Below are 68958 nucleotides of genomic sequence, written 5' to 3'. Positions count from 1 at the left end.
TGGGAGCATTGCCTTTTGAGTTGGGCTTGGAGAGTTTCTGCTTCAGTTCAGACAACAGTGCTTGGTTCTCCTGGTTGAGAAGCTGTGCTTTCTTCCTCAGCCTCTCATTTTCTTTCATTATGTAGCAGTTCTGCAGGTACAGCTTGGAGTTCAGTCTTTCCATGGTTGTTTTCGAAATATACTGTCCCCTGAAACCAAAACCATAGTTTTATACATGTCAAAAAAGAAGATTGTGAAGTAGCAAGGATATTTTTGTGAGTAGCAACACTTCAGGTATACAGAGCTTAAGCTTAGGTGAAGAGAATTAAATGGTAGCCCAACAAAAACAAAACAGACAAGAGGGGAAAGGTAGAAAGAAACATGTGATAATATGAAACACAAAATCGTCATCAATATACCCAAAACACAAACAAATAGAAAGAACAAGCATTAATTACCAAAATATAGATGTATAATAAGAGCAGAGAAAGGAAGAGTAGAAATAGCAGATATCAAGCTGGTCTTGCCACTTCTGTACTACTTACGAGCTACGGACATGACAAGGAACTACAAATAAAATAAAAAAGAGATAGCAGAGCAACCGATGAGGGACAATCAATTAAAAATGCGTGGACCACCTTGAGAAATATGCAGAACAAGGTGATGGGGTTTGTCTAGGAAATTAATTATAAGGCGGAGCTATGGAGATGGAATAAGAGTTGTCCGAAATTGCACTCATTAAACTTGTCTCTTTCGGTTACCCAAACATGAAAGAAAAGCATAAAGGTCTCAAACAAGACTGCCAGCATGAGTTTGAACGTGTTAGTGTCTACATTACAACACCAGCCTATCTTCCACATTTCGTAGCTCTCTATGTGCATGTTAATTAGTAGCATAAAGAATCAATGGAATGTACCGAAAGTTAGATAAAGTTAGCAAAGAAAAAGAACACCCGAGCAGAATCCAAGGAGAGTATATTTACAAACGACAGGCCCTCCCTAGAGTGAGGTGAAGCAGAGCAAAAAAGACGGGGAGGAAAGATTAAAGAAAGAAAGAAAGAGATCCCAACATGTTGTTGGTCACTGTTGTTTGGCAGAGAAGGAAGCACAATCAACCAAAACTCACAAGCAAACTGGTAGTAGTACCCATCACCCATGTACTTAGCAAGAGAAGGCAACAAGAAACTTAAAGGCAAGAGACAAATGGGAAGGGAGTGAGGGAGGTGGGGGCCTCTCTCCCACTCTTTATCTTATCAAAAAAGATCACCTTTTCAAAGGTTGTTGGTTACAGAGCTTCGTGCGAGGAGGCAGGCAGCAGCTACAAAGTGGTGGCAGTAGCAAGCAACGTAGAAAGAAAACAGAAACTAATTGGGTGATGAGAAGGCGAGGGACAAAATGAACGAATGGACTGTTAATATATAGAGCAAAAGGGAGATTTACAGGCGGGAGAGGGAGAGGGAGAGGGAGAGATTGGATATGGGCTGGTTGTTTCCTGTTAGAGGGAGGAGACATGCCTCTCTCTCTCCTGACACAGCAATCATGCATGTGTAAGCACGGAAGGCGGCCGGCCGGCTAAGAGCAAAGATTTTGAAAAAAAGAGAGAGAGGGTGTTATGAGTAGGTGTTGAACTGATGATGGCGGAGGATATATGAGGTCATTGTGAATGATGATGGTGCCTATTTCGTGACCACAATCGGCATTATTGGCATGGAAGGGACAATAATGGGATTTCGGCCCTAGGCCTTGTAAAATGATGGAGGCCTGGTGGGCTAGGCCGTCCCGAGATTCGCAATGATGGTTTAGATTGGTTCGGACCATCATCACCTCACCTCCATCATCAATTCTCTTTTGTTTTACTTCTTCTTTTCTGCTCTCTATTTTTAGTCTTCGTTTTTTCCAGTTTCTCCAAAAATTATTGCTTCCTTTGACGACTGTTCGTCATAATTGTTTCTTGCCGCAGTTTTCCTCCGCTTGAATGGCGCTATCGATATGGCGGTTTTGTGCATGTTTATATATATATTTGTTATTTGCATAAAAACAGTGCCTCTACTTGATTGATTCTCGCATCATTAATCTGTCATTGTTTCCATCATTTATTTTACACACAAGAGCTTAAATTCGAGACCTTTTTTCTTTTTCTTTTTTTAAAAAGATATTTAAATCATTCGGGGTCAAGTTCATGAGCATACATCCATAGTATTTTTTTTTTTTAAAAAACCGTAAGCCCAGATCGGAGAAATCAGAAGGGGGCATTTTAGGAGAATTTGTAGCTGAATGATGACGGGATCGCCGGAACACGTCTTGCATTGTAATATCAAAGACACTCATCTTATCTCATGCAAGACCCCTGTTTTTATCAAAAATAAAATAAAAAACAAGAATCAAGATTTTGTCGCATTCCCCCCCCCTAAAAAAAAAAGGGTTTAATTACTGGACACCGAAATGACTATTCTGCCCAGATAGCCTTTGCATTGCCAGCAGGGGGGGTGTTTTTCTTCACCTCCTTGCAGCTATAATATAATAAGTTAAGCATCTGCGCAGCCATGGATGATGAGTGAGGTTCATATTTGAAATGATGAGAGGAGGGGTTGGTTCGATGATGGTGGTCTGGGCAGCCTCAGCCCTCATGGGTCATGAGTGCCTTGGCGTGAAGCATCATGGCCGCAGGATGGGGTTTCAGAGGGGTGAAATCGTCATCTGCTCTCGAATGATTCCCCTCCTGGAGCTCCAGGATTGGCATTAGGATCTGCTTACATCGATAAATCTCAATAATGGGTTCCTGTTCAAGGTGCTGTTTTTGTCTGAAATGACTGAACTGCCCCTAAGTCCCACCTCCTCCTGATTTGCATGTAATTAACAAGTATAGCCGTGCATGGTTTGGTCGTTAAGGGTTTTTGGTTAATTAACTGAATTATTCTCCTCAACTTAAGATAATCTTAGCTTCCTTGTATTAAACCACAAAGATTTCTACGCGTCCGTTCAGCATTGAGGATGAACCTGGTTTTTTTTTTTTTTTTGTCGGAATTTGATTTTTTTTTTTGTTTTAAACTATTTTTTTATTATTATTTTGATGTGAATGATTTTTTTTTAAATAAAAAATATATTTTAAAACAAAAAATATTTTAAAATAATAAATTTTACAATATTTTTAAACACTATTAAAAATTATGTATGATAATTGAGTAGCTTGCTGCTACTCTGTGTCATAAAGTGGATATTAACATGTCTGCAATGAGCGAGACAAGGGAGAGACATGGCTTCTTGGCTTGTCGACGCTATTGCCTTTTTTGTTTCTTCTAAGCATAGGATATAGAAAACATTTAGAAATATGGTTAAAATCATGTTTTTTTAAAAATTAATTTTTTATTTAAATTTAATTTTTAATATTTATTGTTTTGATGAGCTAATATTAAAAATATTTTTTTAAAAAATATATTATTTGATGTATTTCAAGCAAAAAAATATTTTAAAAAAAATCTCTATTAATTCTTTCTGCATTGCTCATTTACCTATGCGTTTTAATAAATTTAATTATTTTTTTAATGAAAACAAAATAATTTGTAGACCTCTCCAGCATTTTTTAAATATTAAAACAATTATTGTAAATTAAAAACAATAATGCATATATTTAATTCATCTATTTTAATTTATTTCAAATAAAATTGAATACTCTTTAAGCCGGTCATTCCACATATAAATTTAATTAATCTCAGATAAAATTTAAAATTTTAATTTATCTATATTTAAACCAAATGAAAATTAAACAATATTTTATTAAAACAATTATATATATTTTTAGTTTATCTATTTTAATTAATATAAAATAAAATTGAATATCCACTACATTGAGCATCCCACACATATATCTAATTAATCTACTTTAATTAATTTAAATCAATAAAAAAAATGAAAAATCAGAGTAAAAAAAGATTAAGGTGTCTGGATCTAGGTGAGCCAGAGTGCCTGATCCATTAAAAAAAATGGTAACACAAGCGCCTTTTTTTTTATTTATCCCTTAAAAACACTTCTAAATTTGTCCAATAAAACAAAATCAAAACGGAAAAAAACCTCCCTCCACCTGATCATGAGTCAAAACCATCGTGTAGAGCTGCAAAAAAAAATGTCGGTTAATGTCATAAAGTTTTATGAAGAAAATAGATTTGACAATATTTAATTAAACAAAAAAAGAAAACAGTGATTGAATAGAAAAAATAAATGCTAGAAAAAAGAGCTCTCATTAGTATAGAAAAAACTATGATTTCATAAAATAAAATTGGAATCTCAATGGAATTCTGTAAATAAATATTTGAAATTATTTTTTAGTCAATCTATTTGAATTAAAAAAAATGCAATGAAAAAAATAAAATAGAAGGAAAAAGAAAAGGTTAGGAGTGTGCAAAAGTTAGCTAGTACATGTGGGACACACATCTTTATATTTTTATATTAAAAAACGATGACATGTAATATATCTTTTATTATTTAAAAAATTACATACAACACGTCATCTTAGCCTAGTTTTTATTAATTGGAAAGTTGCTAAAAAAGTCAAATAATGTATTTAAAAAAAAAAAATTATTTTCAATTCATTTTTTAACCCAAAACATCTAAAAAATACCTTGAAAACCTTGATGAACTTATTTATGCCCTCAAATGACTCAAAAATCGATCAAAAAACCCAAAATCAACCTATATTAAAAAAACTTTCAAAGCTTACCATCCCACTAAATGGTGAGGGGAAAGAATAGTACAATAGAACTTTCTTTATTAAATAGAGCTCGTAGACACTATGACCAACCATTTTCATAATTAAAATTAGTGTTAATTGATACATTTTTTTTCCATCACGGTCTAATCTAGTGACTCTTTTTCTCTCATATCTTGAATCAAGAATTGAAAAATAAAATCTTGTACAAAGTTGAATTTGTGAAATTAAAGGGAATGGAAAATTATCAATATAAAAATTTGAGGACCGAATTATAATTTTTTCTAGGATTTTAAAACTACCACTTATATATTTTCCCCATTTGTTTCATTTTGCATGGTCCTCATCTTTTCAATAGTATTTTTTCTTAACAGATAGGATGTAATTGGGTACCAATTTGGCCTCAAAAAAGACCAAGTTAAAAAAAAAAATTGAGTACTAAAATGAAAATAAAAGAAAAGAAATACATTAATCCTAGTATACAGTGTTTTGTGAGAGGCTGCATTGCATATTCATGCACAGTAAAAACACGACACCTCTTAGTTTTTGTTTTTTTAATGCATGTCCTAATTTATTAAGAAAAAGTATAGTGGTTCCTTTATAGTAAAGAGAACCAACTAGGTTTTAAAAGGTGTTTAGAATATTAGTAACGATAGTTTTTTAAAATATTTTTTATTTTAAAATATTTTTTTATTTATAAAATTTTATTTATGATATCAGCATGTTAAGATGATAAAAAAAAAACACAAAAAATAATTTAAAGAATTCAAAATCTCATAAAACTCTAGTTACAGTACCGCTACCTCCAAACATGTTCTTATTTAAAGAAGTTCTTTGAAGATGTGTCCCCTTTAACCACTTAGTAGCCCACAAAGAAAAGAAGGGGTATCACAAATGATGCGTTCACACACATATCTATTTATCATATTATAATTATAAACTTATTTTGGTACTCGGAGTTTTTATTTTTAAAACTTTATTTTCATCATATTTTAATTCATAGGTTATTAGATCTAAGAGAAAGTTACTGAAAAATAAAAAAGATATAGAAATAATTTTTCCAGTCATAGCTCGCTTGTTAAAAAAAGCCAAATTTGATTTAAATGAATTCATTTTGAAGAGAGAGTTCATGGTGGTGATTTTGCCCTTCAACTATATTGGGAAAAATAGATGGAGGCTTGTAAAGAATTTTTTTTAGTTTTGATTTGTTTTATTTTATGATGATTATAAGATATTTTCTATGGTTAAAAATTAGTAATTTAGGTTTATAATATTTTTGGGGAGTTTTTGGTCAAAATATGCTGGAACAATGCTGTCAATAAAAATTTAAGCAAAAAATTTGTCAATAAATATTTTTCAATATTTTTTATTTTTATTAAAGAAACAATGTTGCCAATAATATTTTTTTTATCAAAACAAAATATGTATAGATATGGAATGGGGACCTCGGTTTTAGAAATACATTTTCTTCTCTATAATTTAATTTAAACAAATATAAATCCTTATTAACAAAGTCACACAAGCATGAAATCTAGTTTTATTATACAAGAGGACATTTGAAACAATGACTAGTTACATTTTTTAGTTTAGAATAACTTTTTAACGAAAACATTTTCCCCTTGTGCTATAAAAAAAGAAGATATTTTTATTTGTTATGAACTTGTTATGATATAAATTATTATAAAGTGAAATTAATAATGATTAATTTTACTCAATTAAAGTAAAATTATTGTTTAAAATTTATTAAATTAGATTCTTCTTGTTATTTTCAAGACTTGATAAGTTCTAATTTTTTTCATGATTTATCAAATTAGAGCTTTCTCTATAATTCAAAGACACGATGAATTATAATTTCTTTTCCAGTAATTTAAGAATCTCGAGTTTTAAAACTTAAAGAACCCTAACTTTATATCTCTTACTGTACTAGCGTCAAAATGGCGTCTAAACCACTCTGAAGCCATGGGATCATTATTGCAAGAACGATGATCAACGAGGGCTTTGAGTGCTTTATTATTAACAGAGCAATTGCATGCTCTTTTAGGAGAAGATATATAAGAATCACCATGTTTGAAAGGGGCGTTAATTGCCTCGTTAGTTAGTTAATGAGAGCTTGAGCATCTCCTCCATTGAAAATCGACTGTGAACTGCAAAAGCTAGCCGTAATAGCAGCTTCCGGCCATAAAGCCAGAGCTTCCATTGTCGTCTTGCTTGAAGAATAAAAAATTTGATGTATTCCATTGTATGAAAGCAAGCTGCACATCCTACGACAATGGAAGAAAAATAAATGAAAAAATAAAAAAAAAAAATCAATTTTAAAAAGAAAATTGATTAGAGAAACTAGAAGATTTTTTTTAAAAAAAATAAATGATGTATCTCAATTCATAACATGTTAAATACAAAATAATAAAATTCAATATAAAAAAAATATAAAAAGACCGATTTTGATAAACCCAAGTTAACATAATAAACCTGTAATCTGAGTAATTATTACGAAGCTAATTCTTGATATTCTATCAAATCAGCAACCCTAATTGTAAAATTAAAAAAGCCTAATTAAAAATCTAAGAGAATTATAATTTTTTTTTTTTATAAAAAAAAACACCATATTAACTTGAAAGGATTTTGAAAGATAACCACGAATTTTTTCTTAAGAATTTCTTACCACTAGCTGATCACTTAATGTAATGAAATATTTAGTATTAAAACCCAAAGTAAATATTCGGATAAAAAGTCTGGATGATCTTTGCGAAAATGGAAGATCTGAATGGTCTAATTAATTAACTTGAAAGGAGCCAAATCTGAAATCCCAAACCCTGGATCATAGTCAAGATACATATCAAGTCAACAGGGCCGTAGGGGGGCAAAAGCGAACTGGCAGGGTGAATGGAGCTAGCTAGAGTTAGAAGTCTGATCTGAAGCAGCTAATGATGACAAACCAGAATAATAATGGTCTCTTCCCCTAGTAATCCTTCAACCACCATTAATGATTGTTGCTTTTTGCAGCAATCTTGAGCCTCCCTTGATGAAAGAAATCAAACAATACTAGGCTCCACGATTTAAGAGAGGGCCTTTTCCCTTCTTCTTCGTCTTCTTTTTATTCCCATAAATGTGTATGGCAGTGCTCGAGAGCCCTTGCATGGCCACGCATAACAGGCATTCATGAGTGCCCACCAGCATCCTCGTCGTCATCATCAGCCACATCCGCCTGTTAATAAAATCATGTAAATATGACCATTCAGTTTTACCCAAAACTTAGAGAGAGAGAGAGAGAGAGAGAGAGAGTGCACACGTCGATCGAGAGAGATGATTGTGTGGCCCACGAGGAAGGAGACAAGTTGACCCGTGGAATATGATTGGACAGGATGATGCTACACACGTGAAAGTTTGGAAGATTTCACTCTGCTGCATCGCTAGGCATGGCATGATGGGCGAGAGTTTGTGATTTTAATGGCAGCTCAGACCAGTAATGGCGAGGGGATGACCCACAGGCATATGCTGCTTGTGTTTGGGTAAGAACCAGCCATGGGCATGACCTCATCAACACTTGAACCCTTTTCAAGCCCTCTACTTTCTGAGGTCATTCCAAACGCCAATCTCCTGCATGTCTAATGATGAGATTTTGCATTGCATTTTTCTAATTAGCAACTTGCCTTCAACCCCTCCACGTGAGCTTAGGACTTGATATATCTATCATTTTTTATTTTATTTTTATTTTATATATATAAAAAAAGAGTACCCGTTTTTCTTCTTCCTATACTCTTGTCCTGGTCTCTTCCTGAAATGTCCCCGTGCTCTAAGATTCCTGTAAAAAGATATACTGGCAGTAGCAAGATATACCGTTTGGCAGTGTGTTTTAAAAATATTTTTTATTTTTTTTATTTTAAATTAATATATTTTTAATATGATGATCTCAAAAATCATTTTTAAAAATAAAAAAAATTATTAGCTTTTTTTTTGAATAAAATGCACTTTTAGTGTGTGTTTGAAAGTGCGGTTGTGATTGTTTTTCAAATTATTTTTCACTCAAAAAAGTATGCCAATAATTTTTTTTTTAATTATTTTTGAGATCAGCACATTAAAATGATTTGAAAACATCAAAAACATATTAATTCAAAACAAAACAGAATTTAATTTTTTTAAAAAATATTTTTAAAACACAATGCTAAACATGTTATGAAAAACAACAATAACTACATTTTTAAACACAAATAAAAAAAAATTTTTTTATTTTATTGTTGTGAAAGATTCTGAAATAGCTCCGATTTCCTTGTTCATCTCCTTGCAAGTTACTACCAGTAACTACATTTCTTTTCTGGTCTTTTTTAATTTTCTTACACTTGATTTTTTTTTTAAATTTAATTTATTAATATTGTGATTGTTAAGGATTATACTTTTAATTTATTTATATTTTTTTTATGAGATTGTCATGAATTTTTAAAAAATATCCTAATGTTGAGTTGGTGCTATATTGTACAAAAAAAATTATATATTTTTTTTTTATATTTAATTTAGTCCTAACACTTTATTTGTTAAGGATTATGTTTTGTAATTTATTTATATTTTTTATGAGATTATTATTAATTTTTAAAAACATCTTGGTGTTAAGTTAATATTTTATTCTAAACAAATAATTATATAATTTTATGGTTTAGGAGGAATTGGAAATTAGAGTACCAAAATTTAGAAACAATCTAAATGGCAAGTCAATTTACAAAAAACTTCAAAATGGTCCTCACCTTTTTCCCCGTATTTTGCCTTGGGGATATGGCAGAGTTACTCTTTGGCCCTTTCTATTTTTTTTATCCATCATTTCAATTCAAAACTTTTTATTTTCATTTTCAGTTTCTGAATTAGAAAATAATAAATAAAATCATCAAAAGACAGCAAGGGGAGAGAGAGTCGCCATGTTTTTTATTGCAACTTTTCAATTTATTTTATTGAATATATACATCAAATTTTAAGTTCATAATCAAAATTTAACTGGCGAAGTACGGACAGTTATCTAGTTTATGTTCTATGACAGTTTTCAACCCACCCATCTTGTCCGTGAACACTGAAATTAAAATAATTGCTTTGAATTTTTTTTTTTCTCTCGTTTTTTTCGTTTTCAAACATCTTTGACCTTACAGAAATGCCCCTACACAACTCTGAAACCTCAGCAATTTTTCAGCCAACCATCCTTTCAAAACTAAAGAAACATTCATCGCCTTTTGTCTTCTCTCAAGTATGTTCGATTAGCAATTTCAATCCGTAACTGAACTTAAATGGTCATTATCTTTGATGACTAACAAACTCAGGTCTGGATCATCTTCTTCAGACAAAACCCAAAAATCCTAGGTTGATTATTATCGTGATTTCTAGCTTTTCCTTGCTTTCGTGGATCCTTGAAGTAGTTTGGTCAGGGTTACTGTTCGATTATAGCCATTTTATTTCACCCAGTAAATGGATAATTTTAACGAAGGCATCAACTTCAGCTCCGCCACAAGCTCTGCACAAGACAGTCGAGAGCTGTGGCCCGAGAAGAATTCTTGCAACTTATTCAAATATTTTTGGAGGAGGAAGAACAGTATGTTCAGGATAGGAATATACATACAGTGCAAAGAAATCTGCAACAGTAGTTAATATGGATGCTATGCAGTACGCGCACACCGTTGAAGTCGCCGAGAGCGCTATGCCATACCTACAGATGCCTTGCGAGAATATATAATTTAAGCTCTGGGATAGCGAGAGCGACCCTTCTTCTTGAGAAACTCAGGAATCTCCACTGAACCACCTTCAGTGAAAGTGGAAGGTCGCCGATTGATTCCAGACGTGACTTCTCCTGGTGCTAGCTGACTTGCCTGGATTTCGATTGCAACTAACCATATTATTGAGATGCACGTGTTCGAGTACGTGTGTGTGTGTGTGAGAGAGAGAGAGAGAGAGAGAGAGAGAGAGCAACACCTGGAAAGGCCTGCCTTCATTTTCTTCTTGACGCTTGAATCCAGTTGCAATTAGAGTTATACTTACCTTCATTAAAACAAATTAAAAATTAAGGTCAGGGAGTTCAGATTCATGGAGTTCAGGTCTCTTATATGTCAGCATGTGCAAGACAAATGGGAAAATTTTGATTTTCTCCGTCACAGTTTAGCTAACAACAAAAAGATGAAAGAAGTGAGCCATTGAGATGTAGACAAAAATTCATAATCTAAGGGGTGGACTTTGCTTGACAGCCAGATGCGAAACCAATGCCTGCCCTTGAGCCAAAAACAGGGGCAGGGCAGAATAATAGCAGTTAGGACAGGCGCGCGCACATGGTTCTCTGAGCGAGAGTGATTAATGGGGGAATCTGAAAAAAATAAAAGATTGTCCTCCACACCAAGATTTCCTACCTCTAAATGAACCATTTAATTACGAACCCAAATGGCAGCAACAGTAAAGATCTTGACACTAACACCAGTCCTGCTAAAGCAAAGACTTACTTGGCCGCTGAGTGATGGATCTATCACTGCTCCAAAAATTAAATTGGCAGTAGGATCTACAAGGTCATAAATAACCTCTGCTGCAGCATTTACCTGCAGTTGTCATATGGAAATCTTTAGGATTATGAGGAGGGAGATGATTATATCAATCACAGTAAAGCACGATCACAACATTGATATATAGCAAATTCAACACAAGTTGGGATTCTGCAGTGTAATTATGTACAGTGCTACTAGCATTATTAATGCAGTTTAGGATATAAAAAAAATCAGGATTCAAATGACAAAAAGAGCCTCACAACTACTGAATTCTCTAATCTCAATTCAAAAAGCACTGTTAAACAAAGGAGAGCAAAAGTGAGAGCAATAGAAAAAAAATCCACAGTTTCAGCCCTAGGATGATATAGGAAAAAGGTTTCATTTGAGTAAGGTGGTTGCTGTTTGAGGCTTGAACAATTAAATCAATGGCCAAAGAATGCTCCTTTTACAGCAACCACTGCACACAAGATAAATATGCAGTCCCTGAGAAAAATGTGGATTAGCTCCTTCTGGCTGCAAAATTTCCTACATGACCTATAGTGACTGGATTTCATGCAACTAGCAATTGTATGGACTTCGTACAGAAAATGTGCAATCACATGGCTTTGGTCAGAATATGCATACAAGGTTTGAGTCATGAGATAGATATAGACATTGATTGAGTCCACCTGATGATGCGCTTAAGTTATGGTTAAGGAAAGATTTATCTGATATTTGAAAACCAAAACCAAGTTCTTAATTTAAGGGTTTGAATTTCAGTCTTGGGTTATTTTGTAAGCGGGAGGAGAATTGTAATTTCAGTATGTTCCCGTGAATCAGGGTATTTTATTAATTTTTGCAATTACTTGAAGGTCTAGACTTATTCAGGAAGTTGGTGTTTCAGTCTTTCATAGTTTATTTCTGTTTAGTTCCTTTCCTAGTCTTTTGTGGAGTCCTAATCTCTATAAATAAAGATGCTATGTTTTATTTTCAGCAGGTTAGAAATATGAAACAGAATTGTGTTTTAGAGTTATCTTGAAGGTTTGGTGCCTACGGTTTATCTCCTTTGTCCTGTTCTTCTATTTTCTTTTCTTTCTAGCTTAAAAGTATTGCTGCTACATAACCTAATTACTGTTCACTTATTTCTTCTTAAACAAGCTTCATTCAACCACTGTAAATAATGAATCCTAGCTCACCGCATAGGACACAAATCTCATATCCGTCATCCATCACTACTAGTATAGTCTGAGAGAGAGGGAGGGGGGAGAAAGTTACCTCAAATAAAGTTAAATCACTTCCACCAGTTATGTTCCACACAATTCCAGTTGCCCTCTCTATGCCAATATCTAATAAAGGTGACTGGATTGCATTTAATGCGGCATCTCTTGCCCTTGCTTTCCCTACAGAGAAACAAGAAATCTGAAAACAATTGGTTTTGCATGAACCATGAATTGAGAATTGACCAGACTCCCATCTTTCTGAGCAAGAGTACATTGGTATTGCGGGGGCATCTTCAGCAATCAATTCATCATTAAAAACAGACATTGCTACCTTTAAAAAACATCAACATGAGAAGAGATCGATTCCATCTAATTTCATTTGCTCTCATGCATCATCAATTACTGAAGTTTAAAGTAAGAGGAAATGAAAACAATGTTAACTGTGTACAAGCAAATGCATATTATCTCCTTAGAAACTTTTTAATGCACATCTAGAAATTATGTAATTTAAGGGAATCAGGATTTTAACATAAAAAAGTCGCTCTTTCTTTCTATGTTAAGCATTAAAAAAAAAAAAAAAAAAAAACTATATGAGAATGTCCCCAAATCGGAACCTACAGGGATCAATAGAAAATTCACCAAATCTCAGATGGTTAATGACCAAAAACCTCACAGTTGTTTAGCCAATTTCCTAGGTGAGCTCGGATTTGAAATTTTAGGAGGGTGAACAGCTAAAAATAAAAGTGTGGGAGGTCAAGTGGCAAAACCTGCAAGTCTCAGGGGGGAATTGCAATTGAAACATAATCCTATACTAATGGGATGATTTGGAAGATTTGGTTTGGTAAGCTCAGAGTGGGGCTCATTACAGACAAGCCAACAATCCTAGGCCTTTCTCAGTGGGACTTGAGCTCAATGCTAAATTGACTTGGTATATGAATTCTGAAATTGAAGATTAAGATACCTTCAAAGCTAAAACTGTACCTCCTACAAAGTCTCAAAATTACCATGATACTCTTTTTTTTTTGGCTTGAGTATACAGAAATTTGGATTCTGTCCTTGCTAGCAAAATCCACTGCAGCTTAAAACTTTAATCCAAGAAATCTACCGAGGACACAAATTCTTGGACAAAAATGACCTTAAGACTAGTGAAAAAACAATCAAAACTGCCTTTGGTTTCCAAAACCCAGAATTCTTGTGAGGATGTCGTAGCTTCTCACACTTCACATTTTACTTAAGAGCAATGCATTCTCTAGCCTATCAGATACATTCCATCCCACTATGAATGCCCACTCCTCTCAAATTACTAACTAATCTACCCCCTCTCTTGTAAAGGCATTACTGAGGCAAAACATTGCCTGCATACATCAAAGAACTAGCGGGTATTCCTCCATCTACATTAGCCATCTGATTCATGGATGCAAGTTAAAGTTTCATTCTAATTTCTATAAGATGATGCCTTGGATATAGCTAACATGGGGAAATTTCTTCAATATTCATGGCATAATAATGCTTATTTGATTATTTCATTAATGGTTAAGAAAAGTCCAAGACGCAGTTTGGTCAATCAAGCATAAATTTTTAATCCAACGGTTGGATTGAGCCTATATTTGAACAAAAGATTCTGAAGGCTCTGTTTCCTATAGGATTAAAATTTCATGATGATCGAAGATCAAGAAGGCCTTTAAATAAAGCTCGGGATTGTCTTTATTTACCTTTTATATTTGGATTTTGTTTTCCTATTTAGATTAGGACTTTTAGTTTAATGAGTGTTTTACAAGTTCAGAATCCTAATGCTAGATGGATTCTATTAGTTAAGCAAGTTTTAATTAGAAATCTTTTCTTATAAATTATTTCTAGAACTAGTATAAATAAGGATGTCTAGTTTGTTTGGATATTAAGAATCTGACTATTCATACTTTTAATAAAATACTAGAGAGTTTTCTCTAAATCTTTCGACAACTTAGGGTTGTAACCTTAGGACTTGAGAATCCTAGCTTTTATTTTGAGTAAGCCTGCTTCTGTGCAAGGCCCAATGTTTATTTTCTTTCCAAGGCAAGGCAAGAAATGAAACATTCTGATGTTCAGCTACAATTACCAGTTGCAATCCCTATCCCCATTAGCGAGGAGCCTGCATTTGCCATTATAGCTCGCACATCAGCAAAATCCACATTCACCAATCCAGGAACCTGCAATTCATGAAACCAACACCAGTTGGAGTACAAAGGACATAGTCCTTGAAACCTAAATATGATATTCAGAAGAATGACCATCATATTGATTACCTAACCAATGTACAATGAATTGAACATATCTTTTCTTCCCACAGAATGCTCATACAGTTTTTATGTTCTTGCACCTCAATGGTATCAAGACATATCCAGAGGTCAATGTATCATGCCAAGGCACCAGTTTTGAAGGTTTTTTTTCCAGATAAATAACAGAAAAGAAGATATTTGGAAGAAGTAAATGTGCAATAGGAAATTGGAGAATAATTCATCATCTGAAACAGCAAAACAAAAAAACAAAGCTAGAAGCCAAAAGGCATTCCAATCCCTTTGAATATCAGCTAAGCAAATGCCGCTAAAAGCCCCGCTGCATGAAACCACTAATAAGTAAGGAAAACAAACCTATTGACAGCAGGGAAATAATATTCAGAAGACATTCATGAAAACAGCCAAGAAGATAATCCTAAACCCAATTGATAGTTTCCCACAAGTCCATAACGATTGGCTCAAACAGTAACCAATCCTAAAAATACTCACCTTCCTCTCCATTCAAACAGACCTACAGACTGCACCAACAGTAAACTTTCATCTAAATTAAGAGTTTTTCTCCCCAATGAAACCCACAAAAGAGACCAATAACAAACAGCCGACCTGCTTGGGATCACCCAAGACACGATTCATCTCCAAACAATCTCTGCCACATATCCATGCTACCCGGTAGTTCAAATGAGATGACTAAGATTCTACATTTTGGTGACACAGGACACAAATATTAGGAGGTACAGTCTTATGAGGCCTTCTAATCTGTAACAAGTCATTACTGTTAATTTTATTGAGCATCACTATCCAAATGATAATCTTAACTTTATAGGGCACCGTAGCTTTCCAAATGAAGACAGCAGATTGTTTCTGGCAGAAGATTCGTTAAAAAGCATAATTTTTTTTCTTCATAATAGTGCATTATGAAGTACCCGCATAACTTATATTGTTTTGACCCTTCCAATAAAAAGGAATAAGGTCAATTATTATGACAAGGGTCGCAAAATGACAGACAAAGCAGCAAACCAAGGTTCCAAGACGTGTTTGTGTGTCGACAACAACAACAACAATAATAATAGAAAAAAAAATCAAATATCATGTTTTCAAAGCAATTGCTGTATGCATTAATACCGTAATGATATCAGAGATACCACGAACACCCTGTCGCAGAATATCATCTGCCAGGTTAAATGCTTCTGTTACTGGGGTAGTTTGGGAAACAGCAGTCAATAATCTGTCATTTGGAATGACAATCAGTGTGTCAACGTTGTCTCTCAAAGCTGCAATTCCTTCCTGGGCCTGAACTGCCCTTCTCCGTCCCTCAAAAGAAAATGGGGTAGTGACAATACCAACAGTCAATATACCCAATGACTTTGCAACACCTGAAATTATAGGAGCCCCACCAGTACCAGTTCCTCCGCCCATTCCAGCCTTCAAATACGAAGATCCCAAGTTAAAATTTCAAGCAAGAAAGCAAAAGAAAGAGAGTAACAAATATCTATCCAAGTAAGAAAACAAAGCAAGGAAATCAAAGTATACCACAGTATTCAGCTTCTGGCATGCTTGGTCCTTATCCTAAGCATTTTTATATTTTAGACGAGCCCAATAACACTCTAGAGCAAGAGTATAAGTGCAAAGACAAATCCAGTGGTACATTACATGCCACACAGCTATGTATGTTATAGCGCACTAATAGCATCAAATAGATTCTAGAGTTTTTAGACAATACTTGGATTCACGTTAAAAATTAAAGTGACAACAGCATGAAGATATGTGAGCATGTGAGATTAATGGAGAGTGTGCTAAAACCTAGAGATTATGATCTGCTACAATAACACAGGAAAAAAGAAGAAGAAGCTAAAATAGTGGGAGACTGTTGCAGAGAGAGCAGTTATACAAGATGAGAACAACATTCATTGCATAACAAAAATTCAAACAATATGCATTCAAAGATGTGTTGACTTAAACCAGTAGTATGAGCTAGTCATTTAAATACCAACTAGCGGACAATTGCAGTTGGTGCTTAAAAGAAACGTTGTTAGAAGACAAACTCAACACTATTCGATGCATGCCATCTCAAAACTCAAAAGTCAACAATTTAAGTTACAATATTACTTCGAAATGTTGAAGATAAAAGAAGTAGCAGGGAACGAAATAGGTAATAAGCACCTTTTTCAATAAAAACATAGTTTGCAATAAAACTAAATTGTAGAATACAGAAATTAAACTTACGGTGACAAAGACCATGTCAGCACCATAAACTGCCTCTTCTATTGCTTGTTTGCTTTCTTTAGCAGCGTTCATCCCAATCTCTGGATTACCACCAGCTCCAAGACCTCTAGTAAGGTCCTGACCAATTTGCAAACGATTTTCGGGGAAGACGGGAGACATGCTCATGGATTGAACATCTGTGTTTACAACCCAAAACTCTACACCTTTCATTGAACTTTCAATCATGCGATTGACTGCGTTGGAGCCTCCACCTCCAACACCAACGACTTTTATGTTGGCTTCATTGTGATTACTTGGACTAGAGCCATTCCTTGCAGGGGCGGTGGTGGTTACTTTGCTGTTCCCCTCCTCACCTCTAACTCTAAGCATTGATACTTCGGGATGAAGATTAAGAAAAGGATCCTTGCTGCTGCTGTCGTGATATTGTCGGGGGATTTTACTAATACATTGGGGTAACTTATTAGACTTAGACTTGGACTCGGTCATTTTCAGAGACCCAAATCTCCCCGTCCCCAAATGATTTCCCGTTGAAACTCTCATTCTCGCTCCAACAACACTTAACATCCCCATCGGCTGTCTACTATCACCAAGTGTACAGTATGGTGAAACACAAGTTGCCATTTTTTTCTATGCCAGAAAGAAAGGAAGTCGATGAGCCAAATTATTCAATGAAAGTAGATACCTACCTGCTCGCCATAAAACAGACAAGACAATCAAAAGATAAATAAAAGCAGACTTGAAAGACAAATTACAAGAGCAGAACCCAGCACTAATTACATAATGCGTAAGAACATGCAAAGCAGCAGCAGAGAAAATTAAATGAAAACGACCCATATGGGTGGTTAAGCAAAGAGAGCAAAAACCTTGGAGATATCTCTTCAACCATTGTCTGCTTAGATTAGGCCATGAGCCGAAAAAGATCGGGCGGTCAGTTCGTTTTCCTTTTTTTTTTCCTTTCTGATAAAAAAGAATTCCAATCAAGGGTTTTAATTTTCTGGTTCTGACTGTAGCCTGCAGTGCAGGTTAGTAATGAGTGTCGGTAGTAACTAGATTATTGATACACTGCACTGAGATCAATTTATTTTTTAATGTAAGAAAATATTCTAGCTCATTTATTTTATAATAAACAATTAAATATAATTTTAAATATATTGTATAATGTATTATATATTTTTTTAATTATTGATACTACTGGATTATATTTCTTTTTAATTATTGTCATGATGATATATATAATTTTCCTGAGTTAATTTATTAAATCTTTGATTAAATTATAATAATTTTATAGAAAATAAATAAAAATAAATTATAAAGGTTAATTTTTAATCAAATTAATATTAAAGGATGAAATAAAAAAAATAAAAAAAAATCTATTTAAATCAACTCGGGTTAATTTACCAAACTAGTTATCTAGATCATGAGATTAAGATAACACCATAAAAAGTAAAAAATAAAATAAAATCATAAAATCTAATTTTCAATCAATCCAATATTAAATGATAAAAAAAAAACAACACGAGTCAACTCGGGCTAACTTGTTAAACTTATGACTTGGGTCATGAGACCGGGATGACTTCATAAAAAATATAAAAAAATTACGAAGAGTAGTAAATTCATGAGATTGAGATAACTCCATATAAAAATATTAAAAACAATTACGAAGGCCAATTCGCAAACCACCTAGTATTAAATGATGAAATTGAAAGAAAAAAAACTAAATAAAAAAAGAATAAGATTGAATTGTTGGAGGGTGAAATTGAAAAAAAAAATCAACTAAAAAAGAACTCAAAAAATAAATCAAGTCAACTTGATTTAAAATACTAAATCCGTGACTTGGATCATGAGATTGAGATAACCTCATAGAAAGCAAATAGAAAAAAATTATAAAGCCTAATTAAAAAAATATTCAATTAAAAAAATTTGAGGCAACTCAAATCAACTTGTCAAATTCGTGACCTAGATAATGAGATCAAGATATTCCTATAGAAAGAAAATTGAAAAAGATTATGAAGTATAATTTCCAACTAATTTAATGTTAAATGATAAAATCAAAAGAAAACAATTAGAAAACGAATAAAAAAATGACCCAACTCATCCCGAGTTAACATATTAAATTGACGATCTGGGTCATGAGATTATCATAAATTAATAAAAGCAATAAAAATTTATGAAACCCTATTAGAAGGTTGAAATCTTCATGAGACCAATATATGACCCAATAAAAAAAAAATATGAAGCACAACCCCAAAACAATTTAATATTAAATGAAAGATTGGGTTGGTGAAAAGTGAAATTGAAATAAAAACTAAACAAAATACTATTCTAATGAATAGTATTTTATGTGACGCGGCTACAATAATTTAGCCATACCCTTTAATTTTTTGTTGATAATAATAATTACTAGACTATATCCTTATTAGATGCTTTCATTTTTTATTTTTACTTTTGTATTAGTAAGTTTATGGTTTTATTTATGTTGATAATAATAAGTGAAAATTATCTTGAGCATTCTATCATTTACTATATTTTATACTTTGCCTTTATTGTTTTGTAAATTATAAAAACCATCATAAACTTTGTATGTTCATAATACTTTAAATGGTAGGAAAAAAATCAACAAAAAAACTTCAATTATTTACAAGTTTTTTATTATTTTTCTTTTAATTACTAAAAAACCATGGTTCATAAAAATAACAAATCTTCTCATCAAAATATATGAATCTTCTTATCAAACCAGCACCCATAGTAACAACTTATCACCCAATTACCATTACAAAATAATTATCAATGTCTTTAGCAAGTAAGTTATGTAATTTTTTTCAATTGAACAATATGATGATTTTTTTATGGTTTCTATGCATGATAAGCACTATTGCACACTATAATATTTAATTTCATCTTAAGTAGTGGGGTTAAATTCAAGTGCACAAAGAGAGGAACAAGCTTTACTTCCGGTGGAAAGATTCATTAGTTCCCATTAATGATTATTCATAAAAGATTTAATTTTATTATTAATTGTTTTCTTCCAATAAGAAGCTTTCGGACAAGGCATTGCCTCAAAGTAGGTTTAAGGTTCATCTTCTAACAAGCATGTTAAAAATCAAGACCAAATGTTTTGGTCTTTTTTTCTCTTTTACTCTATTTAAGCTCAACTTTATCATTTTTTGATCGATGATGATTATTTAAGCTAGCATTAATCATTCTCTTAAGTGAATGATTTTTTTATGTTTCCCTCCATGGAAACACATCTTTAAAGAGTAACATTTTTTAATTTCGTAATAGTATTATGATGAATATCCTCAATATTGATTTGTGTACAAGAAAATGATATGTAGTATTATTGTATGTATATCTGATAAACACACAATCCACAGTCTTTGGTCCTATCTTGACCTTTTTAGGATCAAATATTGCTACATTTGCAAGACACCCTCACAATTTGAGGTATTTGTAGGAAGTTATTCTACCTTTTCATAATTCACATGGTGTCTTATCTAACTTCTTATAGGGTATTTTGTTAAGTATATAATTGACAGTTAAAATTGTTTCCCCTTACAAGCTTTAAGGTGCTCTCAAACTTATCAATATGTTATTTCTAAAAAGTATAGTGATATTAGCTTTAACGACTATTTCTTTACTTGGGTTGCTTTGCTAAACTTATTTTTTTCATTGTGATATGTTCAATTATCATCATTTCATTTATAAATTATATTGTATATAAAAATAGTATTACGTGAATAATACTTTCACTAAGTAAGCTCTTAAAAAATATTAGAAGGATCACAAACAATCTTGCTTAAAACTCAATCTCCTTAAACATAATTTACTAGATCGTATCTATTTAACGCACTAACTTTTTATAGATGTAAATAGAAATATGTACGTGAATAATGTTATATACATGAAACAATAGTGGTTGGAAAAACCATTTCTCGAGTTAAAAACATGATTAAATTATATATAAGAAAAATAGTCAATAATACTTATAAATAAATATTTTAGCTCTACAACAAGCAAGTAAAATAATATAAAACTTGAAATAAAACAACTTGGCTGGCCGGGCGAATCGAAGTTCTCTTCCAGTCTAAACAAAAATATTTAAATTATGCAAGATAAAAATAAATACTTTTGGTTACAATGATTCAAACTAAACATGTATATTTATGCCAAAACATTATGTTTAAAAAAGAAAGATAAAACGCATGATTATACCAATAAGTTTGCAAGTAACATGTATAAAATACACAAGGATGTAAACATACTTTATAAAAGCTTAGTTCATAAAATATGTATCATGCAACAACTCAAAAAGATTTAAATAAATTGCATCAATTACAATTTTAGAAGATAAATTATAACTTCAAAATAAAAATATATAACAAACTTTTAAAATTAAATAATAAAAAAAAAACATAAAGCTATAAGCAAACCAAAAGATTATAAAGTAAAACATATAGTATTGGAATATCTACATGATTGATATTTTTTTCCCACGTGATAAACTAAACAAAGTTTAATATATATTTTTTCAAAAAAGAAATTGTCTTGTTTCATGCTAGTAGTACTGAGCTGCTCTCTCCAATGCCACATCCTTTCCTTGATCTTGTGATCGCCCTCAATGTCTTCATAGCACGATGTTTTGTATCTTGTTAATTACATCCCTCTGATATGAAAACCTTAAAACGACACAGAGAATGAAATTACAAACAAGAAGAAAAGGATCTAAAACAAATTAATACTCGTGAAAAACCGACTCGCAGATTAAACTTTCACTTGCCATCACAGCGGGCAGCTCGAGCTCCTTCTCGTCAACCTCAGTTTCTCTTTAGTCTTGTTGGCCTGCGCGCGCGCTTTCATCCTTGATTCCTCGAAATACTGCACTTAAGATTAATTTAGGGGATAAAAATCAAGAACCGACGAACAGCCTCAAGGTTACCACGTCATGAATCAAGAAAAATGAAAGGAAATAAAAATCAAGAACCGACGAACAGCCTCAAGGTTACCACGTCATGAATCAAGAAGAAAAATGAAAGGAAAGGGGAGGATTGTTGATAGGAATTGTTAATCATAACTAGAAATGGAATAGCAGAAATGGCATGCGTAATCATAATACCTGTTGCTTTCTCTTCCTTTCAAGCTCTGCCTGCTCGCGGATGAGACCAGTAAGAGAAACATCATTGAGAAATAATCATACAAATTAATACTAAGAGGAGTAATATCGAAATACATACCAGATCATGTTTAAGCTGCTTATTCTCCTCTTTTAATTGATTCAGTTCAGCTTCTAGTTCAACTGTATAGGCCTGTGGGACAGGCAAAATTATTATAAAACGTACAAATATATGGGATGGTGTTTATGTTGAAGACTGGAGTGTAAGCATTTAATCAAATATCTGTGATTAATTACAGGATAATTTAAGTGCTCTTAAGAAATCCATATCATCTCCCTGGATTTCTAGCAGGCAGGCAGGCAGATGCACCTGTCAAGTAACCTGCACTTCAGCTATTCCTTAGAATGTAACTGGAAGAACACCAATTTCTTAATTTCTAGCTATCAAGAGTATTTGATTTACTGTTCAAAACAATCAACATCAAGGGCGAAGAAAACTTGAGAGATTGATGAGTTAAGAATAATTATCGCATTGACTCATTTCTAAGATACTCGTGCATCATTTAAGAAGAAGCAATTTCAATGGCTACTTTGTTTTTGGGCCTCGTTAATGTAAGTATAAACTGAAGATCAAATATAGATTCACAGATGCGCTAGGTTTGGTTCATTTTAAGAGAAATGCATGTTCCATAAAAACATTCGTGAAGAAAATCCAAAAGTCCCCATGGCATTATAAACTAGCAGTCAACAAAATCAAAATACATATTTAGAAGCTGTAAACAAATAGTGGTACCTGTTTTCTAGCTCTAGACCTCGCAGCAGACTCTCTATTCTTGATCATCCTCCGTTGCCTCCTCTCCACCACCCTCTCCACCGGCCCATCAATAATCCTCTTCCGTCCACTTAACCCCCCTGTCTCCATCCCAAACTGATTTCCTGAATTATCAAAATTAGTAACCATTCCATCTGATGACATTGGACTCAGTGGTGCAACCATTCCCACTCCATGATCCTGCCCATACCCACCACCATTCCCTGCTCTCCCAGCATAACCACCATTCCTACCAGATGACTCTCCTATGCCTTGATGCATAACACCACCACCACCCCCCGCAGCCATGCCTAAAATAGGTCTAGCCACGAAACCTGTCGCTGCAGCCCGGTTATTGCGGTTACTCTCGTACAACCCACGTTGTTGTTGCTGAAATGGCGCAGTACATTGTTCCCTCACAATCCCTGCCTTGATCAGAAAATCCTCTAGGGTCATCTCCCCAAAAGTTGGCTGACGAGGGGCAGTCTTGGGATTTTGCACATTGCCACCTCTATTTTCAGTACCACTGATCTGCTCTTTATGAATCTCAGACCAAACTTCATCCACTGTTTTCCTACACAGAGGTGCTGGCAAAGAGAGTGATTCCTGTCTAGGCAAACTGGGCTGCTGAGATACGCCTCCATGACCATATGGATCATTCAAAACCTGGCCTGCATTGTTGTCGATGACGATTTGATTGTTACCGCTCATGTTGGCAGAGGTGGCCGTCGCTTGATTTTCCTCGGCAGTCCAGATACTGGCAAGAAACTCGTCCATGTTCATAGAGCCGAAGTTCCTGCCACTCTCACAAAGAGTGTGCTGGAACTCGTCTAATGTGAGGGAGTAAATAGAGGATTGTCTGCCAAGAGACGAGAATGCATGGTTCTTGGTTTGTTGTTGGTCCGGTTGTAATGGAGAGTCGACCTCACCTTGTGAATTTAACTCAGATTCTGTTACCACCATCGTTTTCTTCTTAAATCTTTGTGTCCTCTCTGAGTTGAAGTTGAAGCGAACTTCTGTAAACATTGAAGATGAACTAGTTAGAAAAGATTGTTAGCGCAGTCTCTTGAGTACTGTGTGAATGCTGAGGTTATTATCCTTTTGGGACCGGGATACTCTGAAGACATGGAGAAGAACAGGACATGAAAGCAAGTTGAACTGACAGAAACATGGTGAAGTTACAGATCATTTGTATGAAGCGCCACTCTCCTAATCTCCATTAATTCAGAAAATAGAGTCTTGTCTTCCTTACCGATGGGGTAAGATTTTAACAGATGATTATTGAACAGGGACGAACAAAACAGGACAGGATAATAAAAACAAGTATTATTATTTATCGAATTGAAACTCAATTAATTTTCCTTCTTGGAAGAGGCATACTTCGGATTCCAATATTTCGAAAATTTTGTCTAAATGTGCATAAATTGTACCTTTTAAAATTATTCCAAGTCATGATATAAAATGGATTGAGCGATTTCCAATTCCAAAAGTGATGTACATGGATCATAATTCTGAAGATGAATTATCCAACCTTACCAACAAGTCATTCGGTGATTTAAGTTAATTTATAGATTAAACAGCCTAATCAACGAGTCAATTCCAGTCATTTCAATAATTTGTTAATTCAGAATTTAGCTTGAATCAGTAAGAGCTGGTCTAAAATCAGACTAGTTAAAATTGGAATTTGGTTTTAAAAATAATTTAATTCTTTTTAGTCATAATATAAAATAACAAGATGGATTGAGCAATTTACAATTCTAAGCATACTATACATGAATAGAGCACCAAAAGTGACGGACAATGATCATAATTAAGAAAACGAGATCACCCAGTCTAACTAACTAGCTATCCAGTAATTTGAGTTGTCATTTAATTTGTTGGCCTAGAATTTAGCCTAGGTTGGATAAAATTTTAAAATAAACTAGTAAGAGTTGACCGAAATTAAAACTTGATTTAATTTTTTAAAAAAATCTTAAAATAACATCATAACAATTAACATATAAATTAACATATAGTAAACCTACTAACCCGAGTCAAATCACATTCTAGCCCTGGTCAAATGAGTATAATATTAGCAGTAGTACATTATATATACGCCGATACTGAGTTAATTCCTTAAATATTAAAACCTATTTACCCCCCGCAAACGAATTGACACTACACTGCAAAGCACTATATATAAAAATATATATATATATATATGTTACAAGAAATGCAAAACAATTAAAGGAGATGGCAAGAGAATATATAGTGTTGATGTTCACCTTACTGAGAGTGTTAGAAGAGTAGAGGATTTCTCCTTCTTAAACACCAGCCGTAGATCTTCACTGTTTTACTGAAGTCAGCATTGAGAAAACTTGCACAGCCATCAGGCTCAAGGGAAGGCAAGATAGACTAAGCTGGTTCGATTCTAACCTTTCCCTAACGCTGGCGCTAGCCTGCTGGAGGGGAAAGTGGGACCCGAATGTTTCTATGTATCACTACAAGTAAAAAAAGAAGGGCATTTATATGATTTATGAGACCTGGGAGCTAGGCCCGTCCCAGTCCACGTGCTCTTTTGCACACACATTATTCTCTTGACACGTATCTCACACGTGGCTTCTCAGTGCTCGTTGCGATTGCTGTCCTTATCACTGTTTCTACACGTATCTCGCTGTTTAAGTACTTCGATATACATACATGCAAGCTTTTGTATTTTTTTTATTCCCAATGTGACCTGGGCCCACTGGCCAGCACGTCAATAATCCCCGGGGATTCGCCCGGACAGATGGTTGCATGCAGATTCCAAGATAGGTTGGTATTGTGATAAATTATGTGTTTTTTTTCCCAACCACGTAGAAAAACTAACTATCGTATAATTGAAAAGGAATTATTTTTTTTTATTTTTTACTTCTCTTCAAATTATTTTTTATATATTTTTATTTTTTAAAAAAAATTATTATTTCTAGTTTAAAAAACATTTTAAAGAGCAATCACTAGTACTATGTTTTTTAAAGCATATATATTTTTTAAAAAATCACAACTAAAAATATTTTTTAAAATTTTTATTTTTTTAAAAAAAATATAATTATAAAAATTACTATAATACCAAAATAAGACTATATTTAATTTTTTAATTTACAATAAAAACAAACAACACTTTTATTATAATGTACCGCATTAATAAAAATAACTTGAAAAACATAGTTATTGTTAGGCCAACTCGGCTTCGTTAGGCAATTCATTGTTAAAATATAACCAAAGAGGTTTACAATCCGTAGGTAAGTATTGTATTGTTGTTAATAATAAATATTTATTGACATTAACATTAATATATATTAATTAATTATTAATAAAAAAAACTAAATGAGTTTAAAGAGTTTAGTGTTTTACCGTGTTTCTACCGATTATTATTTTACATTGCACTATTCATAACACCATTTATCTATTTATCTGGCATCTATTCCTTTCTTGGTCCCTGAAAGTTTTAGCTTTTTTCACTTTGTTCAATAAACTTTTTTTGTTTTTAATTTGGTCCTCGTAAGTTATGTTGTCATGTTTTATTTTTTTAGGATTTGTTTTGATTTACATGCTTTTGTGAATGTAAGATGTCAAAAAATATTTCAACATAAAATAAATGATTGATTTTACAAAATATAATTTGAGATTGTTGTTAAAAAAAAAAAGAAGAAGTTAAAACAACAATGAAAAATTAACATAATAAAAAAAACAAAGCCTTTTTTCAATTGCACTCTTCAAAAGACATGAAGAACTTTGCTTTGGTCCCTCAATTGTTTTTGCATATTTGACCAAGTTGTTTTGAGTTTTATATTTTAATCCACAAGTGTTGAAATAGAGGAGAGAAAGTCATTGGAAAAGAGAAAAAAAAAAAAAGAGTTCAGCTGAACATACTTTAACCATAAAGGTCAGTTTCTATATCAATGGATTCATTTTGAAGAGAAAAGTTAAATGAAAATGGTGTTGTCCTTTGAATATGCCAATAAAAAGTAGATCAGAGCATGTATTTTTTAAAAAATTTAATTTGAATTTTCAGTTTTAATAACAATTAAAGGATATTTTAGGGTTAGAAATATGTGTTTTGAGTTAGAAATGAGTTTATTTAAATTTTTATAATTGGGTGTTTTAAAATAAAAATAAGTTAAAAATTCAAAACTTGAACTTCAATTTTGTGTCACCAAAGGGGACCAGAAAAAACAATAATGGATGAAACACTGTTTCCCAATTGGATGTCATTTCATCCGCTTAGTTTTTTTTTTTTTTTTTTTTTTAAATGGGAAAATAATATTTTAGCACAAAAAGTCGTACCACACACCCACCTTTTAGAGACTGAGGGAGAAATAGAAGCACAAGAGCTTGGCCTTCTAGCTCAACAATTTTTGTTTTTTTTTTATGTTTTGGTTTTTTAATTGATTTTTAATTAATGTTCTTTCTTATTTTTAAAATTTCTTACACCACCAAAAAAAAAAACTAGCGATATATTTTACCGGTGAATAAACACTATTTATCAATTATTTATATTATTAATGGAATTAGCAACAAAAACAAGCAGTAAAGAAAAGTTTTGTCGAAAATTTGTTATCCATCACCGTTTTCATCCATGTTACAAATTTTATATATAGACACACTGATGTCATGGATCAGTGTTGATAATATCCTTATTTATTACCCATTGAGTAAAGTGATCATAAAAAATCTCATCGGATCCGATTAGATCACTACAAGTTAAATTATCATTGCTACTCTTTACGACAAATAACGAAAGCCTTATTGTGGTTTAGGTGCCATCGTGTCAGGGTTCTTTTATGTCTGCTTTGATCCTCAAGAACTTTGTAACAAAAGAATTAATTAAATGACAGATAGATGGTGATCTTAAGGGCGGTCTAACTACTAAATTCTATTTATTTTAGATTGAATTAAATTTTAAAAAAAAAACTAGGGATTCACTGCAAACACAAAGATGGTATTCTATTTTAAGATTATCAATATGGTCTATTTATGTTAAGAATAATCACCCGTCTTCACTTCTAGCTTTATAAAAGGTTCCAAGATCCTATTATATTTGCATCTTATTAATGTTTATTAATTATGTATAAAAGATATTTATCATTTATTAATAATTTATAATTAATATTTGTAATTCTTTAATAAAATATAAGAGATTTTTATTTCTCATTAATAAAATCAAGCGAAAATAAATATTTAGTCTCTTCACTTCATTAAAGCGACAAGGTTCATAGAGTATAAATAGTCCTTGAACCACCTATATAAAAAGTTTATTTTTTTTATATTATCCTCTCTTATATATCTAAATCATTAGATCATTAACCGCACAAAATAAGAACAAACACTTTTATTCATGGAATTTAAAGCTTTTTATTTATTTATTTATTATTATTATTATCATCTAAAGTTAATGACTTTATTATCAAAGAGTCTCTAAATCACATCGATATAGACTCTTCTGTAGGTACCAAGATATTTACCATCGATTTTGCACTTCTTAGACTAAAAAAATAAAATATTGACATGAACATTTGATTAACTCCTAACCAAATATCAAATAATCTCATTCCCGAGCATATTGGATTTTGAAACATCGTCAGTTGTAAAATTTTATCTGTTAAATACAATTTTTGGCAAATAATAAAATTAGTATTAGATATAAAATTATTAACAACTTAAATATTCAAAATGAAAATTTTGTCATATTCTACGATAGCGTTTGAAAACGCGAGTTAACCCTCATTTTTAAAAAATTCAAATTTCTTTTTTTTAGCTAAAAATTAATTGTTTTTGATGTTTTGAATCGTTTTGATGCGTTGATCTTAAAATAATTTAAAAAAAAAATATCATTTCGATGCATTTTAGCATGAAAAACACTTTAAAAAGCAAATAATAAAATTATTAACAACTTAAATGTTCAAAATAAAATTTTTTTTCATATTCTAAGAAAGCATTTGAAAATGCGGGCTAGTTAGTGTTTTTTAAAAATTAAAATTTATTTTTTACTAAATTTTTTTTATGTTTTGATGCGCCGATCTTAAAATATTTTTTTAAAAATAAAAAAAGTATCATTTTGATATATTTCAATATAAAAATATTTTAAAAAAACAATCACAATCACATTTTCAAGCCCTAAATTATTATGTGAAAACACTTAAATGACAATCAACAATTAACCAACTACTTTTAACAGAATTGTACCAAATGAATATAATGTTGAAAATGAAAACTAATTTTAATAGAAGCACACGTATTTGATAAAAAAAAAAAAAAGATTTTTTTTTAAACTGGGAAAGTTTCATTCCATCCAGATTGAAAAGATATTGAAGCCAAAAAAAATTAAATGTAAATTAAAGAAGAAACACTTGATTAGAAAATCTTATGAAGTACACTTAAATAATTGGAGCCTCAAAATCTACCGGAGTCGGACAGAAAGCCATCAGCAATGGGTGAAGCTCCTGATTTGAATTTTTAACAAGGCCCCACCTACTTTTTGAAAAACTCGAACTCGAACGGCTACCTCCTAACTTTCCACGCAGCAAAACCAAAAAGTGGACTAGCCGTTTCTCATTTGAAAACACAGATATAAGAACCCTCAAAAAAATCCCTGATTCAATTTTTTTTAAAAAAATCCTTGATCGAAAAGAGATCGTAAAGAAATTACAATCATAAAGCTCTTTCCATTCTTTTATTTTGCTTACAGTTGTAAAGAAAGAAGAGATATGATGTCGCTGACTCCTGATCAATCTAGAAAGGTAGGGTTAGGCTTAATGCCATCTCCAGCTCCCTTCCTCACGCCGCGGCCGGAGAGGCGCCGCCATGAATCGAAAGGCCACGACTGGAATTCTGCTCGTCAGGACAAAGACAAAGAGGTGAACGTGCAAGTCGTACTAAGATGCAGGTGGGTTTTTTGAGAGCAAATTATTAGTTCAATATTTGATCAAAACAATGCAAGAAATCCCATTTGATTGAGAATTCTCTTTTTCAGACCCTTAAGTGATGAAGAGCAAAGAACGAATGTCTCCAAGGTGATAGCATGTAACGAGCATAAAAGAGAAGTCACTGTCTTGCATAGTATAGCTAACAAACAAGTAGATAGAGTTTTCACCTTTGACAAGGTAACAATAATAATCACATGTCACTTTGATCCTCCGTATCTGAAAACTGCGATTTTCTTTCGAAACTTTTAGTATTCTATGTTTTAAACGCTGGCCATGCAGGTTTTTGGGCCTAAAGCACAGCAGAGATCGATATATGATCAGGCCATTGCACCGATTGTTGAAGAAGTTCTTGAGGGTTTCAACTGCACAGTATTCGCGTATGGGCAGACGGGTACTGGAAAGACGTTTACAATGGAGGGTGGAAAGAGAAATAAGGTAATGGAAGAATCGACCATGCTGTTAATATTTGGTTTCTTTTAATTAAGTATATTTTCATTTTCATTATAAGCAATTGTAGGGTGGGGATTTGCCAGCTGAGGCTGGAGTTATTCCACGAGCAGTTCGCCAAATCTTTGATACACTGGAGGCCCAAAATGCCGACTATAGCATCAAAGTGACATTTTTGGAGCTGTACAATGAAGACATAACTGATTTACTAGCTCAAGAAGATCCTTCAAGAAATTTAGAAGATAGGCAAAAGAAACCCATTTCTTTGATGGAGGATGGGAAGGGTTGTGTGTTTGTAAGAGGTCTTGAAGAAGAAGCTGTCTATAGTGCCAACGAAATTTACACTCTCTTGGAACGAGGAGCAGCCAAAAGGCGTACAGCAGATACATTGTTAAACAAGCGAAGCAGGTTAATTTTTCTGTTCTTGGGTTATTGTTACTGTTTTTGCTAATGTAATTGAATCTAGTTAGAAAAGACACTTTACTAAATTCATTTCGTTACTCTTACAGTCGCTCCCATTCTGTCTTTTCCATCACCATCCATGTGAAAGAAGCAGCTGTTGGAGAGGAGGAACTTATTAAATGTGGCAAGCTTAATCTTGTTGATTTGGCAGGATCAGAGAATATTTCTCGTTCAGGTGCAAGAGAGGTATGGAAAGAAATACTAGCTGTTAGTCTCTTGAATCTATTTTGACTGCCGATTCAGTAGCTTGCCCAAATCATGATTTCAATGAAAGTTTGGACCTTTAAACACGTCTTGCTAATAATATAGTCACTGTTCGGAATCATTTGCTACTGTCAGCTGTGAAAGTTTTGTTTTTACAATGGTTTTGAGTTTTTCGGAATATAATATGTAAATTATTGAATGTGTTGCATGCAGTTGGTTCTGAACAGGAATAGTAATAGGACGGTCTATTTAATTCTTAGCATAACTATGGCCGATTCTGGTCTTTGATCTTTGTCAAGTTGGATTGCCACATGGAGGTTTTTAATTGATATTTTAAAACATTTGTTAGAAGAACAATCGATGACGGAACTAGGTTTTGGATGAATTCCAGCCTTTAATATACTTACTATTTCTTTTGTTTTTTAGATTCTTACATGGCTCCTGAACATTTTAATTTTCACTTTCATTAATAAGCTGCAAGAAAAATTTCAGATCACTAACAGGCTATTGGATCTTAAATTAGTTTTGGAACAGTTTTGAAATTTGATTTGCATTCGAAATTGCAGGGTCGTGCAAGAGAAGCAGGGGAGATTAACAAGAGCTTATTAACCCTGGGTCGTGTTATAAATGCACTTGTGGAACATTCACCCCACATACCTTATAGGTTCATGATTCATCCCAATATCTTATCTCTCTCTGCTATCGTTCACATTTCCTTAATGAGTTTCTGCATTTTTCTTCCAGGGATAGTAAGCTGACGAGGCTATTAAGAGATTCGTTGGGAGGAAGGACAAAAACATGCATTGTTGCTACAATTTCACCTTCTGCTCATGCTCTGGAAGAAACTCTAAGCACACTAGATTATGCATATCGGGCTAAAAGCATAAAAAACAAACCAGAGGTTTGTCTAGCTATTTCTTTTGCCACTTTGAAATGGTAGTTTGATTTATTACTTTCCCTTTCTGAATCATAAAAGTTTATCTTGCAGGCAAACCAAAGAGTATCCAAGGCTGTATTGCTCAAGGATCTCTACTTAGAAATTGAAAAGCTGAAAGAAGGTCTGATGACACACACTCATTCTTAGTCCATTTATCATAATAGTAAAACTTGGATTTGAATTCTTATATTATGGCACGGCCACGTTAATGCAGACGTTCGCGCAGCAAGGGAAAAGCATGGGGTTTATGTTCCGCATGAGAAATTTGCCCAAGAGGAAGCTGAAAAGAAGGTGGATTTTTAATTGAAACTCATATTTAAGTTCTCTCATGTGAATCACTATCTTTAGTAGTTTCCTTATTAAATGAAACTCATGACATGGGCAACCAAATCTCTGAAATTGTGTGCATCATCAGTGAGCTTCTGATTCATTTTATGAAACCTGAAACCTGTCATTATTGATTCTCATCTCTGCTTAGCAAATTATGACTGAATCACTTTTCAATACCTTGCAGTTGAGGATTGAGAAGATAGAGCAATTGGAGAATGAGCTCACTCTCAGAGAGAATGTATAACTTGCTGGCTGTCTCTATCTTTTCTCTGTGGTTCTTTTTCCCTCTAATATTTAGGTGCCCTTAATTTACTTCCCCTTAATGCAGCAAGCTGATAGATATAACGAGCTTTATCTCACTGAGAAGGAAAAGAAAATTGATTTAGAAAGGGAGCTAATGGATTGTAAGGTAATTATGTTCTCCATATGTGTGTAGTTCTTTTCTTCTCTCTGTGTTTCTTCTGGACATCATTCTAATTGCCACCATTTTGTTCCTTTAGATGAAGTTGGAGAAAAGTGACAATGAAAGGTTGGATCTTGAGGAGAACCTTAGGGTAACCATTTCAACTCTAAAGGAAAAAGAGATCATCATCTCGAAGCTACTATCCTCAGGTAAGTAAATTGATTGATCATTTGCAGAAACCAAGCGTTTTTTTTTTTCCATCCATGTATAACATCACTGCATAAACAGAACATTCTTTAATTGAGCATGCAAAGGAGCTGTGCGTCGGTTTGCAAACTGCATCAGAGGATATAACTTCATTATTTGGCAGATTAGGTATGAGAACTCTATTTCTTTCTGGTTATCCCCTGAAGTCACTTTCACATTGTGTGCTCTTTCGACTTTAGTCTTTTGTTTGTGGACTGCCTGGACAAGCTTTTGTGTCTATTTCGCCACGAGTAAAAGTGTTCTTACTTTCCACAGATCAGAAAGACGTGATGGAAGTAGAAAATAGAAACATGGTTCTGACATTTGGTTCACATCTAGACCAGAGTTTAATTGACCTGCATAAGACAATCCTGGGGTCAGTTTCTGAACAACGGCAACATCTAAGATGTATGGAAGAACATGTTGAATCATTCCTTGCGAGCAAAACCGATGTGAGCAAGAGCATTGTTCTCAGTTTATATATATTCTCCACTTAACTGGTCTTATCTGGTTGATAATTTTACATTCATCATGAATACCAGGCAACAGAAGTCTTGGAAACTAGGATAAAGAAAATGACAGAGACACATGCTTCAGGAGTAGTAGCCTTGAACGAACTTGCCAATACAATGCAAAATAAAGCTTCCTCTGACTTACAACAGATAAATACTATAATCTCGTCTCAAATGAGAACTGTTGAGCAAGTATGCAGTCATAGTAAAAGAATTCTTTTCTAAGATATGTTATGGTAGTCTTGGATTCAAAATGACCATATCCTAAATACCCTTACAGTTTCTTGCCACCATGTTGTACGAGGCCAAGGAGGTTATTGAGGAGATCCATAGTTCTCTTGCTGACCAAACACAGCTACTGGCTCTCTCCACTCAACAACAAGAGAAGGTAATGCATAATTGTTTGTTTTCTGATGCCCTTCATCGTCTACTTTCTGCTATTGATGATATTCCTTGCATATGTATCAAAATTTCCTGAACCTGTGTAAAATAACAGGGATTACAGCGTAGTTTTGCTTCTGCTCAAGCAGTTTCAAAGGCGACAGTGGACTTCTACAATGATCTCCATCTTCGGGCTTCTGAGATCAAGGCATTTCTTGAAGAAAGCCAAATCAAACAATCAGACCAACTATCTAATTTTGAGACGATATTTAAAGTAAGTTATACTAGATTACAGTGCACGTTACTTTTTCTCAAGAAGAAAAAAAGAGTAAAACATTAATGTCGATGGTATGAGGAGACATTACAAGATGATGAATTTCCACATCTTCTGAACAGGAGAAGGCTGCAAGAGAAGAAAAGGAAGCTTTGGAAAATATAGCAGTAATATTAGCATCATTGACTTCTAAGAAAACAGCTATGGTGAGTTATTCAATCCTTAATTTCAAACCATTTGGTGGAAGCATGCTTGATGTTTTATAATTCTGTGTTTAGGTGTCAGAGGTATCAAGCGACATCTATGACACAAGGGTACGAGAAAATAAGATATTGCAGTGGGAATTATCCAACATGCAGAAAGCTTCATCTAATGCTAAGGAGGGGTTGAGTAAATATGTAGAAAAATTGGAAAGACATTTTATGGAAGACACATTCTCGGTAGCTGAATCAAAGGCTGTCATGGAAAATCTCCTCCAAGAATGGTATGCTTTATTTATTTTTTTTTTTTTCAATCCTATCTGAAAGAAAGTTCTGTGAGTACACTCGTTCAACAAATTGAAGAGTGGTTTTCTATTGGAACAACATTAGGGGGGATGAAGGGAATAAATTATGGGTCACATTAGCGTATATCAGAAAAAGGTGTTTTGATCATAGCAATTATCACAAAATGTCCAACCCTGGCATTGAAGGAGATGTAATGAAAATAATACATAATTAAAAAAAAATCATTGAATAATTTTCTCAAATAACGTTGGATATTTTCATGTAATGCAGTTCAGAAAAGGCAAACGATTCTAAGAAACAGTGGGAAAATGCTCATTCATACTTGAACAATTCCAAAGAGAGAACTGTTCTCGAGATAGAATCTGCTGTGAGGTAAGTTGTTCCCTGATCTTTTGTATTCATTCTTTCTTTTTTCCAACTTTAGGAATTTTAACCACAACTGAAAATTTACTACTGCAGGGATAGAGTAAGTAAAAATCATGTTGCACATCAAGAATTTTTATCTGCATCCTCTGCTATGAAAGCAGATTTTGATGCCAGAATTGGGGATGTGATGGCTGCAGTTGATGGTAATTTTATAATCTATGTATTATCCAGTCACTTCTTCTAAACGGTATTTGCTCTTGGTGTCTCAATCGTTCATTTTTACTTCACAGATTCCATGATGCGGGATCAAGAAAGTAAGAAGGAAATAGACTCCATTACTTCCTTGTGCCTGGGTCAGCTCAAGTCAACACAAGAAAACCATGGTGATCGGATATCAAACATTAGAAGCAAGGCCGAGAAGTGCCTCACGAAAGATTATCTGGTATACTTCTTTGTTGTTGAGTGCTAATTAATTTTTTTTTAAAAGAAATCACGTTTTAGAACGGCTTGATTACCTAACCTTTTCCTTGAAAAAAAAAAAAAAAAAATCTCTCGGAGTTTAGTTATGTATTATTACTAGAGTTTTGTCAGGCCACTTTTTTATTCTTCTGTTTAGCAGAATTTAAATTTACTAGTAGACATTGTTGGAGAACTTGAACTTGTAAACGGAGAACTGGGTCTTGTTGTGAACAACGCAGGTTGATCAGAATTCCGGGACAACACCTAAAAGACGAGTTATAGCAGCAATACCTAGCTTGGCATCCATTGAGGAAAGGAGAACAGTAGTGGCCTTGGAAAGTCCAAAGGAGCACGGGAATTCAGAGAAGAGAGCAAAGTGGAGCCCTGCGGAGAGCAAGATCCCAAAACATCATGCGGCGTCATTTAATAGAGCTCCTTTCACTAATGTCAACTGAAAGTCAATAATTAGGATAGGATGGTAGAAGGCACGCAAGATGCTATTGCCATTGCTTGTATCTCACGGAAACGCTCATCAACTGATGAGCGCGTGAGGAAACGCACTTTGCTAAATGTTTTTCTTGTCAACAATTCCAATTTCTTTCTTGCTTGCTTCGCTCTCTCTTATGATGATTTAATAAATAAATAAACTTTAGGGAGTATGGTTCCATATAGATGTTGCCAATGCTGTAATTAATATTTAGTATTTAACTTGTGAAAAAATATTAATATTGGTAATTAATAATTCAACGTAAACAATTCACAAATAAAATTGAAGGTAAAAATTCAGGTTTCCATCCATCTGTTGCCTACCTTGTATTATTCAATCTGTCTTTAGAGACATTTTAGGACAAGACAATTTGGAAAAGCTGCTCCTTCACTGTCTGCAGAACCGTCTTCAAACGAGCAACTTCCTACTATGAAGCAGAACAATCTATTTAATTATTTTTATGTTTTAAAAATATTTTTTAAAAAAATTTTTATTTTTTTTATTTTTTTACTTTAAATTAATATTTTTAAATTATTTTAATGTAATATCAAAAATAATTTTTTAAAAAATAAAAAAATATTTTTTTTAATATATTTTTCAAATAAAAAATATTTTAAAAAACAACTATAAACCCTTCTGCACATACCAGCAGCAGCTTTATGCGCTGTAACAACAAAATGGGTGGAAATGCCGGTGCCCAGGGTAACAGAGTATTTTGTACTAGCCTTGTTCCATTGTGCTTTTGCCTTTTCAGTTCATCAGGCTTTGCCAAGATAGGAAATTTAGATGAACTCAGAGCAGCAATACAATGGAAAATGTCAGAATGAATGATTGCCCCTAATGTGGAGGAGAAGAAGCATTCCCATTTGCATTATGTTTATTTAGATAAGATCACCATATAATATATATATATATATATATATATATATATATATATATTTACGGAAAATGATTTGCTTATTTATAAGTAATTAACAAAATTATCAAAATAGAACCATCTTAATTAGAGATTGCCCTTTGCTAAATCATATAAATGAAAGAAGGTTAGGATGTTCAAGAAAAAAACATACAAAAATATGGGTGCAATGACTTTTAAATTCAATTAAAGGTAAAATCAGTTATGAAATTCACGATAGACTCATTTTTTTTAATTGATGCAATATGTTTTTTAAAATAATTTTTTTTTAGATTTTTTTATATTAACATGCTAAAATCATTCAAAAATTTCAATTTAATTCATTTTTAAACTAAAAACATCTACAAACAAAAGCCGAAGCTTGGCCTTTTTTACTTAAGAATTTTAAATCTTGGATGTCATTCTATATATATATATATATATATATATATATATATATTCCAAATTCTGAAAACAATAACCTAAAACTTACTCTCTTTTTTAGTTTTTTTTTTTGAAAAAAAAAAAACAACGATAACAATTACATCACAAATTTTTTTTTAAAAAAAATTAAAAATAACAAACCCTTAATCCTGTCCACGTGTACAGTGTAGATGGGCTTCACGACTTTGCGATCGTGCAGGGCACCATCTTATAATGCCCCCTCTCAAAAACACCCAAAAGCTTCTCCTTTTGCTCTGTAATTGTGATGCTGATAGATAGATCCCGCCACCCATCCCTCCCCGTAAGATTCCGGACGTGTTTTCCGTTGAATCTTCTCTGGTGATATTCTACACCTCCAATCACACTTCGTATGGTTCTCTCAAAACTCCAAGATTTCATTTATTTTCTTTGCTTTTGAATCACCTGAAAAGGTGAGTTATTGTTGCGTGCGTTTCTTCCTCTCCTACCGCTAACAATATAATGGTGATTATCATCACATGTATTTCTGCAGATAAACTTTTGGAGTGGGCAAGTTCTATTGTGACAGAAACAGTTATAGACGCAAATGGTAAGCTTTTTTCTTGCCTAATAATGTATGTGACTTTAGCGGTTGACTGATTTCTTTTGATTTGTTAAATCATGCAATAAGATAATGCTTGAATTGTTTTCTGCTGAAGTTTGAACTTCTTAAACATAGAATGAATCATGTTTGTTACTTTTTCTAAAATGGTTCTTAGTGGTTTGAGTGCTTGGACTGGAAAAGAGTATTATAAGACCATAGATATTGAAAAGAGAGTGTAGTAAGTAAATTACAATGTACTTGCTCTCCGTTTCTTCCATGCACGCGAAGGATATGCTTTTATGAATTGATACTCACAGCGAAAACAATTTTACTATTGGGTTATAGGGAGAGAGATTCTATTAGTTTTATTGCATAATTTGGTACCCACTTGGCAAGGAGATCTTTTGATTATTCTATCTTAGGTCACTGACATGGTAGGGACTCATCTCTTAGTGATTTATGTGACAGTCTTTCCAGAATCAAGGTCTTTGGATGGTTAAGGGTGCTGAGTGTATAAATGATGGTGAAATTAATTACGATAATTCTTCTTCTAGAATTGAGTCAAAGCGTTCTCACCAGTGGTTGATGGATGGAGAGGCAGAACTATTCCCCAATAAGAAACAGGCAATCGGAGTTCCAACAAACAATTTATTTACAGGAATGCTAAGCACAAATGCTACCCCGTGGGGCAATGCTTCTAGTTTTCAGTCAGTCTCTGGTCATTTCACTGAACGGTTTTTAGATTCTGAGACAAACAGGGCCGTTGATTTCGATGACAGAAGCATTGCATCAGTTAGCTCTGGAAAAATTAACAGCATAGGCAGGAAGTTAGATGGGCATCTATTTGGTAATGATTCCCCTTTTGGCTTATCTATGCCTCATATGATGGAAGATCCAAGATCAGGTTTAAACTATGGCGGGATTAGAAAAGTGAAAGTTAGCCAGGTCAAGGAATCTGAGAATGTCATGCCTGCATCGTTGGAACATGCCTTTAGTAGGGTGGATTGTAATACCATGTCAGTTGCTCAATCTTATGACAAAGATGAAAGTATCATATCGATGGGTCTTGCTTATAACAGACAGGATGAGAATGGCATGTCAACGGGTACTTATGACAGGGAGAATAACATTTTTTTTTCAATGCGAAAACCCTGTAACAAGGGTGATGAACACATATCAATGAGTCAAACATACAAAGAAAATGGCAATGCCATACCAATGGGTCACACATTTAGCAATGGTGAGAACAATACCATATCTATGGGTCAAACCTACAGCAAGGTAGATGAAAATATCATCTCAATGGGGCACATGGGGCACCTCTACAATAAAGGGAATAGTGGTGTGATATCGGTGGATCAAACCTATGACAAAGATGGTAACAGCAGTCTATCAATTGGCCAGTCACGTAATAAGGGAGAGAGTACTATAATATCCTTTGGGGGCTATGATGATGATGATGACACAAATTGCTCAGGTAAGCTTACATCTAGTTATGAACTGTTGATGGCTCAGCCTTCTTTTCGAAGATCAGAAGTAAGAAATGATAATGAATTGGTTAAATCAAATGTGGACACACATGTATCTGCTCTGCATGTAGCTACCTCAGGGACTGATAATGTTTCTAAGAAAAAAGATGACATAAAAACAGCTAAGAAGCTTCCCTCAAACAACTTCCCTTCAAATGTTAGAAGTTTGCTGTCCACTGGCATGCTAGATGGAGTACCTGTAAAATACACAGCATGGTCACAGGAGGTAAAACTTAATTCTATGTGTTCATCTTTCAGTTTGCTTTATCCTTTGATGAGAAATTGACATTTTTGGCTCTTCATGTCTATATTAGAAGGAGCTCCATGGTGTTATAAAAGGTTCTGGATACTTATGTGGCTGTCAGACATGCAATTTCTCTAAGGTGATCATTATGATCTTTTTATCAAGGGAAAGTTATTTTTATATTTTTTTTGGAGCAAATCAAGGGAAAGTTTTGAATGTGCGTATGTTTTATTCATATATCATATTCTGGTGAAGAAATTTTGTGTGGAGTATGCTGGGTGTGTGATGCAGAACAGCTCTGGGGATTGCTCTGGATCTAACTTTTAGGGGATGTATAAAGATTGTGTCACACAATCAAAAGCGAAGTTACTGGAATTTTATTCACAAATTGATTCTCTCTGCATTGAAGATCACTTAACCTTTATTTATATAGAGTTCTTGCGTTAAATATAACTATAGTTTAGCAAAACAAATCAATTAGTCCTCATGGTTTCAGAAATTATATATTTAATCTCGCTATTTTTAAATCCATATATATCTTAATTATTTTTGTCTATTTCACGTCCCCCCCCCCCTTTTTTTTTTAGAAATAGAAAAAGGAAAAAAAGATTTGTTTTAAAATAGGAAAAACATAATAAAACTGATTACGTAGGAAATAGAATACTAAAATAGAAAATATAACCTAGACATGGACAATTTTCAAGATTTTCTCGTAAACCTAGAAATACACGTGTAAAAGACATTAATTTTGCATCTTTTGTCGTCTCCATAAGTTTGTACCTGAAAAGGTTAATTACTGTTTTTGTAGGTAGTTAATGCTTATGAATTTGAGCGGCATGCTAATTGCAAAACTAAACATCCAAATAATCACATATATTTTGAGAACGGGAAGACTATCTACGGCATTGTTCAAGAGCTAAGGAGTACACCTCAAAATATGTTGTTTGAAGTTATTCAGACGATAACCGGTTCACCTATCAACCAGAAGTCTTTTCGTCTTTGGAAAGGTGATGGAAACTATCTACTTTAATTTTTATTGTTGTAGCTATTTTATTGATTCTTATTTTTTTCCCTGGAGAGCAAACTTGTGTTATAATTCTTTTGTGCTAATGTATTGTTTTCTTTCTCACATGCTCTCTTCTTCCTCTTTTCAGAATCCTTTCTAGCTGCAACTCGTGAACTTCAACGAATATATGGAAAGGATGAAGGGAAGCCATCATAATTTGTTATTAGACGGTGTGGTTTCTAGATCACCGAGAACTTAACAAATCTTAAATTTTAAGTACCTCAAGTACGTTTGTGAAATGCAATGCATGCAGGGTACTCAGGACTAGCGTATTGCATTCAAGGCATAGCGATGAAAGATCGAGGACTTGTTTTTGTAACAGCTTGGGAAGGTATTTCTATAAACACAGTGCTCAATCTAACTACTAGCTCATAAACACACGAAATCGCACATGTTGAAGATCCAAATATGCATTTCAGCATATTCGATTTTGTGTATTCAGTATGCTTATATGCTAGTGGTAAAGATCAAGCACCATGTCTAGAGAGATACCTTTCCAAGTACATTTGCTGAGTCAAAATGATGGAGCTTATGACAGCAACAATAACCATGCACAAGGGACTGAAAGCTGTTTTGAAAACGGGCCCTTGAATGTAATAGGCTTGTCCTGGGCAGAAAATACACAACATGCTTCGCATTCACAAAAGGAAGGTGCTCTGTTTCTGTCATGTTTCTTTTTTTAGCAGTGATATATCATTTAGAACAGAGGTAAGCTGTAGTATATATTTTTTAATTATCTAACGAGTAATGATTGTTTTCTCCCCCTTTTTTCTTTTTTTCAATTAAGAAGGTATGGTCTGATTCAACCACTATAATGGTTTGTGACAAAATTTATCTGAGAGAAGTTGCAACTACCTAACCAATAATTTTCGCCTCATCTAAAATAAGTTTCAGCTTGCAAGACATACTATTTATTATTAGGAGGTGGTAGGTGTATACTATTTATTACTAGGAGGTGGTTTTGAAAAAATTACTCAATAACTCATAATACTTTTCATTGTTCTTAGACAAAAAATAATTAAACTAGGATTTGGAGGCAAAATATTTTCAAATTGTTTTGGGTAGATAAGTCTTTTTGATCTTTTTGGAACAATTAAATTATTTAACTCAGGTTTTATGTTTTTTCATTTTTTTTTATTAAAGTTAGATAACTTTGGGGTCATTTTTTTATTAATTTTCTTTATTGGTTTTATCTTTCAAGATTAAGGTTTTTCGTATTAGGCTTTGTGATTTATTTTTATTCATTTATTCTCATTGTTTCAGGGTGGCTTGATTTTTTTAGGATTATTCTTTTTAAATTTAATTTGTTTTGCGTTTTATATTTCAGCTTTAGATTTTTTTGGAATTGAGCATTTTGATATTTCTTGCTTTGTGTTCTATTTGATTTTTGCATTCACATGATCCGGATCATAGAGCTTGGTTTGCTATGTGGTTTTTTGGTTTTTTTTTTTAATTGACACTCTTTGTAATTTTATTTTTCAACATTTAATTTATTTAAGATTTGACTTTGAATTTTTTTTTCTACTGATTTATTTTGATTTCATGACCTGATTTATATATTTAGCATCCTTGGTTAGATTGGTTTAATTTGTTTTTTTCTTTTTTTGTTTTTCACATTTGATTGGCTGGAATTTTAGCTTCAATGATTTTTTTTATTTTTTTAACTTTTTTTTTAAGGTTCCTACTATTTTTTTTAAAATTGATCCATATATCAATATTTTTTTTTTGATCAAGTATATATTTTAATTTTTTTTTTTTTAAATACGCTTGCATTGCTTAAATATCTTTTTTTTTTAATTGATAAAAAGAATATCCTGGCTTATAAGGTGAAGCGTTCCCACAAAACTACGTGTTACCTAAAAAGACACTGAGCCAGCTGGCAAGGATATCCCATATTTTAGACGTGTAGATGTTCTCATTTACGCGATTTGTGTCCAATGGCAGTTCCTGTAAAAACAAAACATAACTCGAGGGCTTGGCTGTGTTAGGGTCGCCAACATAATTATTCATAATTGGATGGTTGAAATGTCTATCGTGATAGAAGGGATTTGGTAACCTTATTGGGCATGCATTTTTACTTATTTTTATTTTTTTTTACTAGCGTGAATATCCGTTTCAGCTTGTATGTTTACTGATTAATTTCACTATTCTTGAAATTAATAACTATATAAATTTCTAATAATTCTAAAAAAATTTAAACTCGTTACTAAGCAAACCTAAAATTTTACTAATTAATCTACTTTTCAGAGTTGCATGCATTTTTACTCTTACTGAATACCAAGGTTAAGTTCACCAGTAATTTTTACTCTTGTACGAGAAATCAAAGTTTATCTAGAAAAAGTTGCAACTTTCATGCTATATAGAAACAATAAAGGCGCATCCTATTTATTTTTAGGAGGTGGTTTTGAAAGAAAATACTAAGAGGATGAGAGAGAGAGTCTAATACATTACTCTTTACTACTAAAAGAGTTGGAAAAATCAACGGTGCTTTGTTGGTGCTTAATTGTTCATCGTCCACCTCCTAGTGCTTCTCCTAATTCAAAAAGATTGAAAAGGAGAAATCATTATGAGTATATGGAAATTCCACTGCATAAACCAGAGTTCATGTTAATACAAATCTGACTACACTTTACTTTTGCATTATTATCTTTAACATATTTAAATTCCATGATTTTTCCTTAATTGTTTAACCCACACTTTTTCATTCCATGTTTTGTAACCATATTAAATTTCCAAGATTTTCATATATAGCAATTAAATTAAATTAATTTCTTTAAAATTTAAATATTTTCTATTATCTCATTTAAATTGATTTATAATTTGGTTATGTCAATTAATTTAACTACATAATCCATTTATCTTTTCCGGGTCACTGGTTTGATCGGATTATCAAGTCAGCTAGGTTTTTTCATACCCTTATTTTTTTTAAAAATCTAACTAATTTTATTACTGAATTAACCGGATTTAAGTTTAACCTGCCAACAATGTTTCGTTCAACAAAACAGGTTTATGATGCTTGAAGGCTTGTGTCAAGCCTTGTCAAGTGGAGGACATGTTGTCTCCAATTCAAATATGGAAGACATGTCATGTCTTGGGTTGTCCTAACTCTTGAAGTTAGCTGAGTTTTTTTTTTCCGGCAAACAAACATTTGTTTTCTTAACTTTTTAATTTTTATCATTATAAACCCTAAAGCTAACATTTAAAACCTAATTTTACTATTAAAAACCATTTCAATCAAAGATTAAAAAGGGTAACGAACAACTTAGAAAGATGTAGTTTAATTTATCAGGATTTATTTTCAAAAAATTATTAATTTAAATTATATAAATCTTAAAATTATTAAAAGATTATATGATTGTTAACTTTAAAACTAATAAAATTAGTTAAGATTCATGAGACACGGAAGTTGGTATGAAGGATCAAGTTAATCAATTAACAAAAAAAAAAAACAAAAAACAAAAGGGTGCCGACCAGCCTTTATCCTCGACAATGGCCCACATGAGATAGGTTCTTACTGCAGTTGATCACTGACACCCAAATAGTCAGAGCATGTAATAGATCAATGCATCGTTTCCTTGGGATTAGACTGTAACAAGTGTACTTACCAAGAACAAGCAGAACCACATCCCTAGCTGCCTTTGTTTGACCCATGAACTCAACGCCTTTTGTTGCATCCTGAGATGTCCAATCAATGATCTTCCTCTATTTTCAAAACGAAACTCGTTTCTTTATGGCTCCATTAAGAATCGTCTTCTTTCTTCTTCTTCTTCTTCTTCTTCTTTTTCAACTGCGATGCAAACCCGTGATTACAACCATTTATTTTTTTGTAATATATATATATATGTTGATTATATAATCTCCAACCTTGTCTTAGGAACATAATGGGTGCAAAAGATTACAGCTGTGGCAATTTTTCATTTTGCAATTGGGAGCAATTAATTATTTGAAGAAGTGATACGGTTCCACATATTTGGTAGTGGATAATTCACCAAACTCGAAAGCACGATGAGTTCTTCCTTGTTAAAAACAAAATTAACGGTGTGTTTGTTTTTTGAAAAGTAATTTTTTAAAAAAAATTAATAAAAAGTATTTTCCGATTCATGAAAAATACTTTCTAATCAAAAAAAAAATTTGACTTAGTTTTCAGGAAAGTGTTTTTCTTTTATTTTGAGCGGAAAACATTTTTTGAAAGTTGTGAAAAATTTAAAAATGTTATATTATTTGTTGATTATATAAAATTTGATCCTCAAAGTTTTGATTGTTATATATATTTTGTATTTTTCAATTTCATCCTTTAAAATTTAATTTTTTTAATAACTTTGGTTCTCATTTTTATAATTGTTATTTGCTTTTTTTTTTTATTTTTTAATTGAAATTTTTTATCTATCAAATTTTATCATCATTTTTTTTATTATTACTTATTTTATTTGAAATAATTTATCAAATGTTAATTATTATTATTTTAATTTCTTTATATTTTTAATTTTTTTTTATTTTTTAGATTTGATCTCTATTATTTTGATTATTATTTATTTTATTTGAGATAATTTATGAAATTATATTTTTTTCAACTTCATTATCATTCAACCTTTTAATTTGTAAAATTTGTTTCTCATTATTTTAATAAATTTAAAAAAAGAACATTAATAAATTATTTTTCAACTTACTTTCAATGACATAACCAAACACTGGAAAATATTTTTTAAATTATTTTCTATTACATTACCAAACTTCGGAAAATAATTCATTTTTCTAGAATTTATTTTCCTAAAATTTACTTTAAAAATAATATTATTTTTTAGCAAACAAACAGTACTTAAAGCTGTTTTGACGATGTTGTGAAGATGCATACGGAAACTGGAGATGTTTGATACTGCTTCTCTCTTATAATTATGTTTGCTTGGTGGATGGATCGTCGACTCCTTCGGATGCTGAAATCTTAATCGTAGTTCGTTTGCCATTTTTCACGAGATGATTCATTTCTGTATCCTCGTGAACCCAGTTGTCCTTTCCTTTGCTTCAGGCAACTGTTGTTTGTTTTACTGGTATTGTCTGCTCGTCAGCCGGTGGGGATGAAGTCTTGTAGTCCTTGCTTTTACCCCATACTACAAGATATAGGCCTGCAACTATGACAATGGCACCGAGTATCCTGTAAAATTTAAGATTTGTTAGGTTCTTGGTGATCTATATATATACAAGCAAGCACCACGCACGGAACTGCGCGTGCTGAAATGCATAGTGATCGAGCACCATGTCTATGGAGATACCTTCCCAGGTACATTTGCTCTGCCCAGATGATGGAGCTCATCACAGCAACAATAACCATGCACAAGGGACTGAAAGCTGTTACGAAAACGGGCCCTCGATCTTTCATTACTATTCCTTGAATGTAATAAGCTAGCCCTGAGCAGAAAATACCCTGCATGCATTGCATTTCACAGAATTAACTAAGGTGCTCTGTTTCTTTGTTGTGTATCATTTGTTAGCAGTGATATATCATTTACAGCAGAGGTAAGTAGTTTTTTTTCAAAAAAATAAACAGATTAGTGATGATTGTTTTCTTTCTATCTTTTTTTAAATCAAGAAGGTATAGTCTAATGCAACCACTACAATGGTTCTAGAATAATTGCTTGAGTGTTCATTTCAGAGCATACTCTGATGAGAGCAATTTCTTTAACTAGGGTCGATCCAGATGTACGTGGGTTTATGATTAATATTTAGGTTTCCCCCCTTAATAGCTGGTTTGATTTTCTTACACTGTAGACGGCTGCAAGTAATTTCATATCCCAGTTTATAGCCCAGACAGAAGGTTCTCCCTTTTCTGCTACGAGTGCCACCACGGTGCCCTCAATTGTGCCAAGCAGGCAAATCCAAGCCGTTAGAGAGAGTTCTACAGGATAGGATTTCAGTGTGATGGCCTAGAGAAAATGAATCAGAGGTTAAAATTGTCGAGGAGATCATCTATCAACCGATTAATTGTGTTCTATGCAAGGCATGCTGGCAACTTACTTGCAGAATCATGAAACAGGCCCAGCTGAAGCACCCCACGGTGATCATTAGTGCACCCTTGATTGAGCTATGGAGATCAAATCCACTAGTCCCGTTTTCATGATAAGCTTTTCCTTTTATCCGAAAGAACTCGATCAATGGGCCTTTCATTAGTGTCATCAACATTGCTCCAGCAACTGTTGCTATGGTCCCAGCCACCTTAGCTTGGCTGTGGAGAGATCCGATTTTCACCTTCTCAAGCCTAGGCAGGAAGAAGCAGTATTTAGATGCAACAAGAACATCGACAGTGTTTTTAAGTAATACTAGTAGGTGCTTTACAGTTTATCTATATCCTTTGCAATGCAGCTAGATTGCACTTGATATCTCAGAGTTACCTAACGATCCAGGCGATTATAAAGGTGATTGCAGGAAGAACATTGCAAATAGCAGCGGCAAATGTTGCTGTTGTGTACTTCATCCCTAGAAAATACAAGTTTTGGTCGATAACAGGCCTGCCCAGGTAGAGATTTTTACATGGTCAAGGGTTATCAGAGCAATAGAAAGAAGGAGAAATCGGATTTGTTTTTAGAAAATTACTCCAGTAAGCTGAGCGCCACTAGCTTGATGAAGATTGAGAGAGTCATCTTCGGCCTGAGTTTCCTGTGTAAAAAAGGAAGAGAAATTAAGACAAGACATTATTGTTTCTTCAGTTTTAGTTTTGTCTGTGTGTGAGAGAGAGAGAGAGAGAGACTTGTCTAGAACTGCTGCGAAGGGGGCAATGACAACAGTGGCAACTGCGTGGCGATACACCACAAGCACATAATTGCTCATCCCTTGATTCAGGGCAGCCTTGGACAGAATATCCATCCCTGCAAACCCTGCTTGCAAGAATATAACAGCAACGAAGGGCTTTGCTCTATCAAACCTATTCATATCGACCACGCAGCTTAGACACAAAAACCTGTCAGGAAAAAACTTATTCAGACAGAGAGTTTTATGAGACTATGATCGATGGCAGCGCTTCGGTTCCTTTTATACAGGTCTTAATTTACTGGTGATACGAGTAAATAATACGTATGCAGATTCCAGATTCCACTAACGCCAGAAGGACCCACGAGCAGACCCACAGGCCAAATGCGTTAAGTTCATCAGAATTCCATTACTACTTAGCCATTTGTGCACCGTGTCAGTGCTTCCATTTAACGTTTTCATACCTTTGCATGGTCGTGCTTCCCTGTTCTTAGTGGAGTTGCTTTCTACATAATATTTGTTCCCTGATTGGTCTGAACTTTGTAATATGCGCAGGGACCCTTGTTTTTTTAAAAAATAAAATCCCCAAAAAACCCTTGTAAGTTATTAGAGTGTCTTTCCGGTATCAAAATTTATTTGCACCTTTTCTTTCTCTACGTTATATTGATCATCAAGTGCGAGCGAGCAAAACCCCCCAGGAGCACTGACCCTTGTAGAGCAAAAACGAGGGGCTAGCCTAATATGATAATAATGTTTTTTATAAATTAGTCTACCAACTCTCGTAGAACGCATAATGACCTCACTTTGTAGATTATATTAGTTTAGTGGTGATAAAAATATATTTTTTTAATTTTAATATCAACTATTATAAAACACTAAAAATAAAGTGCTTTTGGTATTGCTTTTCGAATTTTATCGTAAGGAAATACAATAAAGTGACAAAACTCTAGAGAAAAACCCTAGGAAGAAACGCAGAATCTGGCAGTGCTAGTATTTTAAGAAGAAGCTGTTAGCTTGAATCTTGGAAAGAAAGGATGATCTATATATGTATTATTTATGCGGAGCGAATATTAAATTAACCCGATAATTGATCGAGTTAAAAAAATAAAAGAATTGAAACAAAAAGAACTCTGAGAATATTCGGGCAACAGTTCGACTTTGCTGGTGGACATTCCGGCTACGCTTGAACCAGCTTCGTTGATTAATAATGTTGCTGTGAGCCTTCGCAATTAGGGCAAAAGGGGTCGATTAGGGATAAGACACGCAAGAGATTCCAAACGCAATTGTTGACTAGATTCATTAAAATTAAGCCACAGCTGCTGAGTAGAACTCCATTCAAAGCCAGATTTGATGACCGACTTTGTCTTGGGTCTCGCTGCAGGAACCATGATCTCCCTCGCCAGCCATTCCTGGGGGCAAAAAGACGATCGATCTTCTACTGGATGCGTGTTAATGGTGTGTGACTCACCTCCCCTCCATAAGTGAACCATTCAGAGAATCTGCCCTGTTTTTACCTGTTCCTCGCTCGACCTCTCTTTAGTGATCTTATCCTTTATCAGGGCTGGGTCTTTTGCTTGTGCGACAGAGCTTAGTCATTTAGCTGCTTTGCTTTGGCCCTCACGTGCATCACTGAATCCATCGGTGTGTAGTTATCCAACTAGGAAACCAGCGCGCGCAGGGGCTTCCTATCCAAAGTATTTTTTATTATAAATATATTAAAATATTTTTTTATAATTTTTAAAATTTATTTTTAACATTAATACATCAAAAAAATTAATAAAAATAAAAATATAATTTAAAATAAAATAAAAATCAACAAAAGAGTGTTTGGCATGCAGTTGGAAGGTGTTTTTGAAATTTTTTTATTTTTTTTATTTTAAATTAATATGTTTTTTATATTTTTAGATCATTTTAATATGTTAATGTCAAAAATAATTTTTAAAACATAAAAAATATTATTTTAATATGTTTTAGAATGAAAATAACTTTAAAAAATAACTGCTACTATATTTCCAAATATCATTTTATATAACTCTGGTTGCTGCGGTGCTAACAAGAAAAAAGCATGTCTATCTAAAATATGTTTGTTTTAGAGAATGAGGTTGAATTTTATATATGAAAATCATATAAATAAATAAATAAAATCTTAAAAAAGTAAATATATATACTCGACCTAGCCTCCAAAAACTAAAACAAACACAAATAATAGAGGATCGCGTAAGAAAGACATTGACTAAGAGACCACGCAACAACAAAAGAAGAAGTGTATATAAAAGGAAAGTAGAATAATAGACGCACTTGGAAAACTTACAATATTGTTATTTTATACATAAGAAAAAGATGATTGATTTGATCGTTGGAAGAGCACATCGGAAATCAACTTTCGATTGGCTTTTCGGTTGCAGGGTTCGATCCTGAACCACCACACCTCTAGCCGCCGGCATAAACAGTCGTGGGGGGGGGGGCGGCGTTAAGGACTGTAGTTTCCTGCAAAATATATATATATATATAGAGTCTCATGCTCTCACCAAAATTTCTTTTGATCTATAGAGAATTAGTAAAGTTACACGCTAATGTTAATTATTTGGAGGAAGTGATTTTTAAAAAAGTGGTTGTGGTTATTTTTAAAAGTATTTTTTATATTAAAATAATATTTTTTAAAAATTATTTTAAAATTAACGCATTAAAATTATCTAAAATATAAAAAAAATAATTTTTTTATAAAAAAAATTAAATTTATTAAAAATAGAAGTCGGTCATATTTCAAAAAAAAACATTTGCTTGGAGGGGTTTTTTTTCCATTCCATATCCTTTTCAAAGAAAGAGAGAATAAAAATTTATCTAAAGAAAGAAATATTTTCACGCTATGCTAGTTAAGAGTCAAGCACTCATCTTTCTTCTTCCTTTTTATTTTTAAACTGAACACTTACCTCTTTGTTTATTTTTTATCATAATAAATTGTGCAATTAGTTACTTTCTGCTGTATTTTTTAGTTTTTATCCAAAAGTTATTTATTTAATCTTCATTAAATCATCAATGTTATTGTTTGTTCTCTTGAAGTGACGTGGATATTCAGAAACTATTTGATGTTTGTATTTTTATCATTTAATAAAAAATTCATTTAATTTGTCATTTTAGCCTTGGCCCTTATAAGAAAGTATCCCGAGCAATCACGTCTCTCTGCTGAACAATTATTCTCGGTCCACTAAGGGCAGTCCGTACGTAGTCAAGGATTCAGGGGGCACCAAAATCTTATCACTGACACTTTAAAACTTTCATCATTTGTTCAGTTATGCCCTTACATGGGACAAGGACCTGCACACCTGAGTGTATGTTTGGTATTTGATGGCTTTTGTGTCGGAATTTAAAATAAAATAAAAATTATTTTAAATTATTATTGGTATTTAATTAAAAATATGATTGAAATTATTGTTAAATAATAAGTAATTAAAATATTTTTAATTAAAATTATTGTTGAAAGTGTTGTTAATAAAATGACTAAAAAAATATATAATAATTTTGTAATTTTGCATTATATTAGTGTACACTGAATTATTAATGCATCATAAATATATAATAGTGTGATATTAAAACTTTATTTTTAGTATTTCATTAAATTAGCTGTAATTTCTTCTCGAGCACTAATATTAGAGTTATTAAAAACTTAAATCTTGAATTAGTTGTGTTAGTCCAAGATAACATAAAATAATTTGGTCGATGTCAAGGTATTGTCAATGGTTCTCTCTCTTTTTTTGTCGGCAAAGACAAATTGAAAGAACGGTATAGAAGAAAGGTAAAAGTTAAGGCTATTTTGGTAGCACTTTATTTTCAATGGTTCTCTCTCTGTTTTGGACAAAAATCAAAATAAGCTTGAAAAGATACCCTAATACCTAACATATAACTCCGTAAAAGCAAGGAGTGTGAGGGTATAATAATAATAATAATAATTTTTTAAAATTTTAATTTAATTTTTTTTTAATATCCGTATATTAAAATAATATAAAAATATTAAAAATATATTAATTTAAAATAAAAAAAAATAATATTTTTTTTTCAAAACCATTTTTATAACACCAAAACAACAATTGTTTCAACATAAATAAGATATAAACCACAACTTTTTATAATTAATTGAACACTATGTTATGGTGGTTGAGAGAAAAAGCAAATGAAAATACAAAAATGCAAACGCAAACATAAACCCAAACTTACAAATAATTGTACTTTTGTTTGGTAGTGTAATTACAATTTCTTTTCGGATAAAATTTTATATCAAAATGCATATTAATGATTTTTTTTTATTTTTTTTTTAAATTATTTTTACATTAGTATATAAAAATGATTTGAAAACACTAGAATTATATTAATTTTAAATAAATAAAATAAAATTTTAAAATTTTAAAATATAAAAACAAATATATTAGCTACCTCAACGTGGAAAACACTTTCCTCCATAATGGTTATGGTGTAGATGCCATGCCACCCAGGCCCATCATACCGGACCACTACTTGTCATATCTTGATGGATACATGTATTGTTGAAGCTATATAATAATTATAAGAAAAATAAAAAAGTATCCTAAACATAGGTTTTAGATATTGGGTTTATTTATGTCCAAAAAAAAAAATGTCACCCTCACTTTTTTTTCTTGCAAAATATTACCTTAAAATTTAGAATAAGATTTGTTTTTTTTATTGCCATTAGTTATCAATATTTTTCAGTTTATTTTTTTTCATTTTTATAAAATAAAATATTATTTTAATATCGGTCCAAAAATAGCCGATTTAATAATTTAGAATCAATCCTAAAAATAAATAAATACATGAATCGATGCAATAATCAGTCTAACCCCACACCAATTTAAAGCAAACGAATAAAACACGTTGGCCCATACATGTCCACACAAAGCATTTTATGATCCCACAATGAGCATGCAGACCGAGATAAAACTAGTGGACCAAACCAAAAAAAGAATGTCGGCCCATATACATCAAGAGGCCCAAAATCAGTGTAAAAGAAGGAAAAAAGGGGCTCTATAAAGCCCAACGTGATTTCCTTTAAAACTTGACAGCCCAGCCCAATGAACATTACATTACCCCTGTTATTGTTCTGAAGATCCAAGCTAACTAACCTTAAGACCTGCTCAGCCTCTCTTTCGTTTTTTTTTTTTTTTTAATTTTATTTTATTACCGGTTCACGCAGGCATGCAATTATTCCAGGGAAAAACTTGTTGAAACATAGTTAATGGCTCTGCAGCAAAGAAAAGAAAAGGGGAGTAAACCTCTTCTACTGTCCAAATTGCAGATTTGATACACATGCACATTCATACCTGAAGAACTAAAGGAAATCTGCAGATTCGAGCAAACTTTATAGCATGTTTTACAAGAGAGAAAAAAGAGCATGCAAAGGTATTTGGACCTGATCTTGCGAAGCTAATTCTCTTCGAACGAACAGAATTGTAAGGAAAAAATTATGTAATTGCCTTTGCCTGTCAAGGTCACTCTGCCACTCTGCTCGCTGTCTCTCTTATTTTTTCCCCTGTTCTTGGCCGGAGTTCTCCTTTCAGTTCCGATTGATGCTCCTTTTATAGGCAAATAATACCCCTCTTCAGGAAACAAATCAGAGACTTTACGAGGGTTGGCTCTTAGAAATCAACTTAATTGCTGACCACCAATGTCGCTTGGTTTGTGGAGAGCGAATCCTGCACCAGAATGGAAAGGTCCGGCTAGCTGACCGAGGAGGCATGTCTGACTCAGAATCTGTAGCTGGTTTAAACCCTGATCTTTTGCGCCAAAAACTATAAGTGACTTATAAGACACTCCAACGGGAAATGCTATGTTAAAAAGTTAAATTCATAACATGGTTTTAAATGGTATAAATATAGTTTTTTTGTTTTTATGTATTCTAATAATAAAAAATAATTTAGAAAAGCTAATTATATTTTAATTTATTTTATATTAAGTTAATTTTAATATAATTATATAACGGTGGCCGACGAATATAAAATAAATAAAAAAATATTGGCCATACTTTCATTTACTTTTATCTTTTTTTATAAAATAATATAAAAATAACATATTTTTTATCTTGAATATCTAATGTTCATTTAGTTGATCGGTTGGATTCCTTGAAACTAAATATAAAAGTTAAAAATTTTTTTTTTTATTTGACCTATTTTTTTAGCTGCCAATAGGAGATACATGCTGCTCTCGTTTTTGTGCCATCATGAGACTCAATCAGGAACCAAAATCAAGCTCTAAAAATTGCATGAAAAGTTGTAGTTTTTTCCCTTTTCTTTTTTTCAAAAATCTGCGAAGAACAAGAATGAAACGGCTTCATTTCCTTTGATCTTCATCAGCATGTTCTTTTCTTTTCAAGTAACCAAATAAAAAGAATCGTTGTCATTTAAAGATAATTTTATTTATTAAATACAATATTATTTTGGAGAGAATATATAACAAAAAGGCTGATTTTTATTGACAACGAGAAAAAAGTGCCCTTCCAACAGCACATGACAAGAGGAGGGTGTGACCGTGTCAATTGACATCGGAATTCAAGAATTGAACAAATCAGAGGAGGCGGCGGCCGGCCTTGAACAATCCTCCTTCATTTCAAGAACTGAATGGTCAGCTCTTGTCCCGGTCAAAAGCAAACTAATCAAATCCCAAATCGTATCAATTAGTAAAGAAGAACTTAGATCCTCCCTGCAACACTCCAACCATTCTTTCCTCTCGCTCCCTGCCTAGCAGCTCGAGCAAGTATTCAAAAGGTAAAGTTGTTGCTGCTCTTCCCGTATAAAAACCATAAATATATATATATATATATATAACCAGAAGAATAACTTCTTGTAAATTCATCAATTCAATTAGCAAAAAAAGCACGAGATCTGCAGGCCAACCAGCCTTGGAGTAATGGATACGCCTTCCCGCGGTGATCCCGGGCAGCGTGATAGGAACTGTAGGGTAGAATAACTGGTACGCTGTCTGTCACTGGTTTATACTTTTGCTTCCAAGCAACTTCCTCACCTTTCCTTCCCTTGATAAATGATTTTAATGCTATGCGAAGGAAGGAACCTTCTCCAAAGGCACTCGAAACTCTTCGATCCATAATTCCGAAATGCGTAACAAAAATAAAATGAAACAGGAATACAAATAATACGATACAAAATTATATATAAAAAATTAATTTAAAATTAAAAAAAAAAAATCAAAAACTTTTTTCAACACAAAAACAAATACACTCGTGGAATGGAATACCATGGTGGTGGTATGAGATCTGGTTTCTGTTAGGACAACTAAGAATTAAAAACGACACCCTGCACGATATTCTCATGCAATGTCTACCAATTTCTGATTATGATTTCTCAACACGTGTACCTGTGTTAAATTAATAATACAAACGACCGAGCGAGGACACCTTAACGGCAAGTTGAATGTTGAACAAACAGCACCGCAGGACCGTTAGGAATTCCGTCAACGTCTTTCGTCGGTCCCCAAAAAAAAAAAAACAGGATGCCCAATAACTACTCAACACGTAATAAACCGGCACAGCTGGCTACCATCCGATATGAGATATTCGAATATACGTGGATTCCATGAGCTGAAACGAACTGCAACTACAGGTAAGTCCCTGTTTTTAGTGATAATTTTATTTAAGTCCCTATGCAACAAGATTAAGACACTTTACGTTAAATCCATTTTTTTAATCAATCGTATCCCCGTGAACATCAACTGGTGACAGGATTCTATTTTCATTGTTCTTCCTTCTTGCACATTCCAGCCCTAAGCACTCCTTGCCAGCAAAGACTAGTCATGATTGTAATTAATTAGGAGAAGTGAAATCATGTTATTTCTTGTGCAGTGATATTTTCTTAAAATTAATTGAATACATGCCATGTCCATTAGAATTTAGTTTTAATAGCAGGGAGGAATATTGATATATTATTTTAGTTAATTTTTTTCCTGAACTTCTTGTGTATTTGATGGGCAGTGATTGAGGGACGCGTGTGACAATAGTAGGATGGTATTGCTTAATTCTGAAGTTTATAGACTCAAGTGAAAGTATCATTATACTTGGAGGACTTGCGTTTCCTTTAATTAGTTGATTCTGCTTTTAGGGCCTTTAAAATTGGGAAAAAGGAAAGAGAGCGGGAAGAGAACGCGTATTAACATTCATTTGTCTACCCGAGCGCTTTCTATAATAAGCAGAGAATTTATTTCCTTTATTGTGACTCGTCTCCTCTCCTCTCCAAATATTCTTTCGTCTGAGAGCAGATAGATCTGCGCGTTGTTCGTTTCTGAGAAGAGGTTTTTATAACCATACCGCCACTCCGACTCCCTGGCTAGTATTCCAGGTATGAATCCAGTTCGGATTTAAGTGATTTATTTTTTCTGCTAATGGATCTGATTGTTGTAGAGTATTATCTTGGGAGGAGAAAAGGATCTTCGTTTTCATAGCCAGCTATGTAGATCATTGGATTTTATGCTTGTTGATTCTATGCTCTTTCTATGTTTTCATTTGATTTTTTATTCTTGATGTTTTCCTCAAAATATTCGAGTCTCAAAGCATTTTTAGCCTGACCATGCATACAATCTTCCCGTGCCTTTTATTTTTTTTTTTTCGAAAACGTTAAAAAACCGACAAAATGTTGTTAAGACTTTTGAAAGCCAAAACAAGGCTGTTTTGTTTTGTGATGGTCGTTGTCGGTTGGAAAATGATACCAGGCGGTTGATGTTTGTCCGGTGTGTTGGTTCAGTTTCGAAAGTTAAATAAGTTTCTGTTTGCATTTAAAAGGTTTAATAATGTCATTTATGAAGACTTCAGTTACCAAGTTGTTCGAAACTTTGCTAGCTTTATTTTATTTAAGCATCATATCGTTTAAGGAAACTTGTGGGAGATTGGAAAATCAGGTGATTACTGCTAATATATTATCTGTTTGTCCTGGTCCATGTTCAATGCTGTTATTTTAGATGCACTCTTAATTTGAGAATCCACAACAGATTATCGATGCCTGCAAAATGAGCGGTTAAGTAGATTGTAGATCGCATGTGCATTCTGAGTGTACACCGAATGCAGCAGTGTCTAAACTATTGATGTCTGTGTTCCCAGATTATAGACATGGCTCCTCCTATTGAGACTCCCAGTAAAATTCCTACCTCTCGCCATTCCTCACACCCACCTCTTAATGAAAGGATACTTTCATCAATGAATAGGAGATCTGTTGCTGCACATCCTTGGCATGATCTGGAGATTGGTATGCAATGTCAATATAAGTGATGCAGAATTAATTAATACTTGATTAACGATTATTCCTGCTGTTGTTGGTAGAATAACATGCTATATTTGTGTTTTTTTTTTTGGAAAAATCAATTCAGGACCTGAAGCTCCAAAGATATTCAACTGTGTAAGGATATTGAACCTCTACCACCATTTTATTTCGTAGTGTTTCTCGGATACTTGTGTGAAAAGAGCATGCTGTCATGGATTAATATCATAAAATACCAACAAATACGTCAATCCTATTACTTTGTACTGACAAGAGTCGTAAAGAGCAGGAATACTCGTGCTGCTATATCAGGCACTGATGTACCAGAAATATTTTCTTCCATTAATCTTTTTCTTGTTGTTTGGAGTAGATGCAATTGAATTATATTGGCAGGATTCAGTTGAATTGATCTGTAGTTGAATTTAAACTACGCTGCCCTTAACTGAACAAGAGATGAGATCTCTATTTAAGTCAGAGTAGTGTTATCCTTAAAAACTTTCCTCCCCTGTATAACCAAACACCCCATCATTTCCATCCCCTTTATTCCCTGATGGGATCCCCATGTCCTCCCTCTTCCAAAAATGGACACCGTAGCCAACAACCTCTAGAGTTGCTCATCATCGTAAGATAAAACCTACTGTAGCGATCATACTCTCAGTTAACCATGAACCCTTCAAAACCGATTGAAATAAACTAAGAAAAAATGAAAAGAAAAAAAAAAACCACCAAAATATATCTCTGTTATCTCTAAAATCACTATTTTTTGCCCTTACATACACCCCCGTCTTTTTACAGTTCAAAGAACCTTTGCATTGTTAGTCGCATCACATCAGTCTGTTGATAAGCAGAAAAATGATGTAACCACAGAATCAAAATAGATAACTGAGAAGTACAGGAACCCAACTGTCCTATCTCTTTAACCTCTCTAAAAAAACGAGTCGAATTCAATTCATTGGAAATTTATACTTTCTTGGCTTTCCAATAGCCTGTATATTCATGAGATCCAACCAAGCAACTTGGTAGTTTATATACCATAAAATTACTTGTTTTCCTATTTGGTATCTGCTTTGAGAGTTTAACTTGAATATATGGTTTCTGTATCTTCACCAAATATATAACTGAGAAGACATGAGAACTTTGACTGACTGGGTGTAAACAAGCTGCAGTCCTTTAGACGTTCTTGCTTTAAGCAAGGTCCGCTGATGACATGGAGAATTTGTGCAGGTGATTGAAATAGGGAAAGGAGGCAAGGTGAAATATGAACTTGACAAAAAAACTGGACTGATCAAGGTAATAAACATGTTGTAATCTCCCTAATTGTGCCCTTCGTTAATTTACAACAGGTTGCTAAATGGTTGTATTTGCAGGTTGACCGTGTCCTTTACTCTTCAGTTGTATATCCCCACAACTATGGTTTCATCCCCCGCACTCTTTGTGAGGACAATGATCCCATGGATGTCTTGATTATCATGCAGGCAAGTTGTTTGATGCCACCTTTTCTTGCAAATATCCCTCATTTCTTTTGTGATTGCCACGCATGTGTCTGTTTGTTTGCATGATTGCCTAGAATCTCATTGGTTCCGTCTCTGGTTTGCCACAATTTAAAACCTCAAAAACAGTTGTTACTTTCTTTTATGCACACCATGACTTCAGCATGTGAGCATACATACAGGACAACTTTGGAAATATACAGAGCTTGTGAAATATTTTATCATCTGATAATAAATAAATTTATATACGCAGGAACCAGTTCTTCCGGGATGCTTTCTTCGCGCTAAAGCTATAGGACTCATGCCAATGATTGATCAGGTACATATCCCCAGTTGGAAAAAAGTATTTTCTTTTTCCTTTTTACTGGACAAAAAGCTTTTTATTTAGTTATATTTGTTGACATTGACAAACTTAGGGTGAGAAAGATGACAAGATAATTGCGGTTTGTGCTGATGATCCTGAATACCGTCACTACAATGATATCAAGGAACTACCACCACATCGCTTAGCTGAGATCCGTCGCTTCTTTGAAGATTGTATCCTTTCATTTCTTAATTCTTTGCAACTCCCCATAGAAAAGATAAAATCTCAGCAGGCGGAACAATGTGCAGTATCTCTAGAAGCATAGGTTCTAAGCTTACACTGCTCCTTAATTTGAAGTAGTTGAATTAGATTATTTTCTCTTCCTTAATGGCACTTTCAGACAAGAAAAATGAGAACAAGGAGGTTGCTGTTAATGACTTTCTGCCGGCCTCTGATGCCTATGAGGCAATCCAGCATTCAATGTAAGTGACAAGTCTCTTCGAGACTCTAATCCAAACTCACACACCCTGATGACAGAAGCAGCTGCCTTTGCCTTATTTTCTTTTGTTGATCAAGCTGCTTAGTCTATATCTAATCACTATGATGAAAATGTATGTTGATCCCAGAAGCAAGCATAAGACGTCAAGTTCTTGTTGCTCTTAGAGTTTCTGTATCAATGGATTGAAACCCTAGCCTTTGAACATTTAACTTGTTGCCACAACTAAGAACTTGGTTTATAACCGATAATTTCAGGATTAGGGTGTCTTAGATTAAGACACTTTGTTTAGCAGATTTAATTATTTCTCATCTCCTTTTGCATTTTTTTCATTTCCTTGCATTCTTCATCTTGTCATTTGATTTTTTTTGTGGATTGTGGTTTTATTCTCATACTATTTTCTGCTACGCGAAGGAATCTTTATGCGGACTACATAGTGGAGAGCCTCAGGCGATAGATGCTCCAGCACACAAAAATGACAGGCCGATGCTTGAAGTTGTATACGATGACGACGATTATGTTAGGGTTGCACGCTCCACAGTTGTAATAAACAGCGAAGAAACAAGGAAAAGAAATTCTGGTGTTGGCTTGAATTCATAATGGTGCCTTATTTTTTTGTTGTTTTTTCTTTTTCTTTTTCTTTTTCTTTTTTCGTTTGCCACCATTTGTTAATTTGTATGTATTGATTTCACTTATTTTGAATTTATGATACTTTTTGTACGTGAGAAACGATAGTAATTATTTTTTCATATGATGAAAAAAAATATAATACTATAAGCAATTACTTGAGTGTTTATTAGCTATGTGGCACCAATTATTTGAGAATCATATGTGATAATAAATGTAAAAAAAATATCGACCAAGAATTAAATCAAAAAAATAAAAAATAGATGTGTGTTAAAATATATGATATTGTAATGTTGGCAATGACATTGTTGCGTTGAATGATTATTATTTTATTAAATTGGATAATCATTAAAAAAAAAAAAAGTTTGCTCGTTTTTTTCATTTAAGAACGATAATGATGATGAAGGTCTCCAAAAATCATCCTTGAGCTCTGCATAACTTCAATCATTAACCCTAAGAAAATGCCAGATCTCTTAAAATGTGTTTGTATCAATATTGGTTTTGTAGCTTTTAAAAGCATACATGGTCAATTATTCACGCAACACCAATGTTTCAGATCATTGCTAGCAAACCTTAAGGGTGTGGGAAAAGTCGTGGAGCACATGATGGATTGGAACGTGCACGGATGATTTTGTATTTCTCAGAAAATCTCATTCGCTTTTGTTTTTAGGGTAGTATAGGTTTTTACATAATTCATTGGTTATTATTAAATTTATTGTGGAAAATTCAGCCTGGAATACTCAATCACTCTTTGAAGTGGAAAAAAAAAAAAAAAAAAATTGTGTCAATAAGCTTTTTTATATTTTCATATTTTTTAAAGCACACTCAATAACCCTTCAAATAAAAAATAAATAAACTAGCAATAGGAGGTTTTTTTCATGCTATTTATTATTATTATTATTATTAAGCTGGTTTAGGAGCAATTTAGTATTTAAATAAATAAAATATAATTAAAAAAGTGTTCATATGCGTGCAATACATGTGTGAGTACTCACACCCTTCGAAAAAGTATATGATGCATCCCAAAGCCCAAGAAATCTCTATTGTCTTGTCATTAGGAGCTTCATATCATCCTCTTCCTATTAAGGTATGGCATGGCAGTGTTGGAGCTGCAGTTTAATGCCGACAATGCTTTTAAACTTTCACATGTCAACATGTGTGAAATGCTCACGCCCTTTAAGAGGAGCAAATAATGCCTCTTGAAGCCCAAAAATTCTCTATTGTCTTGTCATTAGGAGCATCACGTCGTCTCTTTCCTATTAAGGTAGAGCGTGGCAGTGTTGGAGCTGTGGTTTAATACTGACAATGCTTCTTTACTTTCTTCCTCTTTTCTCGTCGTTTTGTTTTGCAATTTAGCCTTCAATCTTAATTTGTGATATGTTATTTGTTTCAATTTTATTCTCATTCATTTGATTTTTGTTATTATTTTATTAAATTGAGTTCTCTTTTCAATTTCACCATTCCATCAAAAAATTACAGTTGTTCTCTAATTTATTTTTTGTTTCAATTTTAATCCTTGTTATTTGAATTCTTTTGTTCAATTGATTTTTATTTTTAATCTCATCATTCAATAAAGAAAAATTAGGTGTCCTCTAATTTATTTTTTTATTTCCATGTTGATCTTCATTTTTTTAATTTTAATTTTATCCTTCAATATTTGATTGGTTCAATTTCACCATTCAATCAAGAAAAAATAGTTTTCCTCTAATTTATTTTTTATTTCAATGTTGATCTTCATTCTTTTAATTATTATTTTTTTTGTTTTGGATCCTTTTGTATAGTTTTTTTATATTTTTTAATTTCATCCTTCAACATTTGATTAGTTAAGGATTAAGATTCATGACTTTTTTAGGTGTGGTACTTTTAGTCTAATGACTCGAGTTACAAGTTTGAGAAGCTAACGTGAGTTGACATCATTTTTTTTCTTTTTTGATTTCATCATTCGGCATTTGTTTTTTATATATATCAAAAATAGGTTTTGTATCTTCTTTGTTTTTTTTATGGGTCATTCAGGTCTCATAACCTGAGTCGTTGATTTAATGGAATAATCTAAGTTGACTCAACTCTTTTTATGAGATTGCATTTTTAAAATGAGTTTTAATCTTTTTTTAACATTATTTTTTATGAAAAAAACAACAATCCCACCCCATAACGTAGACTTCTAGTATTATACTACAAACTAAGAAACTTAGAGGCATACATAATGAAGTATTTTTTTTCATATATTTTTTTTGTATTTCATCTTTTTTTCTCAATTTCTTTCTCCTAATTTTTATATCATTCATCTAGGTTGTTTTTAGATCGGCTAGTGACTAGATCATGTCGACATAAATTTTACACATTTAATTTTAAATCCAAATTAGGAAATGAGTAAAGTCAAGAGTTTTTTTCCCTTTCAATTTTGTCTTCTTTATCCTTAGACTTTTTTCATTATTCATTTAGATTGTCTTTAGGCAAGCTAAGTTAACCGGTCACATAGAAGTAAATCTCATATTTTTAATTTTAAACCCAAGCTAGGCATGAAATTGAGCCATGAGGTTTTTTCTTTCAATTTCATATTTTTTATCAATTTTATCCTTAGACTTTTTTAAAAATCATTTAGGTTGTCTTTAAACCAACCAGGTTTAGTGAGTCATGTTGGGTCAACTCCCATGCATTTTAATTTTAAATCTATGTTAGACAAAAATTAGGGTGGAGATAGGTTTCAAGATTGATCGGGTTTATTAACAATGTCAAATAGTTATCTACAACCTTAACTCTTTTTTATTACTTAAAAAAATTGATCTAACATGTAATGTAGCACAAGCCTATAAACTAGTCTTCTAAACTAAAAGAATTAGGTTAAAACCTGAGGTTTTTAAATGTTCATATGAATAGTGAAAGAGTTGTGCCTTTCTTTTTCTTTTTTAATTCCACCTTCCAATTCTTTTTTTTTATTGGATCCTATTTGGTTCTTTTTTTTCAATTTCAACGTTTTAATATTTCATTGATTTTGAATTGGTCTTGATAATTTATTTTGGATTGCTTTTCATAAGATTATTGTAGTCTCAAACAAACATCTTGATCTTTGATTAGTGCTTAATTTTATAAGTATTCATTTTTCTTAGCATATCATTAAGTAAAAAATATTTTAAAACAATGCTAAATCTAGTGGAGTTCATTATCCGAATCACGAGTTTGGTGGTTTAAGTTGCAAAGCTCGGGTCAATCCAATATGTCTCTTCCTTAATTGTTTTTTTTTTAAATGTTATCTTAATTTTGTTTTGAAGTCAAATCACACTTTTTACCGGTCTTATGGGTTATATTTGAACTCACTAAGTCGACTAGGTCACTTTAAAGCAACTCCCACATGAGTTAATTTTAAAGTCATACTAGATAAAGAGTTAGTAGAGGATTAAGATGACCCATTAATATGGGGGCCTTTATTTACCTTTTTTCTTTTTGAAATCCCATCTTCTATCATTTCTTTTTTTGATTGAATCCTTTAGCTTTTTTTTTCATCTTCAATATTTAGTTAGTCTTGAATTGGTCTTAATAATTTGTTTCAGTTTATTTTCTATAAAATTATCATTGTCTTAAAAAAATGTCATATATTTATTGGTGCTCAATTTTGAGAATGTTTATTTTTATTATAATATCATTAAGTAAAAAATATTTTTTTTTAAAAAAAAAATTGTTAAACTAAGTGGAGTCCATTGATTTGAGTCGCGAATTAAACAGGTTAAGCCCTGAAAATCCAAGTCGATTCAATATATTGTTATTTCAATATTAAAAAAAAAATATTATATTGATTTTTTTTAAATTAAATATATTTTTTACTGATCATTTAGGTTGTGGGTTGCTTTTGTACCTAGTAAGTTAAATGGCAATGTCAAGTCAACTTTTAACCTGTTAATTTTAAATTTAGGCTAGACAAGAAATTGGGTTGAGAGATTTTAAAACTATCTTGTTAAGTTAAATTAAGTTTAATAACAATATAAAATAATTTATTGTAATATAAACATTTTAATGTGTTAAAAAAAATTTTAGCTCAACATACTGCAAGCTAGTAATTAGCTATCCCCGATCCATACCCCTTTTCTCTCTTTTTCATTGAAAAAAAAATAGCTATTTTTTCTATTTGGTCCTCAACCTCTTTATTTTTAACCAATTATTAAGTCCTCAATGTATCTTATTTTTTTTATAATCAGTCCCTAAAGTATTGGGTTCCCTACTAATATGGCTAGGAGAAATAAATGATAAGTTAAAATCTCAAATATCAAATATAAGAAAATATTCAAAATATTTAATTTTTATTCATTCAAATCTCATATTACAACCATTTATATAAAATGAATTAGCATTTTTTAAAATATTGAATAGAAATAAAAGAAAAAATAAAATTCCTAAAAAATTAAAATATATATTTATTTATTTTATCTCTTGTATCACCTATAAGATGGTAGACAATGTTTGTTATGAGAAGGGGGCTCTTGGATGTAAGGGAACTCAATAGATAAATATTTAGTTTGGGAACCAAAATGAAAAAAAAATTATTGGGGACTAATTTTGAGATTATCAAAAAAGGAAAATTATAACGAAGCCCCTCCAAAATGAAACCCTCGCTCTCTCCTTTCCTTCAACCCCAAAAGCTAAAACCCTTCCATTATCTGATCTGTTCGATTTCAAAAAAGCCAAAACACAAACGCCATGAGCTCATTCACTAACTTCGACAATCTTTTACTCCAAACCCTAATGGGTCGCCTCCAGATCCACCCTCCTCCTCCTCAATACCCTTTCCTTTCTCAATCCCTCGAAGACCTCCTTTTCAACGTTGATAACTCCTCAGATGACGATGACGATGACACCAACAAAACCCAGCTCTCAAAAGAAGAGTCCAAGCTCGAGAAGGAAATCATTCGAGTAATCCTTTCAGGCAAGACCGATTCATTGAAACCCAACTCCGGCCAGGCTGTTACAATCGGCGAACACCACATCTGTGTTGGGTTTCACGAGGAAAAAGGATCGGATTATCGGGTATGGGAGTGGCACGGACATATCATGCTTTTTGATGAAGAGGATGGGTATACCCCTGAGTACATTTATGGGAATTACTTCGAGAGGCTTCTTGGTAAGACTGCCGCCTCCACCACCGCCACGCCTAAGCAGGAGCAGGAAGAGAACGAAGACGAGGAGGAGGGGGAGGAGGAGAAAACAGGGAATTTGGGGTTGAGAGAATTGATTGATGGTGGGGATTCTGGTGCTGCTAGGATTCTTCATAGGATCATCAGCGCGGGCTCTCCTAGGTTAGTGTATACATACCACTTCCTTACCTTATTTGTGTGTGTTTATCATTTGTGTCTCTTTAGTTTTCTAGTATTAGTTTCATCTCTCTATAGAGATTTATAATGATATGCATTTTTTTCCCAGTCTGCTTTGATGTGGTTATTATTGTGCGGATTTACTATGCTGCATATCCTTCCAAAAAAAATGAGATTCACAATCGTTTTTATTTTTTTGGCTAATCTGAATAAATCATTGGCACCATGCCACGCGTATAGGAAAGTTTACCTTATTCCTCATGGAAGTACGAAGCATTTTGATTTTTGATAAAAAGTTATTGCAAGGATCGTATTTGGTCCTATAATAATTCAGACTAAGAAAGCATAATGTGCCAGAAAATGAGTGTAGGGATAAAAATAGCAGGTATGGTAGCTAGAAATGGTTGCCGTGAAGAAATACAGGTTGGAATTGAAAGTGGTCTTCAGGATATGCATTATCCATCGATGAGATGTATGATATGCACTGTCTCAAAGAATCTAGTGGTCAGTAGAAATCAAATTGGCCATTGGCAACATCTTTCAGTGATAGAGAGCCCAAGTGATAAGCTGAGCATAATTTAGGTAATTTTTCATTTTTATGTAGTTAGAGAGTCCTAGAAGTGATGGGCATAATTTAGATGATTTCTCTTTTTTATGTAGCTAGAGTTTTTGATCATGTAACTTCAAAGTTAAAGTGCCAAGATGTTTGCTCTCGTAGAGCTGGACTGTTTATCAGAGACCATAAACTTAATCAAGGTTTCAGCTTGACAAATATACTGATCTTGACGGAAGGGTATGTGTGCATCTGATTGATACATCACATGCTCATTATTCAACGGTAAGTATACATCATTATTAGTCTTGACCAAGTATGTCTATAGGAAAGGCATTGAGGAAGTCTAGATTACTATCATTTCTGCCTCGCAACTGCCTGCCCCGTGAACCTTTGACACTGGTGCTTTTGTTCAGCAACTTGCCCTAGTTCAAATCTTGAACATGGTGAATGCAGGGGAACTTGCGTTAAGATTCTTGAACAGTGCTGTTTTTTTATTTTCCTGTAGTGTTTATTGTTATACTTGTTATATGTTGCTTTACTTCACATCTAGTGGGAATCTTATGAAACCTTAGTTGCGTGCTGTTATACTATGTTTATTTAATGTCCACTAATCAATTTGCACTAATTTGCGGGTTTCTTTTTTGTTCTTTCCCTCCTGAAACTGACAGGTTCAATTGACTTCACTCTTTCGAAGTGCTTTTGGGTATTCAAGTGGAGGTTGCACCCAGTATTTCATTCTCATTGCTGCATGGAGATTTGAGCTTTGGCTGTCATTTTGCAGTCTGCTAATGGTGCAGTTCCAGAGATTCATCTTGTATCTGCCCTGGAATATATTTGAACTTCAAATATACTTTGAGTTATATAGAAGAAGGTTTCATGTTGTATGACTTCATTTTGTTTGACTGGTTTTTTATTCAAGATGAGCTTAAATGGGGGCATTTTTCTGTTCACCTGATACATAAATCTATCTCTCAAACACGCCCACAATTTGTGAAATCCATGTGGAGGTATCGATTATATAAATGCGTGGGTGGTTTTTGGCTGATTGAAACCCTCGTGTATTTGCCATGGTTAAACGTGCATGGGCCAGGAAAAAATTGTATGGTTTCGATTGGAGCATTTCACCTCTCATAGGAAAAAATTGCCATGGTTAAAAAATTGTGTTACAACTGTATGCCCATCATTAATCTATTGATCTTTTATTTTGACATGGTTGCCAGATTATGAGAAAGCAGATGATTATTAGTATAGTTGTAATGCTATATTACGAATTACGGCTAAGATCCTCTCTGTTTAGTATTTTCTCCGAGAGGTCCCACGGAAATGAGTTCTTAAGGCATTCCCCATCTCCCCGTCGATTGGGATTAATGGGGCGGCCTATGGCGTCCTGCTTAGCCCTCAAGTCTGCGTAGGGGATCTCTATTTTGGACTGCTGCTTCTTTTAGTGGCATGGCTGATAGTAGAGGTCTCTGGAATCAGTGGATTTGATGGTGGGGTAGATTGGCTTGTTCGGCCGTTTTACCTCCTCTCCTCTACTTAGCCAACAAGTCTCGATCATGATTTATGGGGCTGGTGCTCCCCTCCCTTCATGTTGATGTTTTAGAGCCCAGGTTATTACAGCTCCCCTCCCCTCCCCTCATGTTTTACAGAGTGTTTTTGGTCAAAAAATATTATTTTTGTACCTCATAATCAACCGCTAGAGGGAGCAATACAAGAAGAACTAAAGAGATGTTTAGATATCAGAACTCCAAGCCTCTCACTCCACATCAAGCATCAATTTAAACACCAAAACTCTCTGGTTCTCCCACTTTGAAGATGGAAAACTCTTTCGATCTTAGCCCTTGCCAATTCCTTTATGCTAGACATCCCACCTTCTTACAAGTTCCCAACAAGCATTTAGTTTTCTTCCTTAGACTCTCGTAGCCAAAACCCATTTCTAGCTTTAGCTGATGCGCGCCTACTCAGAACATAGCAGGATGCTGCGCAAACAAACAGCTGATTTGAACATGGGCAGATCTTAAACATTTAGAACACAACAATTGATTTCATTCATTCGAGGATGTTGTTGTACATGGCGGAGTAGAAGTAAAGAGCCAACTCCATGGATCTAAATAAATCCTAGAAAAGAAAAACACAAAATAAAAGATTTACCTACAAGCAAGGGAAGCACATCAAAAGCAAATTACAGACATGGACGAGGAAGCAGATATCGAAAGAAGGACTGCTAAAACTAAATACTCTATCACTAGTGGTGGGTAGAGTGGCTAAGCCTTCTTCGGGGACTTGGTGGCCTTGGAAGGTGACTTGGGTTCTTTGGCTGCCTTTTCGGTTTTCTTAGGCAAAAGAACAGGATTGATGTTAGGCAACACCCCGCCATGAGCTATGGTCACACCTGCAAGTAGCTTGCCAAGTTCTTCATCATTCCTCACAGCCAACAACACATGCCTTGGTATTATCCTGTTCTTCTTGTTATCCCTTGCTGCATTTCCAGCCAGCTCTAAAACCTAATTAATCCACACACAAAGACGATCATGAAACCCAACCAAATCATCCACAAAACTTATCATAGTAATAATAATAACAACAAGAAACCAAAAGTAGCCACACAAAACAAATAAGCAATGTTAATTACACAAATTCCTTCCTTTTCTTCGACAACCCAAACCCAAATGTTCAATATCATTCCCCCTCTTCTGGTTCCCAATTAACAGGTACTCCAGGCCTAGATACATATCTCTACTAATTTTAAGAAAATAAAAATAAAAATTGTATACCTCAGCAGCAAGATACTCAAGCACGGCGGCAAGGTAGACGGGAGCTCCGGATCCAACACGTTGAGAGTAACGGCCTTTCTTCAAGTACCGACCGATCCGACCAACAGGGAACTGAAGACCGGCTTTGGCAGAGCGGGACACCGGTTTCTTCTTTGGACCACCTCCCTTCCTCCCTGCTGCTCCTTTCTTCACCTTTCCACCAGTCTCCATCACTACTACAACGACTACTTGCTGGAAGTCTCTCTCTCACAGGCACAGTAAACACAGACAATTAGAAACCTAGCTAGATTTGTGCGAGAGAGATAGATGGGGTTGGGGGCAGATAAATACGGGGCCTGCCTGGTGAGAGAAAAATGGAGAGAACCTTTTGGTTTTCTGGATGGACGATTTCTTACTGTTGGATTATTTTCCATCGACGGTTCATGAGTGAGTGCTACCGATCCGCGTATGTTGAAATGAACCAATTGGGTGAGGAGAGAGGTTTGGATTTCAAAATGCTGAACGCCAAGAGAAGGGAGAAGGAATCCTTACATCTTGAAAATAATACATTATTACCACACACATTATTCTAATTAAACCATCTTTCAATTACAATTTACATTTACAATTTAAACAAAAGAATTAAGCTTTTCATCGTACACATACTCCAATTCTACTTTGAATTCATATAGTAAAATTATCATTTTATTCTTGACAAGAAAAACCATTTAACCAGAGGCAATATAATTTTTTAAATAGGAATTAGAGCCCTTTATCATTACCAATTTTAATTTTTTTTATTGTAAAATTACTAAATTATCCTTAAAAATAAAAAAAACATTTACCCTAGGTCACAAGCTTTTTTTAACTTTTCAAATTTTTTTCACATTAACATAACTTAAGTACCCGTGAAATTAAACTTTCTTCACTTTGC

General features: G+C 33.3%; 9 protein-coding genes across 19 annotated transcripts in view; 4 read left to right on the top strand and 5 right to left on the bottom strand.

The window, feature by feature from the left end:
* The window catches only part of LOC118053358 (protein LITTLE ZIPPER 3), a 1956-nt gene extending 315 nt beyond the window's left edge, over positions 1 to 1641 (bottom strand). The window contains exons 1-2 of one of the 4 annotated variants that reach the window (XM_035064580.2): positions 1246 to 1641; positions 1 to 188 (exon numbers count right to left, since the gene is read on the bottom strand). The exon at positions 1 to 188 is cut by the window's left edge and continues 315 nt beyond it. In XM_035064580.2, coding sequence (XP_034920471.1) covers positions 1 to 188; positions 1246 to 1523 — 466 coding nt within the window. In that variant the 5' untranslated portion in view covers positions 1524 to 1641. Of the gene's footprint in view, positions 189 to 437; positions 588 to 617; positions 875 to 895; positions 1207 to 1245 lie in introns of those variants that run through there. The other 3 variants (XM_035064583.2, XM_035064582.2, XM_035064581.2) reach the window with 3 other exon arrangements.
* An 8432-nt stretch (positions 1642 to 10073) lies between these two features.
* Positions 10074 to 17897, bottom strand: LOC118053357 (cell division protein FtsZ homolog 2-2, chloroplastic). Of its 3 annotated transcripts, none has more exons than XM_035064579.2 (8): positions 17739 to 17897; positions 16876 to 17561; positions 15775 to 16074; positions 14475 to 14565; positions 12435 to 12559; positions 11142 to 11234; positions 10624 to 10689; positions 10074 to 10537 (listed from the first exon to the last, which is right to left on the bottom strand). In XM_035064579.2, the coding sequence occupies exons 2-8, from the start codon at positions 17494 to 17496 to the stop codon at positions 10508 to 10510; spliced, it is 1326 nt and encodes a 441-aa protein (XP_034920470.1). In that variant the 5' UTR covers positions 17497 to 17561; positions 17739 to 17897; the 3' UTR covers positions 10074 to 10507. The 3 variants fall into 3 exon arrangements, with proteins under 3 accessions (XP_034920470.1, XP_034920467.1, XP_034920468.1); XM_035064576.2 differs by having other exon boundaries at positions 10074 to 10520; XM_035064577.2 differs by having other exon boundaries at positions 10074 to 10520; positions 16876 to 17502; positions 17739 to 17896.
* A 3757-nt stretch (positions 17898 to 21654) lies between these two features.
* Positions 21655 to 23759, bottom strand: LOC118053356 (protein ABSCISIC ACID-INSENSITIVE 5). The gene is made up of 4 exons (XM_035064575.1): positions 22779 to 23759; positions 22107 to 22178; positions 21989 to 22018; positions 21655 to 21750 (listed from the first exon to the last, which is right to left on the bottom strand). Exons 1-4 carry the CDS (start codon positions 23757 to 23759, stop codon positions 21655 to 21657), a joined length of 1179 nt encoding a protein of 392 aa, XP_034920466.1.
* Positions 23760 to 29246: 5487 nt separating this feature from the next.
* On the top strand, positions 29247 to 35934 carry LOC118053355 (kinesin-like protein KIN-5B). Its single transcript, XM_035064574.2, has 23 exons — positions 29247 to 29700; positions 29788 to 29917; positions 30020 to 30175; positions 30258 to 30595; positions 30697 to 30835; positions 31420 to 31517; positions 31598 to 31754; positions 31842 to 31911; positions 32005 to 32081; positions 32305 to 32358; positions 32449 to 32529; positions 32621 to 32732; positions 32812 to 32898; positions 33046 to 33221; positions 33312 to 33473; positions 33562 to 33669; positions 33778 to 33936; positions 34059 to 34142; positions 34215 to 34420; positions 34713 to 34814; positions 34902 to 35011; positions 35099 to 35250; positions 35507 to 35934. The coding sequence occupies exons 1-23, from the start codon at positions 29522 to 29524 to the stop codon at positions 35720 to 35722; spliced, it is 3153 nt and encodes a 1050-aa protein (XP_034920465.1). The 5' UTR covers positions 29247 to 29521; the 3' UTR covers positions 35723 to 35934.
* A 1368-nt stretch (positions 35935 to 37302) lies between these two features.
* Positions 37303 to 41259, top strand: LOC118053354 (uncharacterized). Of its 6 annotated transcripts, XM_035064570.2 has the most exons (7): positions 37303 to 37461; positions 37605 to 37661; positions 38124 to 39410; positions 39499 to 39567; positions 40237 to 40435; positions 40583 to 40664; positions 40748 to 41259. In XM_035064570.2, the coding sequence occupies exons 2-6, from the start codon at positions 37659 to 37661 to the stop codon at positions 40648 to 40650; spliced, it is 1626 nt and encodes a 541-aa protein (XP_034920461.1). In that variant the 5' UTR covers positions 37303 to 37461; positions 37605 to 37658; the 3' UTR covers positions 40651 to 40664; positions 40748 to 41259. The 6 variants fall into 6 exon arrangements, with proteins under 6 accessions (XP_034920461.1, XP_034920462.1, XP_034920463.1 ...); XM_035064571.2 differs by having other exon boundaries at positions 39502 to 39567; positions 40583 to 41259; XM_035064572.2 differs by having other exon boundaries at positions 37304 to 37461; positions 38210 to 39410; positions 40583 to 41259.
* Positions 41260 to 45172: 3913 nt separating this feature from the next.
* LOC118053353 (WAT1-related protein At2g37460) lies at positions 45173 to 47493 on the bottom strand. The gene is made up of 7 exons (XM_035064566.2): positions 47234 to 47493; positions 47080 to 47142; positions 46878 to 46994; positions 46504 to 46744; positions 46251 to 46412; positions 45762 to 45913; positions 45173 to 45643 (listed from the first exon to the last, which is right to left on the bottom strand). Exons 1-7 carry the CDS (start codon positions 47413 to 47415, stop codon positions 45514 to 45516), a joined length of 1047 nt encoding a protein of 348 aa, XP_034920457.1. The 5' UTR covers positions 47416 to 47493; the 3' UTR covers positions 45173 to 45513.
* A 7877-nt stretch (positions 47494 to 55370) lies between these two features.
* LOC118053352 (soluble inorganic pyrophosphatase 4) lies at positions 55371 to 59584 on the top strand. Its single transcript, XM_035064565.2, has 9 exons — positions 55371 to 55586; positions 56342 to 56486; positions 56608 to 56636; positions 57723 to 57788; positions 57866 to 57973; positions 58242 to 58307; positions 58405 to 58525; positions 58693 to 58774; positions 59203 to 59584. The coding sequence occupies exons 2-9, from the start codon at positions 56351 to 56353 to the stop codon at positions 59243 to 59245; spliced, it is 651 nt and encodes a 216-aa protein (XP_034920456.1). The 5' UTR covers positions 55371 to 55586; positions 56342 to 56350; the 3' UTR covers positions 59246 to 59584.
* Positions 59585 to 63997: 4413 nt separating this feature from the next.
* LOC118053350 (uncharacterized) lies at positions 63998 to 66221 on the top strand. Its single transcript, XM_035064563.2, has 2 exons — positions 63998 to 64700; positions 65940 to 66221. The coding sequence occupies exons 1-2, from the start codon at positions 64105 to 64107 to the stop codon at positions 65947 to 65949; spliced, it is 606 nt and encodes a 201-aa protein (XP_034920454.1). The 5' UTR covers positions 63998 to 64104; the 3' UTR covers positions 65950 to 66221.
* Positions 66222 to 67295: 1074 nt separating this feature from the next.
* LOC118053351 (histone H2A) lies at positions 67296 to 68378 on the bottom strand. The gene is made up of 2 exons (XM_035064564.2): positions 68046 to 68378; positions 67296 to 67775 (listed from the first exon to the last, which is right to left on the bottom strand). Exons 1-2 carry the CDS (start codon positions 68253 to 68255, stop codon positions 67536 to 67538), a joined length of 450 nt encoding a protein of 149 aa, XP_034920455.1. The 5' UTR covers positions 68256 to 68378; the 3' UTR covers positions 67296 to 67535.
* Between the last annotated feature and the right edge of the window lie 580 nt (positions 68379 to 68958).

This window comes from Populus alba, chromosome 6 (genome assembly GCF_005239225.2).
Source record: "Populus alba chromosome 6, ASM523922v2, whole genome shotgun sequence".
Classification (NCBI taxonomy): domain Eukaryota; kingdom Viridiplantae; phylum Streptophyta; class Magnoliopsida; order Malpighiales; family Salicaceae; genus Populus; species Populus alba.
This window is presented reverse-complemented; position numbering and strand designations above follow the sequence as displayed.

Coding starts and splice junctions, on each gene's coding strand:
- LOC118053356 (XM_035064575.1), bottom strand. CDS start 23,759: ATGGTGGTAACAGAATCTGAGTTAAATTCACAAGGTGAGGTCGACTCT. Junction 22,179..22,778: donor GGTCTAGAGCTAGAAAACAG/GTACCACTATTT, acceptor CCTGTCCCACAG/GCCTATACAGTTGAACTAGA. Junction 21,751..21,988: donor AAAGGAAGAGAAAGCAACAG/GTATTATGATTA, acceptor TCTTAAGTGCAG/TATTTCGAGGAATCAAGGAT.
- LOC118053350 (XM_035064563.2), top strand. CDS start 64,105: ATGAGCTCATTCACTAACTTCGACAATCTTTTACTCCAAACCCTAATG.
- LOC118053357 (XM_035064576.2), bottom strand. CDS start 17,496: ATGGCAACTTGTGTTTCACCATACTGTACACTTGGTGATAGTAGACAG. Junction 14,566..15,774: donor GTATCTCTGATATCATTACG/GTATTAATGCAT, acceptor CATGAATTGCAG/GTTCCTGGATTGGTGAATGT. Junction 12,560..14,474: donor GGGGATAGGGATTGCAACTG/GTAATTGTAGCT, acceptor GTTTCTCTGTAG/GGAAAGCAAGGGCAAGAGAT.
- LOC118053355 (XM_035064574.2), top strand. CDS start 29,522: ATGATGTCGCTGACTCCTGATCAATCTAGAAAGGTAGGGTTAGGCTTA. Junction 30,836..31,419: donor CTCGTTCAGGTGCAAGAGAG/GTATGGAAAGAA, acceptor TCGAAATTGCAG/GGTCGTGCAAGAGAAGCAGG. Junction 35,012..35,098: donor TGTGATGGCTGCAGTTGATG/GTAATTTTATAA, acceptor TTTACTTCACAG/ATTCCATGATGCGGGATCAA.
- LOC118053352 (XM_035064565.2), top strand. CDS start 56,351: ATGGCTCCTCCTATTGAGACTCCCAGTAAAATTCCTACCTCTCGCCAT. Junction 58,526..58,692: donor CCGTCGCTTCTTTGAAGATT/GTATCCTTTCAT, acceptor TGGCACTTTCAG/ACAAGAAAAATGAGAACAAG. Junction 58,775..59,202: donor GAGGCAATCCAGCATTCAAT/GTAAGTGACAAG, acceptor TGCTACGCGAAG/GAATCTTTATGCGGACTACA.
- LOC118053354 (XM_035064570.2), top strand. Junction 39,411..39,498: donor ACACAGCATGGTCACAGGAG/GTAAAACTTAAT, acceptor TGTCTATATTAG/AAGGAGCTCCATGGTGTTAT. Junction 39,568..40,236: donor AGACATGCAATTTCTCTAAG/GTGATCATTATG, acceptor CTGTTTTTGTAG/GTAGTTAATGCTTATGAATT.
- LOC118053353 (XM_035064566.2), bottom strand. CDS start 47,415: ATGAATAGGTTTGATAGAGCAAAGCCCTTCGTTGCTGTTATATTCTTG. Junction 47,143..47,233: donor TTCGCAGCAGTTCTAGACAA/GTCTCTCTCTCT, acceptor TTTTTTACACAG/GAAACTCAGGCCGAAGATGA. Junction 46,745..46,877: donor ATAATCGCCTGGATCGTTAG/GTAACTCTGAGA, acceptor CTTCCTGCCTAG/GCTTGAGAAGGTGAAAATCG.
- LOC118053351 (XM_035064564.2), bottom strand. CDS start 68,255: ATGGAGACTGGTGGAAAGGTGAAGAAAGGAGCAGCAGGGAGGAAGGGA. Junction 67,776..68,045: donor TTGAGTATCTTGCTGCTGAG/GTATACAATTTT, acceptor TGGATTAATTAG/GTTTTAGAGCTGGCTGGAAA.